The sequence below is a fragment of the Apium graveolens genome, chromosome 10 (genome assembly GCF_009905375.1).
Source record: "Apium graveolens cultivar Ventura chromosome 10, ASM990537v1, whole genome shotgun sequence".
Lineage (NCBI taxonomy): Eukaryota > Viridiplantae > Streptophyta > Magnoliopsida > Apiales > Apiaceae > Apium > Apium graveolens.
In genome coordinates, this window is record NC_133656.1 from 89,027,401 (window position 1) to 89,099,489 (window position 72,089).

The window sequence follows — 72,089 nt, forward strand, 5'->3', positions numbered from 1 at the left end:
AAAACATGTTATTTAAATATTAAACAAATTACATACCAAGTACATATGAACTAATTAACAAATATCAATATCTAATAGCATGTATAAATCACGTATTATATCAAATCAACAAGTATGCAAACATTTGAAAGAACTTGACATCTATATAAATTATATGTATTAAAGTGAGTATAAAAAAATGAGAAAACACATTTTAAAAGAAAGGTAGAAGAAAACAGAGAGAATGAGGGGTATCTGTGACGCCCTCAATCTCGGGATTAGGAAATGAGGACCCACACACCTTTAAACTATGAATAAATAAGCATAAACCCCGATTAACTAATAACAAGATCAAACAGGATTAAGTTTGAGACAAAATTACAACTACCAACCATATTATATAAATTACAACCCAAAATAATATCAAATTTACATAATCGCTTCCGACTTGGAACCGACAGATAACCCATTGTATCTTTACAAACTTTCCGACTAAGCGCTTGCTTACACATAACCTGTACTACCTACTCTGGCATCTGGAAGCCTACAATATGATATGGGCCACCAGGTACGCTCTTACGAGCAGTGCGCCTAAGTCTGGCCATCCTCTTACTTAACTGCCATGGTTAGAACAAAGCATAATATATGAGTATAAAACTCAGCAAGTAAATAAATGACAGTTCTATGATGCAATAAACAATATCCTTTCACAAATAGTTTTGGGGCATTCTACTAAAATTCACTAGGTGGCAGATTTCTATCTTTGGGCTAGGGAAAGTTTATGAAGAGATAGTTGGGCTTTCAAGAATCAAGGTTCAAGATAAGGCGAAAGCCGACATTCATCACAAATCATCAACAGGGTCTCAAGGATCTTTCAAATGGAAAGCGAGAATCTTTTCAACTCTGAGAATCAAATATATGATTGATAACACTATCTGAATAAGAATCAGGGTTCACAAGCTGTATGCTAATCAATATCATAATCAACTCTTTTCAAAACATTATAAGCCATTTCATTTTTAAAGAAGCAATTTGCTAAAGCAATGTATTCAATATCCTTTATAAAGTGATAGGGAACCCTTGATTGGACTAATTCAACTTTCAATTAATAATAAAAAAATGGGTGATCAGCCCGTACCGACCTCCATCTGGTCGTTAAGGTACCTATGGCATAACTTCAGCCTTAAATTGGACTAGCCCCGCTAGTCTCTTATATGACTGGACTAGTCCCACTAGTCTCTTATGTCTCAATCCAATCCATCAGGAATTCATTTGGAAAACCTTGTGTTGGAAAAGAAAGGTTTTACTTAGTTCATTTTAACATTACCAAGAATATGAAATCATTCAGACTCTTTCAAGTCGAAACTCATTCTTAAGTTCAATTTCAAGAATTCAAAAAAAGTGAATGAATCAAAGGTAAGCAAAGTTCAATGCTAAGGTTCTTGATCAAATGATCACAAGGTATACAAGTTAGGGAATCAAAATAGTTCCAAGGATCATCGTGGAATAAGGTAAACAAAGGAATGAAGGATCATTACGCAAGGGGGTTCATAAAGGTTCTTATAGGGTTTACAAAAATTCAAGATATCAACGGGTGATCAGGATATGAATAAAAAGGTTACTATAAAGGTTTGAACAATAATCATATCAAGTCATTACAAGAACAATAACAGGGTTTCTCAAGAATCAATAACAGGTTCACAAAGAACAATGACAGGGTTTCTCAAGAATCAATAACGGGTTCACAAGTGTTATAAATCATCAATACTCTATCATGGTATCAACAATATCCTTTCAATACACAACTTATACAAGTAGGCAGAGTTACTTGCCTGAATTCGCTTTCCTATTTTACAAGGGTTGAACTCCTGCCACCTAGAACACCTTTCCCTTTCCTAGCATGAATGCCCTCACGCTCTGAATCTACAATCCAAAAATCAAAACCCTAATTAGATTCCCATTCGACGTTCCCTGAACGCTTAACAATTTCCCTTTATCACAATACCCTAAGAGTAAATATACTCAATCATAATACAAAGCATATCATAACTCGTATATTTTAACCAAATAGTCATCGAATCACATATTGCGACGTAATTACGACACATATCATATAATCCTTGTATCCAAACTCTATACTCGAGTTATAATAACAATTATACAATCTCATATCAAGACGACTCAATCCTTCCTTTTATTTCACATTATTCGAACCAAAACCATCAAATAAACCAAATAATCCCTAGTAATCTTACATGCATTTACTTTGTGAAATCATATGATCAAATCAACCTCTTTTACACCCTTAACCATTCGGCCCTTATAACCCAACACAATCAAGTGTCCTCAATTACAATCACACATAATCAAACACAAATAAACCTCTTTTAGTAACATGCAAGTACAAGAATCACTTACACAATCAAGTCTCATCCTTATTAATCCAAAAGCTGAATCAAAATCACAATCAAAATCAAAAATCAAAACCCTCTTTTAATTATCAAAAATTTGAACCTAAAATCATCACAAACACTATCCAAAATTGACATGCAACCAAGTAATCATTTCAATTATCAATAGTAGCACATAATCCCACAAAAATCAACTTAATCCTTTTCCAATCATAAGACCCATTCGGGTTTTTCAAGAAAAAATACACATGCATAAACAAATTTTGATATGCAGGGCTTTATATTACAATTTTAACTCACTTTTACCTTTAACCTAACCATTCAACTCATTTTCTTTACAAATGAAACTAAACTCATTTGATTATACTCAAACTTTACATGCATGCCATGAAACAAAGATTTATATTCAATATCAAGTTTAACACTAAAACAATTAAGCAACTCATCATTTAAAATCAAAACCCCTTTTTAACATTAAAATTCGAACCATCATCAAACAAAACCATAGAAAATACAATACAACATCCATTATACTTCTTTTATGATTATGCACTAAGAAATTGAGATTTTTTTAGGTAAAATCAAAAGAAGTTGATTTCAAAAATATCTTAAACACTTACATGCAAAAGGTAAATGGATAGAGAATGAGAAATAAGGAAGATTGATGGTGAAAACTTTGATTTCCAACTAGATTTAGACTTTGCATGTTAGAGAGAAAGAGGGGGTGTATGAGAGAGAGAGAGAGCCGAAAGGGAGAGCTCGGGAGAGAAGAGAGAAAAGAGAGATGAGAGAGATGAGAGAAAGAGAAAGGGAAAGAGATAGAATTAAATGGAAATGACCAAACTTCTCTCCTTTTATACTTACAAGTTAGTGGAAAAGAGAAATTACCCTTGTACCCTTTGTTGAGTGGCATTTATGACACTTTATTATGCTCTAATAAGCTTTGAATTGGTGTATTTGTACTCAAGTTATTATGTGTTTTAATGTGTTTTCTAGTATTTTTGCATTTCAGGCACTATTCAGGTAATCAGATGAATTAGCATTATTTTGATGCTAATTTGGTGTCCAGGTGGTGTTGGAATAAAAGCTCGTAGAAAGCCGGTTCGAAGAAGCAAGATTTAAGCAGAAATTTGAGTTTTTCCCAGAAGGATGGCACGCCCGCGCTGTGATAGCGCGCGGCCACGCCGGGGTTCCAGAAATTCAGCGCGCCCGCGCCGAGGTCGAATTTCAGAATCCTGTTTCTACTACAATTCTAAAAGGGAAGGCTTTCAGATTCTTGAGGGCTGCTATATACATTCATATTAGGTCGTTTTTAATAGATAACAAGTCAGAGACGGACCAGAGCATGAGGAGAAGATGACAAGAGACCTTTTAGCATGATTCAACAAAGGCGAAGTTGATCTAGTTTATTCTTGTGAATCTTTGTTTTGAGTTGTAATTTGGATGCCTGTTTCCTCTTTTGCTGAACCTATACTCTTGTTTGTACTTGGTTTTATTTATTCGTATAAAAACTATGTTTGCTATATCATGTTTTCATCGGAACCCACGTTGATGATGAGTCCGATTATGGGTTAATCGTTATCGTGGGGTTCTAGCAGATTTATCAATGGATTTCTTTAGTTAAATTGTTTGATGCCTTAGTATGTGGCGATTGTATGATATCCTAGTATTGGTTGTGCGTATTCCTCTTATGAGCGTCGCGAACTTATAAGATAGTGTGTTAATTCTTAATGAAGCGAAAGTGAATTTAAGGATTTAGAACTTGCCATGCTAGCATAGGTTCATGTATGTGTCATGCATGATTCGTAGGTAATTTTAACCATCTTACTTGCCCTATGTAATCAAGATAGATAACTTGTGCTTAAACCGTTATGTTCTCAAAGTCTATAGACATATAGGGTCTCAATATAATTGGTGCCTATTCAGCTTCTATCTCTTTTGTGGATGTCTGGTAGAATGGTACTCACTCAACGAAAGTTGGCGTATATCAGTTTTGTGTTATCTGATTAATGTCATCACCATTGCATGTTATGGTTAATAATAATAAGGCTATTGAATGAAGTATTTAATTAAGTTAAAATCTCATGTTTGTCATATATATTAATTCAGTCAATCTTATTCTCGTAGTTATAATTGTTAGCGTAATTCTTAGTTATAAACAATCTCAATTTGTTATTCGTCTTAGCATTGGATAATAACCATACATTGTTGCTTAGGTGCATAAATTAGATAGTTAACCAATACAGTCTCTGTGGGAATAAACTAGAAAAGATTCTATATTACTTGCGAACTCGTATACTTGCGTGTATTATTAGCGCGTGTTTAGCGACTCACACCCTTCTCTCATTATTAGCACAAAATGCATGCAAGATAGTATGGTCATTTGGTTAACTTGAATGGAGATAGTAGGGTAGGAAATGACACATCTAGCCTTGTCTCATGTTGTAAGTGGAAATGCATGCAAGGCCAAGTTGTTAATTTGAAAAGAATCTAAATTCTTAATTTCCTTTTATCCTTAATCAAAAACGAATTTGATTAATATATTTTTGAATCAGAAAAGATAAACATGCCACAAATATCACTTTTAGAATATAGATCTTGAAATTATCTTTCCAGCCATATTTTTAAAATAATTTTTGAGCGTACAGTTTATTTGTTTTGGATTTTACAAGATTGCACTCAAAATAGAATTATTACTCAATAAAATCTTTTCAAAATACACCGATCACGAAATGAATCCGTCTATTATTTTTATAAAGTCTCTAGGACTATTCTGAAGATAACCAAACCAACTTCACACCTTGAACATACTCGGATAATTTTATAAAATTATTTAAAGGTTCAATAAACCTTATTTTTAATCAAATAAATACCTTAAAATCATTTAAAATCATCCAGATCACGTAATCATGCATACAGACAAGAAAACACATATATTCACACATCACAATTCATACTTGATCACAAAATTTTGCTTTTTATCCTTACTTTCCTTTTTCGCGTAACGGGTTGCGTCCTGTCTGACGGCCCGACGCTGAGCGTTTTCAGACACGCTTCATAATCATTCTCTTTATATCAACTGACACATCACTGGAATATAATACTCACTTAAATATTTCTATTTCACACAATATCACATAGTTCACATTTAAATATTTTTAATCTCTTTTAAAACGGGTCTCGTTCTACCTGACGACCCAACAACATAGCTTATCCCCTAAGCTGACTCATCAAACTGGAACGGGTCATCTTACGTTCCCAGTTACTAATATTAAATAAAGACAATTAACCAACAAAATCATGTATTCCTTTATTTAATCACATAATTTATAATTACACCACAGAATTATACTTTATTCACTTAATCATGTCGCGAAATTCCCAGTCGTTACAGTATCCGAGAAAGAAGATGTTGTGCAAGAAATAAATTAGCCGAGACACGTATATTTATTTACAAATTTGACGTAGTGTCCTCCTATTATGATAGTTAGATATCACCCACTATTTTAAAATGAGTAATAACTTATCTCTGAATAACAGGTTGTTTTTTTTTACCAAGTAAAATAGACATGTAAACATATAAAATAATATATAATTATTTTAAAGATATTTTAGAACATAAAAAAATGTATTATTCAAATCTATATATTTTTTTAAATCTTGCATGTATGTATATGGACGCATTCAATTTATAAAATATTTATTTTAAGTCATATATATACATATACATATATATATATTACAAAGAAAAATACTTGTTATTACATTCTACCTACCTTAAAAAAAAATTGGTCCCCAAATTTAAACATACACAAAAATATATAAATTCCAAAAGTCACATAACATATCCATTTAAGAACCAAACAGAATAGGAATAATTGTGTACCTTAATTTGTGTTTGGCTCTGTAGGAAGCTTAAACACACGTCCATAGTTTGGTCTATGCGCGGCTAGAGTGACAATGTTCCTATTTCCCTTGTCCTTTGAAGTATCGCATTTTGGACACTATGCAATCTTATACCCAGACTCCCCACAGCTAAAGTAGGCTCCAGTATTCCAGCGACAATCCTTATCCAAGTGATTCCTTCCACACCTAGAACAAGAAATCTTAGCTCATGAATTGCGTCGATCAAAATTTCCTCGATTATTGATGTAATGTCTGGGAAATCTACGTCTGTATTATATCATAATTATAATGAATTATGTGTATTAATGTGTCATTTATGTGTACTTATCTGTTAAACCCTAATTGTTACGTGTTACGTGCATTCCGTGTCATTTGTGTATTTTTACGATATTTTTCAGATATTTTATTTTGCATTCATCGCTTTCATTTCAAACGTTTTATGACCCGAACCATGATTCTAAAGCCAGTATTTCAAATAAAATAATGGGTCTTATTTTTCATCAAACGGCTTTTACCATCGCATTATTCTGAACATCTAGGCATTTTATAAATTTTCTCGTTTTACGAAAAATGACTTTTCCGGGCCCCATTGGGTGTTAAAATCATATTTTTATTTTTATAAAATTATAGGACTTTCATTTATATTATTTCTTTGCATTTTTGCAATATTCACAATTTTTGGGAAATTTTGGCATATATATTGCATATATAAAATATTTATAAATTAAATTTTAATACTCAAAAATTATAAAAATTAGGGCCATATATTTTTATTAGATGTATAATTAGCCCCTTAATTTTATTTAGGGGTATTATTTTTCACACTATAAATAGCCTAATTATTATTTAATTATAATTAATAAATCATTAAAATTCAGAAAAATACAAAAATTTCTCTGCAAATCGGGTCGGGAAAAACCAGGTCGGGTCAGGAATTCAAGCCGTGATTTCTCACTGATTTCAGCATCAAATCGTGTGATTCAAGTACCCAAATTGAAGGTTTTGATTTGTTCTTTCTGTTTTTAGCATCAATTTCACGTTTTAATTCGTAGTTTGTGATTTTCAAATTCTAGGGTTTATGTTCGAATTAGGACTTTTTTATTTCAGGGTTATTTTGATGTTTTGATGATTGATATAGCTTTGTTAGATGATTTACAGTCGATTCATGGTGTTTAATTGAACAAACGATGTTTGTATAGTGATTCACGATTTCTAGGGTTTATACTGAATTTTTAAATTACAACTCGATATTTTATGTGAATCTTTGGTTCCTAAAAGGTTAGGGCTTTGATTGTATGTGTTCATAGCTTTAATTTCCACTATAGAACGTTGAGTTTGGTTTAGAGAATCAAAAGATAGGATTTGGCCGGAGTTGAAGTCGGTTTTGATCGGAAAATGATATCCAGGGATGTTTCTGATTGGTTTTGGCCAGAGATAGGTTGGGGAAGTGATTTGCAGTGATTTGGGACTAAAAACGATTTCAGACGATTTTTTTTTTGACCCCAAATCAGACTCGCCGGAGTCTGGTGAAGTTGTCTGATTCTGGGTTTAAACCCAGATTCCGGTGGTGTTCTTCACTGACCCGGAATCCAACCTGGTTGACCCGGTTGTCAACCTGGTTTTGATCTGTTTTGTCAGATGTTTGATTTCTGACAACTGTTTCTGGATTTTTTATTTTTATTTTATTTTTATTAATTTTAAAAATCAGATTTATTTATTTTATAAATTGATTAATTAATTATTTAATTAATTGATTTTTATTATAGATAATTCTGAATTATTTTCTAAAAATCATATTAAATTATTTTATTAATTATTTATTATTTATTTATTAGTTATTAATTATTTATTAATTTTTTAAAAATGATTAATTAATTTGATAATTAATCAAATAATTTTCAATAAATCATAATAAATTCATTTTAATTCCAAAAATTATAGAAAAATCATTTTTACTTCTGATTTTTCTTAATTAATTATTTAAAAATGATTTTTGGGTTGTAAAAATTAGTAATAATTATTTATAGTGAATAATAAATTGAATTATCAGTGTTTAATTGATAATAATTAGACCGTTAGTCCGATTCGAGCGAAACGAAAGCCCTTTGACTCAGAAAAATGAATTATATTCATTAAAAATAATATTAAAGCTTAATTTCTTCTAGAAATTAGTTGAATTGGTTACTTGTTTGATTATCAGTCGAAATGAGTGCCGAGACGAGTTCGAAAAATTCCGGAAAAATGGGAAACGAGTCAGATAACGATCGGTTGAGCGATCAACGAGTCGATTTTGGTTCTAAAAATTATTTTAACTATAGAAATGATTATGTGCTTATGTGCTTGTGTGTATTATGTGGTTAATTGAGTCTTACTTGCTAATAAGTAATACATGAGTCAGTCATAAGCGCATGGGTAGATATTAGGAACGGTGTGAAGTCGATTCAAGATGCAATTGAAGTATGAAATGACTAAATCAGTCTATTTCTCTAACAGAAGCTAAGCCGGCAAGGCAGGTTGAGTCAGTAATAGACGAAGGTGACATATTTGCAGTGAGTCGCGTAAAAGGCAAGTTTTTCCCCTATTCTACTTTCAGAATAGTGACATTTCTTCAGATAATTATCACATTTGCACTCTTTTGATTCTTGTTCTAAATCACTGGTATACACTTGCTATTCATTTGTTCATATTTCATTTCGATTATTGATTTCTCCGTTTCTTTGAATTCTTGATTCATATTACATGGGTGATACATTGAGATTGGTATATTCTGGTGATTAGAATATATCAAAGCATACCGATTGTTCCGGTTGCTAAGCGATGGACTGGATAATGATATTTTGGGGATTGAGTGTGTCTTAATCCTGAGGACCGGGTTCTGACTGGTACCTCGATATGGGCCATAGTGCCTGGGTACCCGACTGGATCTATATATTGAGATATAGATCTGCATTATATTCTGACTGATCAGCTGAATATATAGATGCGAACTTGTTTCCAGTTTAGTTCATTTGTACTCGCCAGTAATGGCCTTCTTTCTATTCTTGTGGGGTTATATCTTTGCAGATATACCCGGGTGATGGATTCATTTAAATTGTTTTAACACTGTTTATATTTGTGGACTTATTGAGCAAATTTTGGCTCACCCTTTTTGTTATTATTCACCTTATTGTTTTCAGTTAAGAAGGAATATGAAACCCATCGGGACTCGAGTGGGAAAGAAGCGGGTCAAGCCTCGGGATCCTCTCATACCCAAGATGTTGATCCCAATCCAGGAAGAAAGCTTTGAGTTTCCCGAACAGGTGAAGTGTGGATAGTTAGTGTGTGTGTGTGTTTAAATAAAAGATGGACTTAGTTTAAAACTGATTAGACAATGGTTTGTAATAAAGAGAATTTGTGAGATTTTGAATTTGGGTTGTAATAAAAGTAGTTAGTGGTTCTTATTTTCATACTTCAACCTAAAAAGATCCTGGTTAGTGTTAAAGGGGTTTAGTTTCATTTCTTTATTAGTTGTTAATCAGATTATACAAGTTTGATGATTAGCTAGTAACCCCCAGACTTATACCCCGGGTCTGGAGGGCGTTACAGGTTTGGCATCAGAGCTGTAGGTTTGGTCCCTGAAAATAAGAACATTAGGGTTAAGATAAGATAGGGAGATCACATAGGATAGGAAGAGTCAAATAGGAAGAGTAGTGTTAGGATTTAGGTCAGATTAGAATAGGGAAGTATAAAGCTTAGGACTGTTTAGTGACCTTTCTTTTTTTTGGTATATTATCAGATGGCATCTTCTGGTTATTCTGCGTCTTCTGAGAGGGCAGTCACCGAGCCAGCAGCACCAGTTATACCTTCAGTGTCTGAGTATATGTTTCCTCCTCTACCACCTCCACCACCATTGCCACAGGAGCCGGTACCACCAGTACAGGGGATAGTCCATGATCCCATAGAGATGTTTAATCCATTTGAGTTCTTTGAGCCGATGGTTCCTTTACCAGTTGAGCATCAGTTTATACCGGGGATTGAGCCAGAGTTACCACGACCCCCAGTGTTGCCTCCTATACCAGTGCATGCCCCAGATTCGGATGTATTTCAGATGATTCCAGTCGAGGGGATGGGAGAGCATGATGTGGATCTACAGTTAGGATTACCACAGCAGGGTCCAGGTATACCGAGAGTTCCGTCACAGGAGTCAGTAGGTCAGGTTGCACAGCCGTATGGTACCATACCATGAGTACAGGGTTATGAGGGATGATGTGGAGTATTGGAGAGCACAGAGCCGAGAGATCATGCATTTGTTTGACCAGAGGGACAGAGGACCATTAACGGCCCTACAACCGGATTATTTTATGAAACAGAGATTACAGTCAGTTTTGATGAGTGCCACTTGGGAGCTCGATGATTTGACCCATAAAGGACCACCTTCTTTCGTAGAGTTCTACAGGATATTCCGCTTGGCACAGACTTTGGTCCAGGCACTTAGGGAGGAGCTGAGGCGTATTCCGCCTGGGTTTTGAGACAGTGACTTTAGAGTACAGATGTATATAGAGGCAGCATAGTATAACCTAGTGAGTAGTGTGTATGTGTGTACTAGTAGCTTAACCTGTAGTAGTAGGTTGACCTGTAGTAGCTAGTATGACTTGTAGCCATGGTGATTACCAGCAGAGCGAGACTTTTTGTATCAAGCATTTACACCTGAGGCTGGTGTCATATATATAAACTGAACTTTTTCAAATTTCTTTTATTTAAATTTCAGTCTTTACACTTTTACAGCATTATCTTCACTTTATTGTTTTACAGCTTCTCATATTATAATTCCTGTTGAAAAAAAAGAGAAAGAAAAGAAAAGAACAAACATTTTATTTAACTGTTTACATTTCCAGTTTTTATATTCAGCAACTGTTTTCTTTATATAAAACATGTTGTTAATACAGGGTAAATTGTTTTCTTACCTACTGTCAATTTTTTATTGAACTGTTAAAGAAATATCACTTGTTTTATTATCAGAAGAAGATGGCACCAAAAAGAAAGACTAGGGTTGAGACTTCTAACAGCAATTCTGAAGGTCAGACTAATGAAACCATGAACCAAATGTTCCATCTGATGCAACAACAGATGGTAATGATGCAGCAACAGATGCAGCATCAACAACAGCAGATATAACAACAAATGCTACAGCAGCCACCTCGTCCTGAGCCTCAATTACCACCAGTATTACCTGTTGTTACTTTTAAGCAGTTTCAGTCAGTTAAACCTCCATAATTTGAGGGGTCTACTGATCCTATTAAGGCTACTACCTGGTTGAAAGAGATAGAGAAAGCGTTTGTACTAGTAAAGATAGGTGAAGACCAGAAGACTGACTTTGCTAGTTATTTGTTGAAAGGAGAGGCAAATTATTGGTGGGAATTTAAAAAGGCTTTAGAGGGTGAAGATATTATTGCATGGGATAGGTTTAAAGAGTTGTTTTTAGAAAAGCATTTTCCTCGCTATGTGAAAAACCAAATGCAGATTAAGTTTTTAGAACTGAAGCAGGGAAGTATGTCCGTAGCAGAGTATGAGGCCAAATTTACTGAGTTGGCTAGGTTTGTCCCAGAACAGGTTGATACTGAAGAGAAGCTAGTTCAAAGGTTTCAAGAAGGATTACGACCATGGATTCGTGGCCAAGTTGCAGTTTTTGAATTGACAACGTATACCGCCGTAGTCCGGAAAGCTTTGATTATTGAAGAAAGTGAAAGATCTCAGCAAGATAAATGACAGGGGAGTTTCCAAGACCGCTTCAGCAGAAAGCCGGGATTTCAAGCCCGGATAAATTTGAATTTCAAAAGGATAGGACAAGGTACACAGAAAACAGGAAATCATTTCCAAGCTTCCGGTCAGCAGGGAATGGTCAGATTTCCAGTGCCGTACTGCAAGACATGTAATCGAAAATATACCGGCATATGTATCAAAAGGGATGTGACGTGTTATCGATGTAAGTAGAAATGACATTATTCTAACGAATGTTCAGTGGGAAGAACAGCGGAAATGACTTGCTTCCAGTGTGGGAAGAAAGGGCATATCGCCAGAAATTGCAAAGGACCCGCCATGGCAGCCAGTATTCCAAGAGTGTTGGCATTACCTCCGCCGCCGCCGCCTAATCAACCCAGAGCAAGAACCTTCAACATGATAATGAAAAAAGCAGTGCAGAGTCCGAGTGTAATCGCTGGTACGCTTTTGGTGAATTTCGTAAGTTCAAAAGTATTAATTGATTCTGGAGCTACCCGTTCATTTATTTCTGAAGAATTTCTTGATCAATTACATTGCGAAATCGAATGGTTGGGCGAGACGTTAATTATAAAATTAGCGAATGACGACCAAGTTCCAGTAGAACGGGTATGTCCTGCGTGTAATGTAAAAATAGCCGGACATCATTTTTCGGTAGACTTGATTCCTTTTAAGCTAGGAGAGTTTGATGTCATTTTGGAAATGGATTGGTTAGCGTGTCATAATGCTCAGATCAATTGCGCGAATAAGAAAGTCAAATTGCGAACTGTGGAAAATGTAACGGTAATGTTTAAGGGCGAAAAATAGCGGAAGAAATTTTTTACAGTGATGCAGACCGAACGATTGCTTTGACAAGGGTGTGAAATGTACATAGCTTACGTGTTAGATACTGAAAAAGAAAGTCTCAAAATAGAAGACATTCCAGTTGTATGTGAATTTCCGGACGTCTTTCCAGACGAGCTTCCAGGGTTACCGCCAGATCGAGAAATCGAGTTTACGATCTGAAAAAGGAAGTCTCAAAATAGAAGACATTCCAGTTGTATGTGAATTTCCGGACGTCTTTCCAGACGAGCTTCCAGGGTTACCGCCAGTTCGAGAAATCGAGTTTACGATTGATCTAGCACCAGGTACAGAACCAGTTTCGAAAGCTCCATATCGAATGGCTTCAGTCGAGATGAAGGAATTGTCAATGCAATTGCAAGATCTTCTAGACCGAGGTATCATACGACCCAGTGTATCCCCATGGGGTGCACCGGTATTGTTTGTGAAGAAAAAAGACGGCAGCATACGATTATGCATTGACTATCGGGAATTGAATAAGCTCGCCATTAAGAACAAGTATCCTTTACTGAGAATCGATGATTTGTTTGATCAACTAAAAGGAGCCGCATGGTTTTCGAAGATAGATTTACGATCAGGCTATCATCAATTGAAGATTAAAGCTGAAGATATTCCCAAGACTGCGTTTTGCACGAGATATGGGCATTACGAGTTTCTTGTAATGGCATTCGGTTTGACTAACGCGCCAGCAGCATTCATGGATCTGATGAACAGAGTATTCAATAAATACTTGGACAAATTCGTGATCATATTTATTGATGACATCTTGATTTACTCAAGGACAGAAGAAGAGCATGCTGAGCACTTGGGGATAACTTTGGAAATTCTGAGGAAAGAGCAACTGTACGTGAAATTCTCAAAATGTGAATTCTGGTTAAAGCAAGTACAATTTCTAGGACACATCATCAGTAGAGAAGGCATCCAAGTCGATCCAGCGAAAATTAAAGTTGTGTTAAATTGGGAATGACCAAAGACACCGACAGAAGTTCAAAGTTTCTTGGGATTGGCAGGGTATTATCGAAGATTTGTCAAGGATTTTGCGAAAATAGCAACGCCGTTGACCAAATTAACTCAAAAAAGTGAAAAGTTCGTATGGAATAATAAATGTGAAGAAAGTTTTCAAGAGTTGAATAATCGGTTAATAACCGCACTGGTACTAGTATTGCCAGACGAGCATGGGAATTTCGTCATTTACAGCGACGCTTCGTATCGCGGACTAGGATGTGTATTAATGCAGCACGGTAACGTCATTGCATATGCTTCGAGACAGCTTAAACCCCATGAGCAGAAGTATCCTACGCATGACCTAGAATTAGCAGCGATCGTATTTGTGTTGAAACTTTGGAGACACTATCTCTACGGTGAAAAGTGCGAAATCTACACAGATCATAAAAGTCTGAAGTATATCTTCACGCAAAAAGAACTGAACATGCGTCAACGTCGATGGCTGGAATTGATTAAAGATTACGATGTTATGATCAGTTATCATCCAGGGAAAGCCAATGTTGTGGCAGATGCACTGAGCAGGAAAGAAAAATTGAATTGGTTAACTTCATGTGAAGAATTAGCCAAGGAGTTCGACAAATTGGAAATCAAAATTCGTATTCCCAATGAATCTGCAGAAGTTATCTACGCTATGACTTTTCAACCAGAGTTGCTAGAAAAGATTCGCCACTGTCAAGCAGAAGTGATGAGTCAGAATGATGACTTAACAGGAGAAGAAATCACAACTCAAAAGGATAATGAAGGAATTTTACGTTTCGCATCGAGAATCTGGATCCCTAACGTGGCAGAACTAAAAGAAGAAATATTGCGAGATGCGCACAGTTCGAAGTATTCCATTCATCGAGGGAGTACAAAAATGTATCGCGATCTGAAGGAAAACTTTTGGTGGCCGAATATGAAGAAGGAAATAGCAGAATGGGTAAGTAAATGCCACGCATGCCAGAGAGTCAAAGCAGAACATCAACGTCCGAGCGGATTATTACAACCGTTAGACATTCCAGAATGGAAATAGGAACATTTATCGATGGATTTTGTGGTAGGACTACCAAGGACTAAAGCAAATCATGATGCGATATGGGTGATTATTGATAGACTCACGAAGTCGGCACATTTTCTACCGATTAACCAAAGATTTTCACTCGACAAGCTAATGCACTTGTATCTCAAGGAAATCGTGATGCGACATGGAGTTCCAATATCTATCGTGTCTGATCGAGATCCCCGTTTCAACTCAAGATTTTGGAGAAAATTTCAAGAATGTCTTGGAACACAATTAAACATGAGTACCGCTTATCATCCGCAAACCGATGGGCAAAGTGAAAGAACTATCCAAATAATTGAAGACATGCTACGAGTTTGTGCGATTGATTTCGAAGGCAGTTGGGATGAGCATTTACCTTTGGTGGAATTTTCTTATAATAACAGCTATCACGCAAGTATTGGAATGCCACCATACGAAGCATTATACGGAAGAAAGTGCAGATCACCAATATATTGGGATGAAGTTGGAGAACGCAAGATTTTGGGTCAAGAATTAATCCAACAGTCTAAAGAAAAGATTGAACTTATTCGAAAACGACTCGATACAGCACAAAACAGACAACGCAAATATGCAGATCAAGCAAGGAAGGATATGGACTATCAGGAAGGAGAACGCGTATTACTCAAAATATCACCATGGAAAGGATTCACCAGATTTGGCAATAAGGGTAAATTGAAACCACGATACGTCAGACCGTTTGAAATTTTGAAGAAAGTGGGAAAAGTTGTGTACGAATTAGCTTTACCGCCTCATATGCAACATATTCACAATGTGTTTCACGTGTCGATGCTTAAGTGATATAACCCTGATTCTAGACATGTAATCGAGTATGAACCGATAGATATCCAACCTGATTTATCTTTTGTAGAACAGCCGGTAAAAATTTTAGATCGGCGAGAGAAAGTGTTGAGAAACAAGTCTGTATTTTTAGTGCGAGTGTTGTGGAGAAATTCTATGGTTGAAGAATCAACCTGGGAACTTGAGAGTGAGATGTTAGAGAAATATCCTCATTTGTTTTCATAGTGAGATTCTGAGGACAGAATCCTATTAAGGGGGAAGGATGTAACGTCTGGGAAATCTACGTCTGTATTATATCATAATTATAATGAATTATGTGTATTAATGTGTCATTTATGTGTACTTATCTGTTAAACCCTAATTGTTACGTGTTACGTGCATTCCGTGTCATTTCTGTATTTTTAAGATATTTTTCAGATATTTTATTTTGCATTCATCGCTTTCATTTCAAACGTTTTACGACCCGAACCATGATTTTAAAGCCAGTGTTTCAAATAAAATAATGGGCCTTATTTTTCATCAAACGGCTTTTACCATCGCATTATTCTGAACATCTAGGCATTTTATAAATTTTCTCGTTTTACGAAAAATGACTTTTCCGGGCTCTATTGGGTGTTAAAAACCCCAAAAAAATCACATTTTTATTTTTAAAAAATTATAGGACTTTCATTTATATTATTTCTTTGCATTTTTACAATATTCACAATTTTTGAGAAATTTTGGCATATATATTGCATATATAAAATATTTATAAATTAAATTTTAATACTCAAAAATTATAAAAATTAGGGCCAAATATTTTTATTAGATGTATAATTAGCCCCTTAATTTTATTTAGGGGTATTATTTTTCACACTATAAATAGCCTAATTATTATTTAATTATAATTAATAAATCATTAAAATTCAGAAAAATACAAAAATTTCTCTGCAAATCGGGTCGGGAAGAACAGGGTCGGGTCAGGAATTCAAGCCGTGATTTCTCACTAATTTCAGCATCATATCGTGTGATTCAAGTACCCAAATTGAAGGTTTTGATCTGTTCTTTCAGTTTTTAGCATCAATTTCACGTTTTAATTCGTAGTTTATGATTTTCAAATTCTAGGGTTTATGTTCGAATTGGGACTTTTTGATTTCAGGGTTATTTTGATGTTTTGATGATTGATATAGCTTCGTTAGATGATTTACAGTCGATTCATGGTGTTTAATTGAACAAACGATGTTTGTATAGTGATTCACGATTTCTAGGGTTTATACTGAATTTTCAAATTACAACTCGATGTTTTCTTGTGAATCTTTGGTTCCTGAAAGGTTAGGGCTTTGATTGTATGTGTTCATAGCTTTAATTTCCACTATAGAACGTTGAGTTTGGTTTACAGAATCAAAAGATAGGATTTTGGTCGGAGTTGAAGTCGGTTTTAATCGGAGAATGATATCCAGGGATGTTTCTGATTGGTTTTGGCCAGAGATAGGTTGGGGAAGTGATTTGCAGTGATTTGGGACTTAAAACGATTTCAGACGATATGTTTTTGACCCCAAATCAGACTCGCCGGAGTCCGGTGAAGTCGCCGAATTCTGGGTTTAAACCCAGATTCCGGTGGTGTTCTTCACTGACCCGGAATCCAACCCGGTTGACCCGGTTGTCAACCCGGTTTTGATCTGTTTTGTCAGATGTTTGATTTCCGACAACTGTTTCTGGATTTTTGATTTTTATTTTATTTTTATTAATTTTAAAAATCAGATTTATTTATTTTATAAATTGATTAATTAATTATTTAATTAACTGATTTATATTATAAATAATTCTGAATTATTTTCTAAAAATCAGATTGAATTATTTTCGTAATTATTTATTATTTATTTATTAGTTATTAATTATTTATTATTATTTAAAAATGATTAATTATTTTGATAATTAATCAAATAATTTTCAATAAATCATAATTAATTCATTTTAATTCCAAAAATTATAGAAAAATCATTTTTACTTCTGATTTTTCTTAATTAATTATTTAAAAATGATTTTTGGGTTGTAAAAATTAGTAATAATTATTTATAGTGAATAATAAATTGAATTATCAGTGTTTAATTGATAATAATTAGGTTGTTAGTCCGATTCGAGCGAAACAAAAGCCCTTTGACTCAGAAAAATGAATTCTTTTCATTAAAAATAATATTAAAGCTTAATTTCTTCTAGAAATTAGTTGACTTTGTTACTTGTTTGATTATCAGTCGAAATACGTACCGAGACGAGTTTGAAAAATTCCTGAAAAATGGGAAACGAGTCAGATAACGATCGGTTGAGCGATCAACGAGTCGATTTTGGTTCTAAAAATTATTTTAACTATAGAAATGATTATGTGCTTGTGTGTATTATGTGGTTAATTGAGTCTTAGTTTCTAATAAGTAATACATGAGTCAGTCATAAGCGCATGGGTAGATATTATGAACGGTGTGAAATCGATTCAAGATGCAATTGAACTATGAAATGACTAAATCAGTCTATTTCTCTAATAGAAGCTAAGTCAGCAAGGCAGGTTGAGTCGGTAATAGACGAAGGTGACATATTTACAGTGAGTCGCGCATAAGGCAAGTTTTCCCCTATTCTACTTTTAGAATAGTGACATTTCTTCAGATGATTATCACATTTGCACTCTTTTGATTCTTGTTCTAAATCACTGGTATACACTTGATATTCATTTGTTCATATTTCATTTCGATTATTGATTTCTCCGTTTCTTTGAATTCTTGATTCATATTCCATGGGTGATACATTGAGATTGGTATATTCTGGTGATTAGAATATATCAAAGCATACCGATTGTTCTGGTTGCTAAGTGATAGACTGGATAATGATATTTTGGGGATTGAGTATGTTTTAATCCTGAGGATCGGGTTATGACTGGTGCCTCGACATGGGCCGTAGTGCCTGGGTACCCGATTGGATCTATATATTGAGATATAGATGTGCATTATATTCTACCTGATCAGTAGAATATATAGATGCGAACTTATTTCCAGTTTAGTTCATTTGTACTCGCCAGTAATGGCCTTCTTTCTATTCTTGTGGGGTTATATCTTTGCAGATATACCCGGGTGACGGATTCATTTAAAATGTTTTAACACTGTTTATATTTGTGGACTTGTTGAGCAATTTTTGGCTCACCCTTTTTGTTGTTATTCACCTTATTGTTTTCAGTTAAGAAGGAATATGAAACCCATCGGGACTCGAGTGGGAAAGAAGCGGGTCAAGCCTCGGGATCCTCTCATACCCAAGGTGTTGATCCCAATCCAAGAAGAAAGCTTTGAGTTTCCCGAACAGGTGGAGTGTGGATAGTTAGTGTGTGTGTGTGTGTTTAAATAAAAAATAGACTTAGTTTAAAACTGATTAGACAATGGTTTGTAATAAAGAGAATTTGTGAGATTTTGAATTTGGGTTGTAATAAAAGTAGTTAGTGGTTCTTGTTTTCATACTTCAACCTAAAAAGATCCTGGTTAGTGTTAAAGGGGTTTAGTTTCATTTCTTTATTAGTTGTTAATCAGATTGTACAGGTTTGGTGATTAGCTAGTAACCCCAGACTTATAACCCAGGTCTGGAGGGCGTTACAATTGAACTTCCTCGATGATCCATTCTCGTCAAATCCACTTGTAGGCTCAGCTCTCTTCTTAAACTCAAAATCTTTCCTTCTGTCCTTTACCATCAATCATCTCTCCACTTCTAAAGCTTTGTTCAACACCATCTTGTAACTACTTTGTTCAAATGCCGACACATGCCTCCTTATCTCGCGTCGTAGCCCCTCTTCAACCCTACGTGCCCTGTTAACCTCGTCCTCAACCAAAGATGACGCATACTTGACTAAACGGGCAAATTCAGCTTCATATTTTGAGATAGTTTGCTTTTCTCCTTGCTCCAACCTTATAAAATCATGCTCCAACTTAGCCCGAATCATTCTAGGAAAGTACTTGTCCTGAAATATCTCCTTAAAAGTTTTCTAAGTGTATGATTGGGCAGCTCCTTCCTCGTTACCTTCAACACGCCTTTTCTTCATAAGCCACGAATCATAGGCACTCCCTTGGAGTTGGTAACTTGCCAAATTGACTTTCTGTTCGTCCGTACTCTCTTACAAATCAAAAATCTTCTCCATCTCTTGCAGCCACTTATCCACTTCTGAAGGATTTGTGGATCCTTCAAAAATGGGTGGACTTAATTTCTTAAATTCCGATATCAAGCTCCTAGGACCACCTTGTTGGTTCCCTACTAACGTTGCCAATGTTTCAGCCAACTGAGTCATCACGTTATTGGTATTCTGACGAGGCATGGTTCCTACATAATTCATTTAAAACTCAATCCGATATCAATAACAATATACAAAATATCTATGACAAAGTAAAATCAATACTCAAAACTTTATTTATAAATCTCTTAAAATAATACAAGTAATCAAAACAAATGCATATATGAATTGAACTACAATTTAATGATAAGCTCAGCCTTTCTTAAATAAGTGCTTAATTTGTCGATTCGTGATTTCTATTTGGAGTCGTATGTCCGATATGAAGTTATTAATCTCCTTAACTCCTGTTTCGGTAAACCAATTTTCTAAAGTTTTTGGATCATAAGAGTTAGTGAATTGGAAAATCTCATCCAATTTCTTTTTATGGGTCTGTTGTGCAATTCTTGACTTATTCCTTTCATCCTTCAATTCATCCACTAACACATCTCTTTCTATTTTCAAATATCCACTTTCAATAGTCAACTCATCAATCTGCTCTTCCAGCCAAACAATAGTATCACTATCCATATCTGTCAACTCCCAAGAATTCCTCCTCGCGGTACTATCAGTTTAGTAACTGAGTCACAATCATCATAATCATGAACTAGTGCCGAATCCCCCACATCCATAGTAGTAGGGGTCGTTACCTCATGCTCTTGTTCATCCTTATCCTCCATGAACTCCTCTTCCGGATCATCCTCATCAAATATCTCATCTTCAAAATCTTAAACATTATCATTATCTACCATCTACAAGTGCCACAACAAAATGTTAATATTTTAAAACTCTCAACTCACAGGTCACACCTAAAAGGCAATCTACATTAAGTTAACCTAGGCTCTGATACCAACTTTAATACCCCGACTTTTCATAAATAATTACACTTAAATATTCAACTAAAAATCTAAATTTTATTCATAAAAAGAATAAGTTTCTGGTTGTCCATAAAATTCTAAAATCCAAGACATAAATAATGTCATCTATGCTGAAAATACAGCCAAATCCTGGAGACATAGTGTTATTCCCTAACAATACAACAAGAATTACAGAAAAGGGGGGTTGAATATAATTCTGGCTTCTTTTTGAGATTTATGAAAAATGGTTCTAACTTGATTTATATCTAACTGTTTGATTTGCACAGTGCGGAATACAGAGTTAAGTTAATCAAACACACAGTAATAAAAACTCAGATCTTTAAAACTTTCTGGTGGATTTGAATGTATCCACCAGAGATATATAAATATATATCAAGAGAACCATGTGAAGCTTGAATAGCTCACAGTTGCTTTACAAGTGAACAACTAAACTTGCAGAGAAATGTTACAGGATACAGCTTACAAATGTTTCTCTGAAAATATGTTTTGCTTAGTCTATTGTTGTTGTTGTTCTACTTTCTACACTTGGTTTATATATTACCAAGTTTACATAGAGTAAGACAAGATAATAAAACAAAACCTATCAAGTCTAACTCCATGCTGCTTCACTACTCTATTCCAGCATCTTTGAAAATCTTCATAACTTCCATGGAAATGGTAATGCTTCTTTGTTCTCAAAACCCTGCTAAACAGGCTGCCATATTCCTTTTGCAAACATTCGACGCATGTGACTATGTTGTCACTGTCAACAACTATTTGAATTGATCATCCGTCGGGTACATGCTTGTCATCCGTCGGGTAGCCTTGTTGATCATCCGTCGGGTAGCTTTGTTGATCATCCGTCGGGTAACCATTTATCACTTGACTCTATTTCATTTGTGCAGAATTACAAGACATTTTATATTTATATTTAATCAACCTATTCTGCACATCTACCAGCAGTCTACATGATTTATAGGCTACTACAGAATCTATACAAAGTTGTTTGCAGAAATGTGCTACATGACTTATTGTTACATAAGTTACTCACCCGATGGATATCAATTAGTCATCCGTTGGGACTATATTGAATCATCCATCGGGACTATAATTGATCATCCATCGGGTGCTACAAAATTCACTAAGTTAAATCTACTAAGGTGTTTTGTTTAGCAAATCATCAAGTACACGATATATTCCTAACAATCTCCCCCAGTTTATGTCTACTAGAATTGTAGTCATAAATTAAGAGAAACTTGATGATAACAAAACATCATAAACATACAGATTGAAAAATAGTAGATAAAACTGATAAGTGCTATAATTTGCTGAAAGTTGAACAATGCAAAGTGCACAAAGAAATTTCTCATAATTGTTATCAAGGTGCTCCTCTAGTCTGAGCAGATAGATCTATTTCCTTGATTGTCTGGATTTCTTTTCAAGCCTTCTGTTGTTTTCTTTAATTTAATTCTGAAGTTGTCTGTGGAATTCAAGTTCATCAGCTTCTGAGAGATCTAGCATTTCCTGCATTTCCAAAAGAGTCTCATTGCTAGAGATACTCAATTGGTCCTCCAATCTGAAAAATTATCTAACCTCTTTTTCATCCTTGAATTCCATCAGCCAATAGGGCCTCGGATGCACTCTCTTTCCTGTAAAGGGAATAGATAGAGTTCTTGGAAGTGCATCTTTGGCTCTAATACTCCTCAGCTCCTCAATCTTCTTTAGAACTTCTCTTATTGCAGTCACATTGTAACTAAAGTTCTTTTTGAATAATGAGTAGACCTTTCTCAGCACAGATTGACTTTCTAGGAGAATCATGTAAAGTGACCATGTGAACTCTCTTCCTCTCTTGTATTTGAATACCAGTCTTTCAGAAAGACGTCTATAAGCATCAATTCCTTCTTCCAATTCATCTAAGTACAGGTAATGTCAGAAAACTCCTTGACGTCACAGATGTACAGCATGTCTCCCTTATTTACTAGTGGGTTGGGATTTGGTTAGAGCTTTGGATCTGAGAGATACAGGTTTCACTTTCTTGCTTGCTCTTGTCTTTGTCTTCTTTCTCTTGAAGATGGGTAAATTTAGCTCAGGAATTGGTAAGCTATCCCAGTCTACTGATTCATCCTTAGGAACAATTGGTTCACTATGAATATTCCTTGTTGGATCAACCACTTTGAATTCTTCAAATACCATTGAGGGTTTTGATGTCTGAGTTGTAGTTGTAGACTTTTTGGGAAATTGGTCTTCCAATTCCTCATCATTAAAGTTCACTTTCCTCTTGGAATGGAGTTTGTATCTAAATCTCCTTTTCTGATGTGATTCTTCTTGCATTTTCAGATCCTTAGGTTCAGTGATTACAGTTGGTTGTACAGGAGGTTCTGTTGTGGTTTTTACAGCTTGAAGCTTGGCCAAGATAGCAGCTTGTTCTTTCTTTAGTTTTTGCTTTTTAGCATCCAAAGCAGCTTGCTTTTTTTTAGCATGATTATTTCTTTCTCTTCCTTCTTAGCTTCTACAAATAGTGGATGTCCAACCACCACACAAATCTCCTTACCATTTCTGTAAATTTTGGCAATTCTTCTTTTCAATGCTGAATCAGCTGGATCCTTATAGAATGCAATAGATCTTGATAATAGTTTCTTTTCATCTGGCTTTGGTGTCTCAAACACTATATCCGTAGGATTCTTGTATGAAAACTTAGGATAGTTCCATTTGGACTTCATGATGAAATCTTTCTTTGGAGATTTGACATAAGAAGTTTGGCCCCTTTCCAGATAGTTCATACTTATATCATTCACAGAGATTTTCATGACTTTAGAATGATGATTGAAAACTTTGTCTGTCTTTTGTATTGGGCCAAATATCTTCTAGATGTTCTCATCAATTTTCTTCCAATTGATTGGACTCAATTGCTTCTTCTCAGCTGCTCTCAAATTGGCTGCTGCTTCTTTAATTAGATCTATGCTATCTTTAGCAGGTGGCTTTATGAAAATAATTGTTGGCACAATTGCTTTACTAACTTGAATATTGAGCACTTTTTGCTCCCCCTCACTTATTGATTCCCATTGACTGAATAAGACAATTGAGCTTTCTTTCTCCCCCTTAGAAGAGGTTTCTTTCTCCCCCTTTTTGTTATCAGCAAGTTGAGTAGAAGAGGAGGTTTGTGCTGCCACCAGCCTTTAAAGCAAGTCTGTTTGTTGTGCTTGGTGTAGATGAATTGATGTTAGAGAGGCTTCCATTGCTGTCATTATTTTCTCCAAGGAATCCACCTTGGTTGCAAGATCAGTGTTCTTCCTTAATTGTCTTTTGATATCAAGCATTGTAGCTTCTGGAAGTTTTGCATCTAGTCTATCAGCTATATCCTTCTTCACTTGAGTGATCTCTGTTTGAATAGAAGTGATATCCTGATTGTGTTGGAAGCCTTGGATTTGTTACAATTGATGAGAAGCAAGATGTGCTTGCAGAAGCTTCTTGGTGCTGGCATTTATTGTTGATTGAAGAGCAGAGTATGTTTGACTGATAAGTTGGATGAGTGTGGTCTTGAAATGGTGTTTAACATATTTCTTGGAGAAGGCCCATGATGGCATGCCTGATCTGGAACTAGGGCCTTTTTCTCCCCTATGTCCAATGGCTCTTCTTCACTTTCTGCATCCTCACCACCAAAGAAATCTTCTAAACCACCAGTCTCATAGTCAATATCACCAGCTGTAGAGGGCAAAGATGTGCTTGCATCCTTTGCTCTTTGCATGGACTGTGTGGTGTGCACCAAATTGAGCATCCTTTCTGTATTGTCATTGCCATGTCTAGCTAGAAGTTGATATGCTGAAACAGGGTGAGTAAATATCTCAACATCCAAGGAGGTAGAATCTATAACAGCTTGACTTTGCTGAAATAGTCCCTCCCTATTTGCATCCTGGACATTCATTAACTCACTTGCAATGACATCCACCCTTATATCTCCTGTACCTACATTTTTCTCAATATCTCTCTTTTCTTGCATCAAGGTCTCACCTTGTCTCCCCACCCTCACACCCTCACATTCACCATCTAAGGTGGGACTCCTCTCACTCACTTTTGCCAGTCCTGAAGAAATGGACTGCATTGGATCACTCTTTTCCTCTCCTTTTTCCTGGGAGCAACCCAGACTCTCACTTAAATCACTCCATTCCCTCAGTCCTAGGAGTGATTGCACTACTACTAAGTCTTCTGCACTTGTAAGAATTAATGAAATTTGAAGCTGTGCAGAGACACCCGACGGATGAGGAATATCCATCGGGTTAGCAGTTTGACTATCCGACGGATGACTGCTGTTAAGCTTATCCGTCGGGATACAATCACCACTCGACGGATGAGAGATATCCATCGGGATAGAAGAAATAAGTGAGTTTGGAGTGGAGACTATTGTAGACTCTGTGCAGATTGATGAAAATTTTGGCACAGATGTCTCAATAGTCTTAGAAAGAAATGGCAAGTGAGCCAACAAATTATCTAGAAGATGATGCTCACTTGCATGGATTTTTGGCTTCTCCAAGAGAGTTAAAGATGGAGAATTTGGTTGAGATGTATGAATCATATCAATATTAAATGAGTGTGTGGGAGAATTTGGTGTATCAGGTGCTTCAATTATAAGAGATTTTGGCTGTGACTCCATATTTATTGGAGCCACATCAACCTGACTTTGAGAAGGTGCAGTGACTGGGTCTTTTGCACCAGTTTTGCACAGTGTATGAACCCTGTGCATCCCCAAGTGTTTCTGATCTTTTCTTTTTGGCATAAGTTTGTAGTGATCTAGTGTCCCTACCCCTCTGACCTGTGCTCCTGGTTGGGAGCTGGTGAGCTCAATGGTAACATCCTTTTGGGAGGATGAAACCAGTAATGAGCTAATATCCTTATTAACAACCACAGTTTGTTGGGAAACTGTGGTGTGGCTAGGTTTGGGTACACTCTTCTCACCAGCCTTATCCTTAGGGCTTCTTTGATTTTCACCCTGTCCCTCACCTTTCTTACCCACCTTCACACTCCCCTCTTTAGGTTTGGTGGATTTTACAAATGATCTGTTTTGAAAAAAATCAGAGGGGGCTTTCTTAGCTTTGGATTTAGGAACTTTAGTTGGTTTGGTAGCTTGGGTAGGCAACCGTTGGGTCATTGACATAGTTGCCATAGCTACACTGGAAAGCAAAGAAATTTGTGAGGTTGGAAGAGTGGAGACAGAAGAAATTACCTCACTTACCTGAGGTCCCTCCATTACTGGAAAGTAGAATAAGGGAACCTCCCTGTGATGGTTTGCTCTGTTTAAATTTGCAATGATCCTTCTTTCTTGAACCCAACAATTCAGCTTGTTGGTTGGGTTCTCAATTACAATTTCCTCAACAAGATGGTTAGCAAGCATCATGAAAAATCTAGCAAAATAGACAATTCTACATCTCTGAAATTTCCTAACTTAAAGCCTAACTCAAATAAAACTAAGTCACTGAAATTGAAATACTTATCAGTAACTAGCATGTAAAGCATGTTAAGCATATAAATGTTTATAGAGTTAAAGTTACTAACTTTACCACAAAACACCTTAGTTACTACATCACACAGGTAACTCCATTCTTTCCTAAGACCCAACCTCCTAATTTCACTTAATTTAGAAGTAGTGAGTGCATAGCCCGTGGAATTAAGCATATTAACAATGTCAGTGTTTGTGTGTGGAGCAGTTACAGTATTATCAGGAATCTTGAAGCATGTTTTAACAATATCACTATTTATGCAAAACTGCTTACCTTTCAGAGAGAATGTGATGGTCTTGTCTGTCGAGTTGTACACTGCAGTTGTCCATATCTCTTCAACAACCTCACAGTAAATGGTGGGTAATTCCAACATGGCATAGTTGAGTTTGCAGTTCTTCACAAAATCCATCATTTTGTTATAGTCACCAGACTGTTGAATCTCCTTGTTCACCAAAGCTGAGAAGTTGTTTTTCTCATAGAGATAACCAGTTTGAGACATGATTTTCACTACAGGTGCCATTGTTAGAGGTTTGGAATTTGCAGAGAGAGAGTTTGCTTTTGAGAAGAAAGAAATTATAGCAATTGAATCTTGAGAATGATAAAAGAAATGAATAAAAATAAATTTTCTTTTATACTATCTCAGAAATTAACTGAAAAAAAATAATAAAGTAAAATTAAGTAACCAATAAAAATTGCCCAAAATAGCCGTTTAAAAAAAATAAACTGTAAAAATTCCATCACTTATGCATCGTATCATGCTTACAAACTGTAAGTATACTCGATGGATAATGTTTAGAGAATTAACGGCTAGGATTGAGACAATTCGACGGATGAGGATAAATCAGTTATCCGTCGAGTTATAAAATATTCTAGAAAAATAATTGATTTTATTGACAAATTGTATTCTGACGGATGATCAAACTCGATGGATAATGATCATCCGTCGGGATGTAAATTTTGACTTAGCTAAAATTTCATCCAACACAGAAAAATCAATTAAATTTCTGGCTGCATAACAACTTGCAGAATATCTGAAATGATTCAAGAAAAATTTAGCATACATAATTCACTTACCAACCTTGAAAAGGTGGATTCATCCAGTGGCTGGATAAATATATCTGCAAGCTTTTTTTCACTTGGAACAAAATGCAGTTTCACAGTACCATTCATCACATGTTCCCTTATGAAGTGGTACTTGATGTCTATGTGCTTTGTTCTTGAATGTTGTACTGGATTTTCAGTGATGGTAATTGCATTTGTGTTATCATAGAAAATAGGAATCCTATCCACTTGTAGACCATAGTCCAACAATTGGTTTTTCATCCAAAAAATCTGTGCACAACAACTACCAGCAGCAATATATTCAGCTTCAGCTGTAAAGGTAGAAACTGAATTTTGCTTTTTACTGAATAAGGACACAAGCTTGTTTCCTAGAAATTGACAGGTTCCTGTTGTACTTTTTCTGTCTATTTTACACCCTGCATAATCTGCATCTGAATAACCAGTTAGATCAAAACCAGAATCTCAAGGGTACCAAATGCCAAATTTTGGTGTTCCCTTGAGATATCTGAAAATTATCTTAATAGCTACCAAGTGAGATTCTCTAGGATCAGCCTGAAATCTAGCACAAAGATAAGTAAAAAACATTATATCTGGCCTACTAGCTGTTAAGTACAGAAGTGAACCAACCATGCCCCTATAACTTGAAATATCCACAGACTTTTCAGTAGTGTTTAATTCAAGCTTAGTTGCAGTGGCCATGGGAGTTTTTGCAAATGTGCAATCCATTCGATCAAAATTCTTTAAAAGATCATGAATGTATTTAGTTTTACTAATGAATATTCCATCACTAACTTGTTTATCTTGTAAACCAAGAAAGTAAGTTAGTTCTCCCATCATGCTCATTTCATACTTACTTTGCATCAATTTGGCAAACTTTTTGCAAAGTTTTTCATCTGTAGAGCCAAATATAATATCATCTATATAAATTTGAACAAGTATACTAGAGCCATTAACATTTCTAAAGAATAAAGTTTTATCCACAGTACCTCTTGTGAAGTGATTTTCCAAAAGGAACTTTGATAAAGTGTCATACAAGCCTCTAGGTGCTTGCTTCAGTCCATAGAGTACTTTCAAAAGATAGTAGACATGATTTGGGAAATTTGGATCTTTAAAACCAGGAGGCTGACTGACATAGACTTCCTCCTCCAAATCTCCATTTAGAAAAGCACTGTTGACATCCATTTGATAGACCTTGAAATTGGCATGGGCTGCATAGGCTAAGAAAATTCTGATGGCTTTAAGTCTTGCAACAGGAGCAAAGGTTTCATAAAAATCAATTCCTTCTTGTTGACAATAGCCCTTAGCAACCAATCTAGCTTTGTTCACGACCACTATGCCATTTTCATCCATCTTGTTTCTGAATACCCATTTGGTGTCAATTGGATTCTTTCCTTTAGGTTTGGGTACCAGCTTTCATACTTTATTCCTTTTAAATTGGTTTAGCTCCTCCTGCATAGCCAAAATCCAATCAGGATCCAACAAAGCTTCTTCTACCTTCTTTGGTTCTTCCTTAGATAGGAAGCTGCTATATAGACATTCTTCTTGAGTTGCTCTCCTTGTTTAAACTTTAGAAGATACATCACCAATGATGAGCTCAAAGGGGTGATCTTTTGTCCATTTTCTTTGTTGAGGTAGATTAGCTCTAGATGAAGAGGCCTCATTGTTGTCTTGATGTGTAACTGAGTTTTGATTATTAGAAACTCCCCCTGAGTGTATGGATCTTTGATTTGAGAAAGGGGAACTTTCTGTAAGCGATCTATTCTGACTTTCAGCTTCTTTTGATGACCCGGCGGATGGTGCATTTTGAGTTCCGACGGATGAAGCTGATTGTCTCCCGACGGATAAAGCGGATTATCTCCATACGGATGAAGCATTTTGCAACTCGACAGATGTTGAATTTTGTGCTTCATTAGTAGTATATTTTTCTGCAATATCCTTTGTCAATATTTCCTGATCACTTTCATCATCACTATAATCACTAACCATCTCCATATCATCAAATTTGAGACTTTTATGAGAATCTTCATCTTGCAGTCCTTCAATCTTTTTATCATCAAACACAACATGTATTGATTCCATAACAATGTTGGTTCTAAGATTGTAGACTCTATATGCTGTTCCCACAGGATATCCAACAAAAATTCCTTCATCTGCTTTAGCATCAAACTTTCCATTTTGATCAGTTTAATTTCTCAAGATATAACATTTGCAGCCAAAGACATGAAGAAAATTTAGAGTTGGCTTCTTGTTCTTGAACAATTGGTAGGGTGTCATTCACTTTGCTTGATTAACTAAAGAAATATTTTGAGTGTAACAAGCAGTATTTACAGCTTCAGCCCAGAAATATGTTGGTAACTTTGATTCTTCAATCATTGTCCTTGCAACTTCAATAAGTGATATGTTCTTTCTTTCCACTACTCCATTTTGTTGTGGAGTCCTTGCTACTGAAAACTCATGCATAATCCCATTCTCTTCACAAAATACTCTCATAACAGAATTCTTGAACTCAGTTCCATTGTCAATCCTGATTCTTCTAACTTTGAAATCAGGATGATTGTTGACTTGCCTTATCTGATTGATGATGATTTCACTAGCCTCATCTTTAGACTTTAGGAAATATGTCCAAGAGAACTTTGAGAAATCATCTACAATTACTAGGCAAAATCTTTTCCTAGAGATGGACAACACATTGACTGGTCCAAACAAATCCATGTATAGCAATTTCAAAGGTTCTTCAATTGTTGAATGAAGCTTCTTTCTGAATGATGCTTTAATCTGCTTTCCCTTTCGGAAGGCATCACACAGTCCATCCTTAGAATACTCCACTTGAGGAATACCTCTAACCAGTTACTTCTTGACAAACTCATTCATGGTCTTGAAGTTTAGATGGGACAGCTTCTTGTGCCACAACCAACTTTTATCTTGACTTGCTTTACTGAGAAAGCAAGTGACAGATTCTGCATTTGATGAGTTGAAGTCAGCTAGGTACATATTTCCTTTTCTCACTCCAGTGAGAACCACTTTGTTGCTCCTTTTATTAGTCACAACACAGGCTTCTGAATTGAAGGTTACTGAATTGCCTTTATCACAAAGCTGGTTGATACTCAATAAATTGTGCTTGAGACCATCCACTAAGGCAACCTCCTCAATAATGACATTATCTTTAGAAATCAAGCCATATCCCACAATATAACCCTTGATGTCATCTCCAAAAGTAATACTTGGGCCAACTCTCTCCTTGAACTTTGTGAGCAGGGTAGAATCTCCAGTCATATGTCTTGAACAGCCATTATCCAAGTACCACAGATTCTTCTTGTTTCCCTGCACACATCAAAACCAAATCAAGTTGATTTTGGTACCCAAGTTTCCTTGGGTCCTGCCATGTTATCTTTCTTCTTTTGTTTCTTAGGTTTGATCTCATTTGACTTGGGGATATCAGATTCATCCTTAGTCATCCGAGTTGGACCTTTGAAACCAGTCATTAAAACAGAATTATCATGTACATTTTGATTAACAGGAAAAGGCATGCTATTTTCAAACATGTTATTCCAGTAAGGCATGCTAAATGGCATTTGAGGCATACTAAATACAACATAATAAGGATTAGGTGCAAATGGCATATTAGCAAATTGTGCATTCATATTCTGTGCAGACATAGCATTCATAGGCATAGAAGGCATGGCATTCATGTTGGGAAAAGAAGATGGTACAGATATAGGAGTAGGCATGACAAGTTTGCAATTAACAGACAAATGATTAACACTACCACACTTAACACAGATTTTTCTGGGAGCATATTTATCAGGTGTGTAGTTGTTATGTTTGTTAATACCTACTTTCCCATTTCTATTGTTTTTCTTTTTAGTCTCTGATTTAACCTCAATCTTTTCTAATCTGTCATTCAATTGCTTGATAGAAAGATGACCAACATTCACTTTCTTCTCCTTCTTCACTTGACTTGATTCTCCTGAAACAAAGTTTTTAGAAACTGATCCTTACTTTTTATTTAATTTGGTAAGTTTGGCTTTGCTCACAGGTTTGCTCACAGCCGACGGATGAGGATTTGTACATGTTAGAATCATGTACATGCAATTATCCGACGGATGACTCTCATCATCCGTCGAGTCTACATCTGTTAGCAATCCTTCAACCAAATTGGATTCCAGCTTCTCCTTACTCTTTTTCCAAGCTGCATCACAAAAGGACTCAATACCTTGAACTTTAGTGATTTGAGCATGAACATCTCTGGATGATTTCCATGCTTTAATCACCTCTTGTTCTCGTTCAAGTTGCTTCTTCAAAATCTCTTCTTTCTTCAAGGACTCAGTTTATTCATCCTTAGCAATCTTACATTCTATTCTCAATTTTTCAAATTCAATAATCTGAGATTCTAGCACATTATTCCTCTCACTTAAAAACAAAATGTTTTCTTTGATTATAACATTTTCCTTAGTGAGGGACTTAAGTGTAACACGCAAATGATATAATTCTATAGACATGTCATTAATTGCATCATTATACTCAGCTTTAGATAAATGTGCTAGGTTAGTGGTGATTACCTGATTACTTGAAGAACTTTTCTCTATTTCATCACACTTGACCATTAGGGCTAGATTGACATAGCTGACATCTTCATTTTCATCCAGACCATCTGCTGCCCAGTCATTTTCTTGTGTACTAAAAGCCCTCTCCTTTTGTTTGAGCAACTCAAAATACTTCTGTTTATAATCCACAGGCTCAAACTTCTTCTTGCTGGAATCTGACTTTCTACACTCACTGGCAAAATGCCCTGCCAAGCCACATTTGAAATATTTGAATTTTGATTTATCCAACATGTTTCTATTTGGCTTAGCTGCTCCAAAGTTCTTCTTGAACTTGAGCTTGGAAAATCTTCTGGAAAGAAATGCAAGATGTTCATCAATATCATCCAAATCATCTTGGCTCAAAGAATCTTCATTATCAGCTACCAGCCCCTTGACCTTTTATTCACAGACCTTAGAAGTAGACTCAACAGCTTTTAACTTCACCTCTTTCTCTTTCTCCAACTCAGCAACCAGTGCTATGGACCCTCCTGTTGTGAATATGTTGCGGACTTGATGATTTCATTAACAAAACACCTTAGTAGATTTAACTTAGTGAAAAATGTAGCACTCGACGGATAAGGAATATAGTCCCGACGGATGACTCAATATAGTCCCGACGGATGATGATTTGTTATCCATCGAGTGAGTAGCTTATGTAATAATAAGTCATGAAGCACATTTCTGCAAACACCTTTGTTTGGATTCTGTAGTAGCATATAAGTCATGTTGACTTTAATTAGATATGCAGAATAGGTTGATTAATTGTACATAGATGATGTCTTGTAATTCTGTATAAATGAAATGAAGTCAAGTGCCAAATAGCTACCCGACGGATGATCAACAAAGCTACCTGACGGATGATCAACAAGGCAACCCGACGGATGATCATGTACACGACGGATAATCAAATCAAACATCTGTTGACAGTGACAACACAGTCACATGCATCGAGTGTATGCAAAAGGAATGTGGAAGCCTATTCAGCTGGGTTTTTGAGAACAAAGAAGCATTGCCATTTCCATGCTATTATGAAGATATTCAAAGATGCTAGAATAGAGTAATGAAGTAGCATAGTATTAGACTTGATAGGTTTTGTTTTATTATCTTGTCTTATTACTGTGTAATCTTGGTGATATATAAACCAAGAGTAGAAATTAGAACAACAAGAAGACTAAGCAAGTATTCTCTCAGAGAAACATTTGTAAGCTGTATCCTTAGCATTTCTCTGTTAGTTTAGTTGTTCTAATTTTGTAAGCAGCTGTGAGCTATTCAAGCTTTACAGGGTTCTCTTGATATATATATATATATGGTGGATACTTTCTAATCCACCAGAAAGTTTTAAAGACTTGTGTTTTTATTACTTTGTGTTTTTGATTCATATTTAACTTGGTATTTCGCACTTTGCAAATCAAAACACTGTCATATATATATATATATATATCTTAAGTTAGAACATTTTATATTTTTGAAAAAGGTTCAAGAATTCCATTTAACCCCCCTTCTGTAATTCTTGTTGCATTGTTAGGGACTAACACCTCCTTTCTTCCTTCCTTTCTATATAAATCTTATCTTGCTCTATTTCAAGCTCATAAGTTTTCAGGATGCCATACAGTCTCTCCAAAGTAAACTCCTTGTAATCTTGAGAGTTTCTCAATGAGACTATAATTGGTTTCCATTCGTTTGGAAGAGATCTAAGGAACTTGAGATTGGAGTCTTTTGTCTGATAGACTCTTCCATGCAACTTCAGAGCATTTAGCAGTTTTTGAAATCTACTAAAAATGTCAGTGAGAGACTCACTATCTTCACAATGAAAGTGCTCATATTGCTGAATTAGCAGCTGCATCTTATTCTCCCTTACTTGCTCAATACTATCACATATAATCTGAATTATGTCCCAAACCTCCTTGGCTATTTTACAGTTAATGATGTTATCAAATATATCACCATCAACTCTATTAAATAATATATTCATGGCCTTCTTGTCTTTCCTGACTTGCTCAATATCAGGATCTGACCATTCATGCCTAGGCTTGGGAATAGATGGTTCATTTCCTGTAGCAGCTCTCATAGTCACATGAGAACCTCTCTCTATGCAATCCACATAGGCCTCATCTTGAGAAAGAAGATGTAGGTGTATCTTCACCTTCCAGTGGTGATAATTGTCTTTGTCCAGAATTGGGATCTTGACTCCAACATCCTTCTTGTTCATCTTGCTATTTTGTTGTGATCTTTAAACTCTTTATAATTCAAGAGCTTGGTCTGATACCAATTGTTATTCCCTAACAATACAACAAGAATTACAGAAGGGGGGATTGAATATAATTCTGGCTTCTTTTTGAGATTTATGAAAAATGGTTCTAACTCGATTTATATCTAACTGTTTGATTTGCACAGTGCCGAATACAGAGTTAAGTTAATCAAACACACAGTAATAAAAACTAAGATCTTTAAAACTTTCTGGTGGATTTGAATGTATCCACCGGAGATATATAAATAATCAAGAGAACCCTGTGAAGCTTGAATAGCTCATAGCTGCTTTATAAGTGAACAACTAAACTTGCAGAGAAATTTTACAGGATACAGCTTATAAATGTTTATCTGAAAAAGTGTTTTGCTTAGTATATTGTTGTTGTTGTTCTACTTGCTACACTTGGTTTATATATTACCAAGTTTACATAGAGTAAGACAAGATAATAAAACAAAACCTATCAAGTCTAACTCCATGCTACTTCACTACTCTATTCCAGCATCTTTGAAAATCTTCATAACTTGCATGGAAATGGTAATGCTTCTTTGTTCTCAAAACCCTGCTAAACAGGCTGCCACATTCCTTTTACAAACACTCGACGCATGTGACTGTGTTGTCACTGTCAACAACTATTTGAATTGATCATCCGTCGGGTACATGCTTGTCATCCGTCGGGTAGCCTTGTTGATCATCCGTCGGGTAGCCATTTATCACTTGACTCTATTTCATTTGTGCAGAATTACAAGACATTTTATATTTACATTTAATCAACCTATTCTGCACATCTACTAGAAGTCTACATGATTCATAGGCTACTACAGAATCTATACAAAGTTGTTTGCGGAAATGTGCTACATGACTTATTGTTACATAAGCTACCCACCCGATGGATATCAATTAGTCATCCGTCGGGACTATATTAAATCATCCGTCGGGACTATAATTGATCATCCGTCGGGTGCTACAAAATTCACTAAGTTAATCTAGTAAGGTGTTTTGTCTAGCTTATCATCAAGTACACGACATATTCCTAACACATAGCTCTAATACAAACATAATCACTAAAATATTATTCCAAAGCAAGCTCAAATCAAATCCACCTTTAAGATGTCCCAAAAGGTAAGCACCTCAAAATTTATAAGTAACGAGCCAAAGAGCCCAACAAGAAAACAATTCTACACTAGTCGATCAAGTATCATAATTTTATAAAACCAAAATTATTGTCCAAAATCCATATGACATAAAACATAATTTAATTCCACGGCTCGCTAAGGTCACAAATACCTGGTGACACAGTATCAAAAGTTCATAATTTCTGTCAATAATGCGCCCCTTACTAAGCAATCATAGAGTGTGCGCTCCCGAAGGCATCATAAGTAGCACTCCTAGTAAGATATCAAAGGCTAGTTCCAGAACTATACGCAATTACTAACTAGTTCATAAGTCAGAGCTTAGTGGGAATTTTTATTTCTAAAACTGGGTACTTGATCCATAAATTTTAAAACAAAAGCAGTGCAAAAATATTTAAAAGATTTCAAAATAAAATAAAGTGTGAAGAGTTAACTTACCTTACTGTGCTAAAGACGGTCCAAAATATGTCCAAGTAATTCATATATTTAAGTGAACCAAATAAAGATAATTACTAACCTAATTTATACAAGTAGAGCAAACACATTAAATCCAACTTGGGAAAATATCATGCTAAGCGGCAATGTCACAGTCATGCAGATTAATACATATGAGAATTATGTACCTTAACATGCTCACAAAAAGAAACAGAGTAATTGGTTGACAATAAAACAAAACAGAGTAATAGGCTGACAACGTAAAATCATAAATAGAATAATAGGCTGACAACAAAACAGAATACAAGAGAACAAACTTTAAGATTTTAAAGCATAATTTAGATAGTGTAAAATAATAAATAATTAATAATAATTTTTCATTCATTAAATCAAATAAAATATTTAACTCTACCATAATATATAAATTAAGCCAAATACATTAATAACACGTAAATAATGTATACATAAGATGAAAATAAATATACACACATTACCAATTTACCTGATGTATAACACTTTGAAAATAAATAATAAAAACATGTGTAAATTTTACTTTAACTAACATATAATTAATAAACACATTATTAAAGTCTAGACATAATATATTTAGTTTAATAACATGTCAAAATAATACCAATTCATTTTATTTTAACACTCACTAACAAATTATCCAGGACTACCCAAATCAGTTAATATATAATAATAACATATAATATAATAATAGCAATAATGATAACTATACATAATAATCATAATATTAATAAAATATGCAAGTTAGTGAACATATTATATAAAATAATAATATTACAATAAAACATATCCATGCACACGTGTATATAATTATATCAAATGACAACATAAATTGTTAACCCGATACTTTGCAGACACCTACATAATTTAGTAAAATGATTCCTACCATAAATCATCTTATCTAAGATAAATGACTAATTTAAAAATATGGTATTTAAATATTTAACAAATTACATACCAAGTACATATGAACTAATTAACAAATATCAATATCTAATAGCATGTATAAATCACGTATTATATCAAATCACCAAGTATGCAAGCATTTGAAAGAACTTGACATCTATATAAATTATATGTATTAAAGTGAGTATAAAAAAATGAGAAAACACATTTAAAAAGAAAGGTAGAAGAAAACAGAGAGAATGAGGAGTATTTGAGTAAGAAGATGATGTGCAAGAAATAAACTAGTTTATTTACAAATTTGACAGTGCCCTCCTATTATGACAGTTAATTATCACACACTATTTTAAAATGACTAATATCTTATCTCTGAATAACGTGTTGTTTTTTTTGACCAAGTAAAATAGACATGTAAATATATAAAATAATAGATAATTATTTTAAAGATATTTTAGAACATAAAGAAATGTATTATTCAAATCTATATTTTTTTAAAATCTTGCATGTATGTATATGGACCCATTCAATTTATAAAATATTTATTTTTACAACTACAACTACAATTAACTTAAGTTATATATATATATGCACATGATCAAATAGAAACTAAAATTAAAATAGAAACTAGAAACTAATCTAAACCCTTAGATCAATCTAATCTAATGGTCCCCCTAAAAACACCACACCCAACTAATCTGCACCTTCCCACACACAATCTCAGCTTTTCCCCTCCGTTTTTAATTTGATTTTTCCCGTCAAACCAGTAAGTTTTTTTTTAAATCCAACTTCATTATATTTTCTCCATCTCTTAACGATCGATTTGCATACCATATATGATATATTTCGAAGTAATTTTTCTAAAAAAATATTTAGTTTCTAGTTTCTATTCTAAAATTAGTTTCTATTAGAGTAGCCCCCTATATATATATTTACAAAGAAAAATATTGGTTATTACATTCTACCTACCTTAAAAAAAAATTGGTACCCAAATTTAAACATACATAAAAATATACAAATTCTTAAAATCACATAACATATCCATTTAAGAACCAAACAGAATATAAATAATTGTGTACCTTAATTTGTGTTTGGCTCTGTAGGAAGCTTAAACACACGCCCATAGTTTGGTCCAAGCGCGGCTAGAGTGCCTATGTTTCTATTGCCCTTATCCTTTGAAGTATCGTGTTTTGGACACTATGCAATCTTATACCCAGACTCCCCACAGCTAAAGCAGGTTTCAGTGTTCAAGCGACAATCCTCATCCAAGTGATTCCTTTCACACCTAGAACAAGAATGCTTAGCTCCTGAATCGCGTCGATTAAAATTTCCTCGATTATTAAACTTCCTCGATGATCCATTCTCATTAAATCCACTTGTAGGATTAGCTCTTTTCTTAGACTCAAAATCTTGCCTTCCGTCCTCTACCATTAATCCTCTCTCCACTACTCAAGCTTTGTTCAACACCATCTTGTAACTACTTAGTTAAAATGACGACACTGTTAGGAGTTGTCCCAACAGTCCATAACAATCTCAGATGGGCTCCAGAAGTGACCCAGGAAGAGGCAGATAGGCTTGCCCCAGAATGGACTCAAGGAAAAGCAGACGGGCCTTCCAGTATGTGCCTAGGGGGAGCAGGTAGCCAGATGGACTTTCAGTATGGGTCGAGGGGGAGCCTCCCAATAAGTGGTATCAGAGCTATGGTTGAAATGGTCCATAACAATCTCAGATGGGCTCCAGAAGTGACCTGGGAAGAGGCAGATGGGTTTGCCCCAGAATGGACTCAAGAAAAAGCAGACGGGCCTTCCAGTATGTGCCTAGGGGGAGCAGATGCCCGATGGACTTTCAGTATGGGTCGAGGGGGAGCCTGGTCACACTATCAGGAGGCAGATCCGACAGGTGTCGGGCCCGATGTGTGAAGGGGGAGATTGTTATGAGTTGTCCCACATCGTTTGTGGGAGGGGCAGTTTGCTAGAATATAAGCGGCCAGATAACTCCAGTTAGTATGAGGCCTTTTGGGAGTGCCCAAAAATAAACCCGTGCGGGCTCGGCCCAGAGCGGACAATATCATACTAATGTGGAGTTAGGCCTGCTCAGCAAGCCCAACACGAATTGTTAGGAGTTATCCCACATCGTTTGTGGGAGGGGCAGTTTGCTAGAATATAAGCAGCCAGATAACTCCAATTAGTATGAGGTCTTTTGGGACGTGTCCAAAACCAAATCCGTGCGGGCTCGGCCCAAAGCAGACAATATTATACTAATGTGGAGTTAGGCTTGCTCAGCAAGCCCAACAGACACATGCCTCATTATCTCACGTCATAGCCCCTTTTCAAACCTATGTGCCCTACTAACCTCGTATGCAACCAAATATGGCGCACACTTGGCTAAACGGGCAAATTCAGCTTCATATTCTGAGACAATTTGTTTTTCTCCTTGCTCCATCCTTATAAAATTACGCTCCAACTTAACCCGAATCGTTCTAGGAAAGTACTTGTCCTGAAATGACTCCGTAAAAGTTTCTCGAGTGTATGCTTGGGCAGCTCCTTCCTCGTTACCTTCAACACGCCTTTTCTCCATAAGCCACCAATCATAGGCACTCCCTTGGAGTTGGTAACTTGCCAAACTGACTTTTTGTTCGTCTTTACTCCCTTACAAATCAAAAATCTTCTCCATCTCTTGCAGCCACTTATCCACTTCTGAAGGATTTGTGGATCCTTAAAAAATGGGTGGATTTAACTTCTTAAATTCTGATATCAAGCTCCTAGGTCCACCTTGTTGGTTCCAAACTAACGTTGCCAATGTTTCAGCCAATTGAGTCATCGCATTGTTAGTATTCTGACGAGGCATGGTTCCTACATAATTCATTTAAAACTCAATCCCTATATCAATAATAATATACAAAATATCTATGGCAAGGTAAAATCAATGCTCGAAACTTTATTCATAAATCTCTTAAAATAATACAAGTAATCAAAATAAATGCTCTAAATCTAATGATAAACTCAATCTTTCTTAAATAAGCGCTCAATTTGTCGATTTGTGATTTCCATTTGGAGTCGTATGTCCGATATGAAGTTATTAATCTCCTTACCTCCTGTTTCAGTACACCGTTTTCTAAAGTTTTTGGATCATAAGAGTTAGTGAATTGGACAATCTCGTCCAATTTCTTTTTATAGGCCTGTTGTGCAATTCTTGACTTATTCCTTTCATCTTTCAATTCTTCCGCTAAAACATATCTTTCTATTTTCAAATTTCCACTTTCAATAGTCAACTCATCAATCTGCTCCTCCAGCCAAACAATAGTATCACTATCCATATCTGTCAACTCCCCAAGAATTCCTCCTCGCGTTACTACCGGTCCAGTAATTAAGTCACAATCATCATAATCTGGAACTAGTGCCGAATTCCCCACATCCATAGTAGTAAGGGTCGTTACTTCATGCTCTATGACTAATAAATTATCTATGACTACCCAAATCAGTTAATATATAATAATAACATATAATATAATAATAGCAATAATGATAACAATACATAATAATCATAATATTAATAAAATATGCAAGCTAGTGAACATATAATATAAAATAACAATATTACAATAAAACATATCCCTGCACACGTGCATATAATTATATCAAATGACAACATAAATTATTAACCCTATACTTTGCAGACACCTACATAATTTAATAAAATCATAAGATTCCTATCATAAATCATCTTATCTAAGATAAATGACTAATTTAAAAATATGGTATTTAAATATTTAACAAATTACATACCAAGTACATATAAACTAATTAACAAATATCAATATCTAATAGCTTGTATAAATCACGTATTATATCAAATCAGCAAGTATGCAAGCATTTGAAAGAACTTGACATCTATATAAATTATATGTATTAAAGTGAGTATAAAAAAATGAGAAAACACATTTTAAAAGAAAGGTAGAAGAAAACAGAGAGAATGAGGAGAATGAGGAGAATTTGAGAAAGAAGATGTTGTGCAAGAAATAAACTAGCCGATACACGTATATTTATTTACAAATTTGACGTAGTTAATGTGTTAGTTATCATCCACTATTTTATGATGGTTAGTTATCATCCACTATTTTAAAATGACTAATATCTTATCTATGATTAATGTGTTATTTTTTTGACCAAGTAAAATAGACATGTAAACATGTAAAATAATATAAAGTTACTTTAAATATATTTTAGAACGTAAAGAAATGTATTATTTAAATCTATATTTTTTTTAAATCTTGCATGTATGTATATGGACCCATTCAATCTATAAAATATTTATTTTTACAACTACAATTAACTTAAGTCATATATATATATTACAAAGAAAAATACTGGTAATTACAATACACATATATACGAGAAATGTAAGTACATCATTTCAAAGATGCTTATCATTTATTTTTTCGGTTCATGCATGTACTTTACAAAAACTAAAAAGTTAGAAATAGAATACATTTATTTTATCCTTTACTTAATATAAATTATAATTATTTTTTCGAATATTTTGCTTGTGTTCTAACAAGTAATTGTTCAAAGTATTGATTAATTGAAATACTTCCTTTGATGATTTAAGATATTGCTATCGCCTGGTTCCGGAATTAGTTCATTCTTCGGTGTTAATTACTGACTCAAAGATTTTTTTCATCCGTATGCGATCCCGTAACCATATCATTATCATTTGAATAAATTAATTTAAGATATGCTCAACATTCACCACATCCTTATATTATAAATTAAAAATAGCTTTATTTAATATTTTATTACATTCATTTTCATCAAGTTTTTGTAATAAGTAAAAATAAAAAAATCAATAAAGTAATAAAATATTATTTTAATGATAAAGTAATAAAATATTATTATATTAAAAAAATAATAAATTCGATAAAATAATATTTTTTTTTATTTCAAGGATATTAATGTAAAAAAGTTAATACTATACATAATCGATATATATTTAGAACGGAATTTAGAGTAAAAAAATGTAATTTGAGAAAAGAAAGTGGCAAAGACGGGGGTAATAGATTTGTCGGGGGTAGAAATAAATAAAATTAGAACGCGGTCACAAAAAACTCGGATTGAATATAGGCCTCTGTAGATCCCCACGCACTAATTTTAAATGAAGTAACCATTTCAAACCCCCAACTTTTTATATACATAATACAAAACTATACACACACAATCCTTGTCTCTATACTTTCAAAATTCACAAGTCTCTCTCTCTCTCTCTCAACTAAGTTCTCAGATCTGTTTGAATGGCGAGTATGGAGAGTTTGATCGGACTAGTTAATCGAATTCAACGAGCTTGTACTGCTCTCGGCGATCATGGCGGTGGTAATAACGCTTTCTCTTCTCTCTGGGACGCTCTTCCTTCTGTTGCCGTCGTCGGCGGTCAGGTCTGTTTCTATATTTCTATCTATGTGTTTTGACCTGGAAGTGTTTGTGTGTTATTTGCTGTAGCTGATGTTTTTGATGTGTATGTATGTGTATATTAATGTGATTTTATTGCTTTTTTTTGTTTAATTGTGGAGAATGTTGAATCTCTATATTAGATTTGATTAGTTTGTTAGTCAGATGTTTGTAGGTGTCGATTTTGTTGATTTTAAGAGTTGATTTTGTTAGGTCTGTGTCTGTTTGTGGTTCAGAGAGTTCGATTTGATCTAGAGTTCAATGATTTTGCGATTACATTCTTTTTATGTTAATGAATATTTGGAATGTTAAATGATTAATCTAGAGTTCGATTAATCTTATGTTACTGTTTTATTATATTTGGAATTGGAATTGTTTGTTAGGCATAAGGAGGCGGGTATTTCATAGAGTTAGGGAGCTTGTTTGTATGTCTTGTAATTTTATTCGAGAGCTCGATTTGATTCGTGGATTCTTATATTGTTTGTGTTTGATTAGTTTTTTGTTTGATATTAGTGACTGATAGTTTCGTGTATTTAGGGAGTTCATTTGCGAGTTTATTTTGCTTAAATGAGCTTGATTTGATCCGTTATGTTGCTTTATTTTAGCTGATGGATCATAAGATGCTTCTGTTTTATAATTGATTAGTTAGTTAGCTATTAAGATTGAAATTCTTTGTTAGATATTAGTAGGTGGTGATTTCAGATTTAGGGTATTGATTTGGAAGTTTTCTGAATTATTATAGAGCTTCATTTGATTGGGAATTTTATATACGTCTTCAGTTATTATAGTTCTTGTTGTTGATCAATGTAGTAGTGCACATTTATTTGTATTATAGTTTAATCTGTATAATAGTAGGTAGAATTTGTTTGTTCGTAGAAATAGGAGTTTATATGGAAGTTTTTTATTATGAGAGCATTATTTGAGCTGAATTTTACAAGGATATTATCCTAGAATGCCTAGTAAGTCTAAAGAGAGCTGTAATGTTTTCATGAATTCATGATTTAACTGCACGGACAGACAACCTAAAATAAAGCAAGTGTTTGTCATTCCAATATTCTTGGTTCGGTTTTCATCTATTAGTTTATAAGAAGTAATTGGGTTTTGTTGTATTAGTTGTGCTGCGATATATTCTATCTGATAATGGCATAATGCCATCTTTCTTTTGACTTTATTTACTTGTTTGCTGGGAGCAGAGTTCCGGAAAATCTTCTGTTTTGGAGAGCATAGTTGGGAGGGACTTTCTTCCGAGAGGATCCGGTTAGGATTCTAATCTTTCGAGTTGATTATTTTTAAAGCTCTATTCAAGTTTTATAAAACCATCTATCCGGGGTTCTGCTTTCTTTATTATATTGATCACGTAACGGGTCAATGCAGGGATTGTCACAAGGAGACCTTTAGTATTACAACTGCAGCAGACAGATAAAGGACAGCAGGAGTATGCGGAGTTCGGTCATATGCCTCGACGAAAGTTCACCGATTTTGGTACCTTAATCTGCATAGAATTTTTTATGAAAGATTATTGTCATAATACCGTGTTGATGATATGGGGCTGTTGTCTTTCGTCTATATACCTGGTTGAATTTTATAAAAGAAGTTTTCTTGATAGCAACGATTTATAAATACTTTAAGATGGCCTTCAGTTGTTTTTCTATACTTGACATCAACAAATGGGAATATTGTTTTTTAATTTATCTGTAATACTTGACATCAACAAATGGGCCTGATTCTGCTTATTCTTGATCTCTTTTTTTAAATTCTGTTAATTAGTCTGCCCTCTTTGCTAATCAAGGCTGGATATTATTAAATTTTAATTGTTACTCTATACTTGATCTTCATGCCTAAATCTTATTATCTGTAGAAGGTCGGAGACGGAGTAGACTGTAACATTTATTGTTCACTATAATCTAAGCTACAATGTATAGAAATGGATATTCAATCAAAGAGGTTTTGTAGACAGTTTTGTCGTAGTCTGATATTGAAAAAAAAAATCAAAGTTAATTTCTTAGATATACTTCAAAGTTTGTAGTAAATGTAGCTTGAGCTCTTTATTTTGAAACATTTTAGATGTCTTTGCAATAGATGTTAGTTGAGTACAAAAATGTTTAAAGGGCACACAGTACTACTGATAGTGCTGTTTAAACTCTATTTTTCAACATTTATTTTATGGTGCAGCACAAGTTCGCAGAGAAATTGCGGAAGAAACTGATAGGATAACTGGAAGGACAAAAATGATTTCTCCTGTTCCAATCCATCTCAGCATTTTCTCTCCTAATGGTAAGTCATTCTATTCCTAATTATATTTTATTAAATTGAACTATGATGGTTCTTGTCTTGTATTTTTTTTGTTCTGATAACTCATAGAATTATTAGCTCCATACTAGAAAGATAGTAAAACTTAATGAGGCGTTTTGCTGGTGAATAATTGGTTTTATGTTGCTTTTTTTTGTTTGGAAATGCACCTATATTTTATTCGTCTAATCTTATTATGATAGCATTACACATACATTACTCCGTATACTGACATGTAAGTACTTCACTAACATCAGTTTTCTCTGTCATTGCAGTTGTAAATTTAACATTGATAGATTTGCCTGGTTTGACCAAAGTTGCTGTTGGTATGTTGGTCTGTTTTTTCTTTATTTTTAATTTGATCCAACTTACTCGAGACTTTTATCTAACCTATATCATATTGTTATTTTAGATGGACAATCTGAAACTATTGTCGAAGATATCGAAAACATGGTTCGAGCATATGTTGAAAAAGTAAGTTGATACTGCCTGTGTAAATAAACGCAAACTGTCATGAAATTTAGTATCATATGATATATATTTAACTATATTTTATATTAAAGTCCGAAAGATAAGTAAGCACTTAAATTGCTCCAATATATTGAAGTCGTGTATATTTTCGTGTGTACAGCCATAGGCTTTCTTGCAATCTCAGTTTTACTTGACTATTTTGTACTAGTAAGTAGAAAGATAAAGCTTTCTCAGCCCATCTCCCACACTTTCCCTAGAGGCGTGATTGAAGTGCTGGAAAGGACCATGCATTCTCGAAAATGTGCTATCATAGACCTTATTTCTGCCCCAGTTCTTCACTGTTTTTAGAAGTTCTTCTGACACACAATCAAGGACTTGAATATATTGTTTTTTAAACTTTTATTTGAAATTTGTACATATGATCTTCGTTTATTTTTCTAGTGCATAATCCTTTATTGTGTAATGCCTAACTGCTAATATACGGTGTCTAGGCTAACTGCATCATATTGGCAATTTCTCCTGCCAACCAAGATATAGCAACATCAGACGCGATTAAGCTTGCCAAGGAAGTCGATCCATCGGGTACCTTAAGCAATTCTGTAGTATGTTGGTTTTAGTATATTTCTGAAAAATAATTATGAGCCTAAATACGGGATTTTGTCACAACGTAAGCAGGAGAACGAACATTTGGAGTTTTGACAAAGCTGGATTTGATGGATAAAGGAACTAACGCCATAGATGTACTCACTCTTTCTTTCTTTGCATGTACACACAATTACACACACATATATTATCGTTTCCTGCATTTTAAGTATTTGAGTTTTGCTTTGTGAAAGGTTCTCGAGGGAAGAGCTTTGCGATTACAGCAACCATGGGTAGGAATTGTGAACCGCTCACAAGCTGATATAAATAAAAATACTGACATGATGTCTGCAAGGAGGAGAGAACAAGAATATTTTGCTACAAGTCCTGACTACGGTCACTTGGCTAGTAGAATGGGTTCAGAATATCTAGCAAAACTTCTCTCAAAGGTGTGTTATTGTTTGTTAAGTAAATGCTATTTTCTCTTTACTACATTAGATTTATATCCTGACCATCGGTACTTCAATTTCAGCACTTGGAGACCGTCATTAAAGCAAGAATTCCGAGTATCACTTCCTTGATTAACAAGAGTATTGATGAGCTTGAATCAGAGATGGATTACCTTGGTAGGCCTATTGGCATTGATGCTGGGGTAAGTGGTCTAGTTGTACTCATGGAAGTTCTTTCTTGTTATTATCTTTGAACTATGTGCCTTAGTGCAAGTTATATTTGTAGGCTCAGTTGTACACTATCTTGGAGCTTTGCCGCGCTTTTGACAAAATTTTTAAGGAGCATCTTGATGGAGGGTAAGCGGTTTACCTTTTTTCGTAGAATCTGGTACTTCGAAAAATTAATTATTTTTTCTTCTTTTTGTGGTAAGATTTTTTTTTCCTGATGTGCAATTTTAGGTATTAGTCTTGCATTACTCTATCCTCATAATCTTTACTCCATAAATTTTTTTGGCAATGATAGGGACTGATGGTCCTGGTCCAAAATTTAAAAGTTTGCCCATTCTCATCCATGGGGTATCTATACATGCAAGAGAAACCTGCTCTATATAGGCTTTTAAGGATGTGAGAGATAAATATAAGTAGTGAGTCAAAATATTACAAGTACTCTGTAAAACAGAAATTGGGGGGTCGGGGTTGGGAGGGGCCGCGTTTTATATCAGCTAAAGATGGTCGTTCTTTGATAATAGCCTCTAAGCCTCAACAAGGACAGTGTATGCAAAGCTGTACTTTTTTACTTTTACCTTGATTGTTAGCTTCAACAAGGACGGTGTATGCAAAGTAGTACTTCACCTTGATTTAGCTTCGTTTACTACGATATTCAAACATTTGTCCTTAATATGTTAATCTGTTTCCCATTATCAGGCGACCTGGAGGTGATCGAATATATGGAGTTTTTGACCACCAGCTTCCAGCTGCATTAAGGAAACTGCCTTTTGATCGACATCTTTCTTTACAGAATGTCCGCAAAATTGTTTCAGAGGCTGATGGTTACCAGCCACACTTGATTGCCCCTGAGCAAGGTTACCGACGCCTTATTGAAGGATCACTAAGTTATTTTAGAGGCCCAGCTGAAGCTTCTGTGGATGCTGTTAGTAGCTATATTTTGATTTGCCCTGGATTCTTTCTGTAATTTTTTATATATAAATAAAAAAACATGCTTACTGACTATGAATTCAATTATAGGTTCATTTTGTCTTGAAAGAACTCGTAAGGAAGTCAGTTGGTGAAACTCAGGTGAGAATTAGGATGTTCAACCCTAAATTTTTCCCTCTCTCATGGATTATATGTTATTGATAACTGGTATTAAACGTTCTCTCATGAAAATAGGAGTTGAAGCGGTTTCCAACTCTACAAACTGCAATAGCTAATGCTGCCACTGAAGCATTGGAAAAATTTCGAGATGAAAGCAAGAAGACAGTTACAAGATTGGTGGACATGGAGTCTTCTTACCTAACTGTAGATTTCTTTCGCAAACTTCCCCAAGAAATAGGAAACCCGCCTGCCATGAGAATGGAGAAAGGGGGAAACCCAGCTGTTACAAAAGCGGATAAAGGGGATAAAGGGGGCAGCCCGGCCCCTGCTGCCATAAATGTGGATCGCTCTGCAGAGGGTCACTTCAGGCGGATAGGGTCAAATGTATCATCGTATGTGGGTATGGTGTCTGACACCCTGAGGAGTACAATTCCCAAGGCTGTGGTTTATTGTCAAGTAAGGCAAGCCAAACAGTGTTTGCTCAATTACTTCTATATGCAAATAGGAAAACAAGAGGTACCTCTCTTCACCTCCTTAATATGCATGGTTCGTCTGTAAATTTTGTACATATATAAGGCATTGAGCTTGCTCAACAACTTAATATTTGACAACTGCTCCTTTAGTATTCACTATGAAAAAACAATTGAAGTATGTCTGTTAAACTGTTCAGTATATTTCTGTTCTGTCCTGTCATATATTTTACACTATTTATTGGACCATGTAGACTTCTTTGTTCTGATTTGGTTCAATAATGAAATTTGGCTATAATTGACTCAGGGAAAGCAACTTGGAGCATTGTTAGATGAAGATCCAGCATTAATGGAGAAAAGACTGCAATGTGCAAAGAGGCTTGAACTGTACAAGTCAGCCCGGGATGAGATCGATTCTGTAGCATGGGTTCGGTGAGAGTGATGGGTTCTGATAACAGTTGAGATTATTCACGAGTCTCGCTGCTTATTAGGTTATTTAGCAGCTGATATATTCTTTGTTCACAGTTCTTGTGACATGTACCATGAGCACTACATTTTGTTGTGTGTTAAGTACATGCCTCTTTATACGGAAGTTTTTATACATCTTTGAAATTCCTGTTTACAGACACGAATCTAAAAGATGTTAACATGTGCCTTCAAGTCTCTTTCTGCATTCTTGATGGTATTAGCATTTTTATTAACTTCTTTTTTGTGTGTGTTACTTAATATGTACTGGATACTGTTTTCTTTACTTTTAACTAAATTACTAAGGTCCTAGTTCTGCAGCACTCTCAAGCCATTGACTGTAAACAAATTTGCTTCTGTATTTTATGTCTTGTTTTTTTTACAAGGTATTTTATGTCTTGTTAAGAAGCATTATAACAGGTCACTGACATTGTGATAACATTCTTTGAAATTTATTTGTAAATTTGCATGGATGCGAATCACTTGTCTTAAAACTATGCATAGGGAGTCATATATGGGGTTGGGGCTTGACAAAAAAATCACATAAATACCTCTTTTTTTTGAACTCTGTGACAAGAATACCATTTTTTGAAATATTTGGCCAAAAAGACCTATCTAATACGCATTTTAAAATTGGGTATTAGTATTACTAATACGCATTTTAGAAATGGGTAATGTGTAAAAAAAATACAAAAAAAAAAGTTAAAAAAAAAATAATTTTGGATACGCATTTGTAAGATGCGTATCATGCTTTTCAGGAGTGCGTATCATGGTTCTGTTTTTTTTTTTTTTTGTTTTTTTTTAACAATAATATTCATTTGTCAAATGCGTAATAATTTTACCCAATTTTCAAATACGTATTAGAAATGTATTTTCGGCCATATCTTTCAAAAACGGGTATTATTATTACATTTTTTAGAAAAACATGTATTTTTGGCCATCACCCAAAAAAAAGTTTGAGACGGCAAAATGAATTGAAACAACTGCTCTTTGCATTAAAAACAAAAGGTTTCTTGCAATTTGAGGGTAAATTTCCGAAGAGACAATACACACGAGCACCAATATCTAGGGCTGTACAAATAAACCGCTCAACCGCATCCAACCGCTCGCAACCGAACCGCATTTGCGGATAATCGTGAAACGCGGGTTGGTTGTGGATTTAAATTTTAAAAACCGCTCATTCGCGGTTTGGATGCGGTTTTAAATTTTTAAAAATCGCAAAATCGCAACCGCAACCGCAACTCGCAACATATATTTATAATAAAATATATTTCCAAAAATGTAGTTGATATCATATAAATTAATAAGTATATATATTTATCAACTAATCTTAGGTTAATGTTAAGACTTCATTCATCAAATTCACAATCATTATAAGATATATAACCAAACAAATGAAAAATATAATTAACATGTAATTTTTTTTATCATTTTGTTTTTTTTTTCTCTCGCATCCACATTTTTGTATTTTTTTAATATCCTTACTCCACACGGAGCATTAGTTTATATTTTATTTTTGAATGTAATTTATCACGTAACTTAAATTTCAATTTATTAATATTCCAAATTTATTTTTTTGCAAATTATTAATTATTTTAAAATAAGTGGTTTAACCGCAAACCGATCCGCAATAACCGCAAATTCGCAACCGCAAATGAAGCGGTTATCCGCAACCGCAAATGCGGTTGCGGATGACAATTTTTTAAAACCGCTCTTCGCGGTTTGGTTCGACTTTTACCCCAAAACCGATCCGATCCGAACCGCGTACACCCCTCAATATCAAGCAAGGTAAAGTTTTTGGACGCAGATAAACTGTTTTCTTCTTAGCAGCGCAGATAAAGCTTTTGGGATCACTGGGTATAACTTTCGATTTGTTATTATTTATTCCAAGACAGTTCACAAACAAGAACAATTTCACTAGTAAGCCGAGTACATATCTCAAGCCAAACGTGACAAGATAGGCAAGACCGACTCAGGCTCTCAGCTCGTTTACACTTCATAACTGATCAGTAAGTCTATCATGATAGAATCGAACTAATCGTAGATTTAAAGTGTACTTCAATAAATTAGGGATTGCCGTAAATGTTGTGAGGTATATTGGTCCATTCTCAGTTAGTTTTGGAGGATATGTGCCACTTTATATGTAGATATCAGCCAAAAAATTCAATATGCTCTTCTGAGTAGGCTAAAAATTTCTTATTCCATTATATAAAAATTCTATAAGAATCAATCTAAACAATTTGTTTTCAGCACCAACATGTAATGATAAAGTGACCACTGAATGAAATTCCACAACAATTTATATTCAAGTATCACCTTCTATTATGCCCTAGTCTCCATCGCTTCTAAGCTATTCCACAATTTCTCATCATTATAGTCCTTAATGACATAAGTAGCTCCAGCTTCCATTAGTAATTTATCAGGGTTTCTTGTACCAACACCTACAACTGCCATTCCAGCTGCAACCCCAGCTTTTGTTCCAGATACAGAGTCCTGAGTAAATACGAAATTAGCAAATCAGATAAGTACCACTTAAGTAATTAAGTCAAGTGTTTTTGTTAATACAAGTTTTACCTCGAATACAATTGTGTTCTCAGGAGAGGCATTGACTGCATCTAGACCCTTTAGATAGGGGTCAGGGTAAGGTTTTGGATGTTCACAGTTCTCAGCAAGAACCACTGTCTGAAAGAAGTCTGATAGGCCCACCATTGCAATCATCATTTCGGCATTTGGTTTTGGAGCATTAGTGACTGCAGCTCGTTTTAAGCCACGATCTTCAATCCATTTGCGCAACTTGTCTAAGCCATTTAGAGGCTTTAGTTCTGTGTCTGCCAATCTGTTCAAATCATTAAGAAACTACCATGACTATGTTACAAATTGCACATATATTTCAAACGTGTCTCAGCTAACAAATGCTTCAATACTTGGAGAAGAAAGTAATGGTTGTTTGGCATGGCATAATACCTTCTAAACAATGCTTCCTTATCTTCCATAAATTGCATAGCCTTTTCAAATTCCCAATCAGGTAGCAGCACACCACAAAGCTCATCATTAAATTTTCCACTGAGATGCTCTACAAAGAACTCCTCACATATAGGTACTCCGCCATTAAAACCAACCTGTAAGTCACTCAGAAGTTATTTATCTGTCTTCTGCAGATAGTACGACAGAACAATATTTGCATAATATGCAAAATAGAAAGAAACCTCTTGAAGCATTTTGACAAAGGCACGGTAGTGAATAGGATCCGAGTCACAAAGTGTTCCATCAATATCAAATAGTATTGCTTCCAGAGGAGCATGAGTTAATTGCAAACTTGTGCTGTATTAGATTTTAAAGTTGTTAGCAACCAGTATAGAGTTATGTGACTGCACTACACTGCACAGTATAAGAGCTTAGCAATCGAGAACTCGAGAAGGGTATCTCTTAATACTTAGATAACAATAATGAATCTCTATGGACTTGTTAAGCAAGGTTTTACTATGGATTATTAATGCATTTTTAAAGAAGAGTTAATTGCAGTTTGCAATCCCTATCTTTCATCTAAATTCAAAACAGTATACCTACTTTGTAAAATACAATTTGCAACCCCTAACTTTCAAAATCAAATACAACATGCATCCCCTTCACAATTTTAAGTAATAAATTGGAATTGAGCTCTTTAATATTAATAATTAAATTTCAAATCAATAAAAATATTTATTTTAATGCATTTTTTACATGAAAAAAATATAGTTAGTTTCTATTAGTAATACTCTAAATTAATCATAATGCCAAAATACTTAAAATATATTTATCAAGCAAAATATATATTTATAGATATAATCATAAAATTTCTAAATATATCTATATTTTAACTATTTAAAAATTATATTGAGTAAAATATAAAATAATTGACATTAATATTATATTGGGTAAAATATAAAATAATTGACATTAATATTATATTAAGTAAAATATAAAATAAATGACATTCATATTATAATGTTTTAAATTATAAAAATAATATTAAACACCTCAATTCCAATTTTATAACTGAAAATTATGAAGGGGATGCATGTTGTATTTGATTTTGAAAGTTAGGGGTTGCAAACTGTGTTTTACAAAGTAGGTATACTGTTTTGAATTTAAATGAAAGATAAGGGTTGCAAACTGCAATTAAGCATAACAATACAACATCAAAGGTAATGCTGAATTTTATCAAAGGTAATGCTGAATTTTAACACACATAGATAGCTATCAAATACGAATATCAAAGATTCGCATCTCCCTTTATCCAACCTGACACGCAGGTTGGTAATGCGTATTCTATTCGAAACCACACAGAAGAAGCTAAAAAGTAAAAAATGACGGACTCACTAAGCAATAGGCCAAGAACATAAATAAACAAATTTGTCAAAATAACAAACAAGAACAATAAAAAAAAAACCTTATTTGGGTACTCTTAATTTTACCTGTGCAAAGGAGATGATCTACAGGAAACAGAGCATTTAGGAGAGAAGAAGGCACAAACATTCTTTCCGCAGATGGGTGTTTTTGACAAGTTGGTACAAATTGAGTGAACGAGGGATGCCATATAATCTACTTCTAGTCTTCCTGTTGATTTTTCTAGTTCTAGTCTTCTTTTGATTTATTTTTTTGTCAAGAGTCTGCTTTTGATTGTTGACAGCCAACAAATACCAAACTTTTTGTTCAATTTTATGCAGTAGTATCTGTTTTAATTTCTTAAGAAAATTATGTTTTTATATTATTTTAACATTTGTAAAGTAGAATACTTTCTTTTATGGTATCGGATACTCATACACTTGCAATGTATCTTTTACACATACCACTAGAGGGGCCAGTAGTGCGGTCCGGACGGTCCGGGCCGGGTTTATTACGGGTTTGGCACTCGACATTTCAACACTGAACCGATCCGGTGTACAAACGAATCGGGCTCGGGCCGGGTTTGAACCGCTAAACAAGAACTCGTAACCGGTCCACGAATATGATCGGGTTGCGGGCTGTGCGGGCTTAGTAGTGCGGTCCATGCGTATACGAGCTGTCCGTGCAGGTTTGCCGCGGGTTGGAAACTTGAAATATTTTGTCTTCTCTTTATAATAGTTTATAATAATTGTAGTCTTGTAGTTTGTAAACAGTTATGGTGTTATTAATTTATTATAGTAATTTAAATTAGTATATATATAGTAATTATAGTTCGTAATATAGTAATAATAATATTATATTTAATATTTCATAATTATTTTGTTTTTTATAATATTATTATTTTGTTTTTTATAATATAGCAAATAAATATAATATTATTATTTGCTATATGCAGTTGATCAATTTGCTATATAGTAATAATAATATTATATTTAATATTTCATAATTATTTTGTTTTTCCTTAATCACAAATACTAATGCAGTTGATGTAAGCAATTTTGCATGAGTTGTCTCCACTCTCTGACTCGTGGGCTTGTGCTGGTTGTGCGAGCTGTGCGGGTTGGCAGGCGCGTGCAGCTCGCGCGGGTTATGTGCGTGCCGGGTCAGTGCGGGCCGGTCCCGGTTCCGGTTTTCCAATATATGATTCGTAACCGGCTCGATTATTTTTATGAATTGTGCGGGTTTGAATCGGTCCGATTCGGGCCGAATAATTCCGGGTTTCCGTACGAACCGGTCTCGAGCGGGCGGTTCAAACCCGCACGTTTGGCCGGCTCTACATACCACGGACATTCTAAGAGCATTCACGATGCTAACAACTTAGAAGGTTGTTTACATCCTCCATATCATTCAAAAAATTATTATTTTACATTCTCACTCTTCCAACTCATTTTAAACAATTTTTTACTTCAAATTCACTCCAATGCTAAACAACTTCAGCACTGTTGTTAGCAAATTTGTTTTTAACAAAATATTAATAAAAAAGAAGCTTAACAAGTTACTTTGTATGATATGTCACAATAAAATATTAACAAATAATCTCAAACAACCGTTATTCAAATTGAACAACAATTGCTAACAACTTCTAAAACAATGCTCCACTCAATGCCAAACAATGTTTGCCATCTCACCTACCAACCTTGCAAACTACCCATTGTGGGTGCTCTAAAGATGAAAGAAAAGAAAAAAAAAATTAAAGTTATAATAAAAGAAAACAATAAGAAATTTTGTACCATTTTCCTTCTCAAGTTTAGAAAGTGAAAATATGTAAAATGACTAATGCAACTTGTTTTACTTTTTCGACCTTACTTATGCTATGTGTACCAACATAATTAGCGATGTACAAAAATACTCAAACACGAAAATATAAATCGACTCGATCTGATCAAAATTTGATCAAACCTGGTCAAATTTGGGAAGGGCTTAAAGTCGTGAAAATGCATTTTAGCCAAGCTCGGCTAGACATGCCCGGTAAAAACTCAGGCTAGACTCCATCATTTGAAAAATTCGGACAGTGTAAAAAATTTGATTGAACCAAGTAAAATTATACTTTTATTATATATTTGTTATAAAATAATGGCTATAGTAACAATAAAAGAGCTACTAAAAAAACTACTATATTTGATCGGACAGAGAGCAAGATGAGCAGGAGAAAGAGCAGAGAAAAAAAATGCTCGGTGTGTTTTTCATTCACAGATTCAAGTTATATTTATAACAAGTGAAAGGGGACATGTAATTAATTCATATGGTAAAAATTCTACACCTAAAGATTAGCCTTACTATTACATGTTTGACCACGTGACAAATCAATTCACAACACCCCCATTTGATTGTCATTATGGTATGGATCATAGACTGCCTCGTTAAAACCTTGTCAAAGAAAAAACCAGTGGGATAAAAACTTTGATGAAGGAAAAAGAGTACAATCTCCCCTTGGAAAAACTAATCATTCTCTGAATTTTATTGAAACAAATTCTTGAGTCGGCGCATTCCAATGTCCTATCCTAATTTCCCAAATGTCGAATTTGGTAATGATTTCGTGAATCAATCAGCAAGGTTGTCACATGACCGAATTTGTTGTACATCAATTTCACTATTCTTTTGAAGCTCATGAGTGTAGAAGAATTTTGGTGAAATATGCTTCATCATGTCTCCTTTGATATATCCTCCCTTGATTTGATCAATGCATGCAGTGTTATCCTCAAACATAATGGTAGGACTTCTAGTGATGTCCGGTAATCCACATGATTCCCGAATATTCTTGATGATAGATCGCAACCAAACACATTCTCCATTGGCTTCATGAATTGCAATGAGTTCTGAGTGATTTGTTGAGGTTTTCACTGTAGTTTGCTTCGTAGATTTCTAGGAAATGGTTGTACAGCAATATGTAAACACATATCCAGTTTGTAATTTACCAAAATGAGGATCTGACAAATATCCAGCGTCTGCATATCCAATCAACTGAGATGTCGAGTTTTTCGGGAAGAATAATCCAAAGTCTGTCGTTCCACGAAGATAACAAAATATATGTTTGATCTCATTCCAATGTCTGTCCATCAGAGCAGAGCTAAATCTAGCCAATAAATTCACAGCAAATACAATATTCGGCCTTGTATTATTTGCAAGATACATAAGTGCACCAATTGCACATAGATAAGGGATTTCAGGACCAAGAACCTCTTCATCATCTTCTCCTGATCGAAATGGATCTTTATCAGGCTCTAAAGATCTAACAACCATTTGAGTAGTCAATGGATGAGATTTATCCATGTAAAATATGTTCAAAATCTTTTCTGTATATGTAGATTAGTGGAGGAAAATTTCCGATGATAAGTGCTCGACTTGTATACCAAGGCAATATTTTGTCCTTCCAAGATCTTTCATTTCAAACTATGTCTTTAGATATATGACAGCTTCATCAACCACCGTAGCTGTTCCTAGAAGGTTTAAATCATCCACATATACAACAATAATCACAAAACCAGATTGTGATTTTTTGATAAAAACACATGGAGAAATTTGATTACTAATATACCCATTGTTTTGTAAATAACGACTAAGTCTGTTATACCACATACGACCAGATTGTTTCAGTCCATACGATGATCGTTAAAGTTTAATGGAGTATATATGACGAGGTTTCTTGAACTCGTCAATTTTTAACCCTTCTGGGATTTTCAGAAAAAATTTACTATCAAGCGAACCATACAGGTATGCAGTAACGACGTCCATAAGACGTGTTTCCAATTTTTCTTTAGATGTCATACCTAATATAAAACGAAAAGTAATTCCATCCATCACTGGCGAGTATGTTTCTTGATAATCAATGTTAGGTCTTTGAGAAAACCCTTGTGCTACAAGTCGGGCTTTATATCTCATAATTTCATTCTTTTCATTTCATTTTCTTATGAATACCCATTTATTCCCAACAGGTTTCACACCAATTGGTGTTTGGACAACATGTCCAAGTACTTCTTTTTACGCAATAAATTTAATTCTGTTTGGATTGCGTCTTTCCATTTTGGCCAGTCTTTTCTTCGACGGCATTCATCCACACTTGGTGGTTCAGGATCAGAATTTATATATGCATTCAATGCTGCGGAGTACACAAATACGTCATCGATTATGACTTTACTTCGATCCCATAATCTCATATCATGCACATAATTTATTGAAATTTTATGATTGTTTAATCCCGTATCTTCAGGGACTTGAATATCTTCAAGAGATAATACCACTTTAGGGGTATTTGCTTCTTTTAGAGCATGTGCCACTTCAGGGGCAATTTTCTTTATTTTTCTTTTTCGTGGTGCAACATCTTTTGCACCGACCGGTCTACCTTGCTTTAGGCGTGGATTTGATTATGTAACCAATTATTCTGTATCTGATTTTTGAATTGGTATATCAATTCTAACTGGAGTATTTACTGCAAGTATATGAGATTTAGTTATATTTCTAGAATCGTTAAATGCGTCAGACATTTGGTTTGCGATATTTTACAAATGAATAATTCTTTTAACATCAAGTTCACATTGACCGGTACGTGGATCTAGAAAATATAATCCTGATGCATTCCATGTTATGTCAGGATTAACTTTATTGAATGTTTATCTCCCCCTAAGGGAGGAAACATAGACTCGTCAAAATGACAATTTGCATATCTTGCGGTAAATAAGTCTCCGGTTAGAGGCTCCAGACATCTAATTATAGATGTGGAATCAAAACCGACGTAGATACATATTCTTCTTTGAGCTCCCATCTTCGATCTTTGTGGTGGAGCAATCCTTACATATATAGCACTTCCGAAAATTTTGAAGTGAGAAATATTAGGAACTTGATTAAGTACCAGTTGTAACGCCCCCAAATCCGGGGTCAGAGGATTTGGTCGTCACTATGAAACCTCAATCCAAAATAACTTGTTTAATCGATAATTAAATTCCAGAACTGAAATATAGCATCTGTGACCCCAAACTACACCCAAGATCTTTTTAGGTTACAGTTGTAGAAACAAGATATCCAAATTCCATAAATAAATTTTTCCCTTTCTTTTAAAACTCTTTTCAATAATTCAAAACCTTAAAACTTAACCCGCTAGTATAACTGCAAAAAGAAGTATACTAGGCCCAAATACGATACACAACTATAATATAATATAATATAATATAAACAACTTTACACAATAGAACTTACAATAGTTCGCAAACCCTGGACCAACCACCTTCCAAAAGCTTCTTCTTTGCTTCCTTGAATTACGCTGTTAAACAACACAAGCTAATCCTCACGGGAGGTTAAATTTGAAAACAGGCAAGTATGAGCGAAAGAAATGATCAGCAAGTTTAATATAGCATATATGTGGTCATTTTGATATAAAACCGACATCCGCAATAGAGCAGAACATTTAAAATCATAATTGCTGAATCAGAAAATTTAGTTAAGGAATCCCAGAATTGATTCCTCCTCAGTAATCAAAATCCTTTTGATATTTTTTAGCGAAATGCTTCAGCAATACGTTGAATCTTGACGAGAATAAAACTCGTAAAACTGTGTTTACGGAATTATCGTAAACAACAATAACATGAACCAATGATTATGGACTGAATCATAAACCTTATTCAAAACCGAACTCTTGAAATTAATACTTATTTTATTATCATATCAAATTAGATATCAATACAAATTTTGATGCTTACAACATCCCATACTGAAGTCAACATCAATCATTTATACTAATACCACCTTTGATATTTAACAACAAATTAAGTATCATCATAAATCAGAAACTGAATCAAAACTACATTTCACCTTTAATCCAAAATAGAACCAGTTGATAAATCATTTATTCTATGATTATCAAAACAATTTAGAAACAACAGTTTAGATTAGAACCAATTATATTTCATGTTGTTCCTGATGATCAGTCACGAAACAGCACCGGTATCCCACAACCATACCGTAAATATAGGTACTACCCGTCTCCCGCAGCCATACGGTACCTATAGGGCACCAGAAAAGGCATATATTCGCCTTGAAAGATATTACAGCTGGACCGATGTCTTGATCACCTACGCTGTAACCAGTAACCATCCAATCTTAAAACCTTTTTATTATAAAAGGGTCATAATAATTGACGCCCTTATAAATTTTTATTCCCCCATTCAATTGGGTTGGAATACTCACAACCAAATCATTTTTCTCAAAATCCAAAATATTTATAAATCCAGTAATTTGATAAGTAAAAATATTTAACTATTCTGAACATAGAATAGTAGAGAGTACTTGCATAATAAGCATTTAATTCAGCGATATGTAAAACATTTATCAATTCTAAACTGAGAATAGGGAAAACAATACATGCATAATGGGATTCAAAATAAATATCACTTGAAAAATAAGTGATGATAGGGATACTTGCCTTTGGTTTTTAGCAGTTAGTCACACTCGAAATAAGACAGTCCCGCATTCTGACATCTCATGGTATCACCGTCATTCCTTTCGACAATTCACTGATGTGCTGCTCCTGCGATTGCTAGAAGCTTAATATCTAATACCATTCTCTTTCACTCTTTATCCATCGTCTTGTCCTGATCAACTCGAATGATCCGGATCTATAATTAAAAGATACAACTTCAATCATCTAAACGATAATTACTCGACGAACTGCGCGTCAAAACCCTATTGTCTACCCATACGATAGCCCGCACATAAAGAAAAAAATAGTCAGATACAAGACTCTTGATTCACATGCGCACGTAATTCATGTATCATGTATAAACGTAACTCACGTATCACATAATTCATATAACACATGACTCAGTTCGTCAAAAGGTTCGACTCGGTATGTTTAAAACTGAAATCGGGTGAAAATACGTCTTTTTGGTAAATACGCGACTCAGAATTAACTTGCAAAACAAGCGACCTTCCGAAACAAAAAGTATTTGGGTCTCGAAAGTATATTTAATGAAAGCGGAATATTTTTCCGAGTCTATACGCGTTCGTGTCGTGTTAAACGGACGAACGGTTTATTTATTACGAATAAAATAAGATTAAATAGGAATAAATCAATTAATAACAATATTAATTGATTTTTTTAAACACCAAGATAAAAATTTTAAATGTTTAAAAATAATTTTTAGGAATTATTTGAATTAATTATAAATAATTTACATTTTATTTAACTATTTATAAATAAAATTAATCGATTAAGCGAATTAATCAAATAATTGAATCTATGAATAATTAACTAAAAAAAATTATAAATAATCAAATCAAATTGGATTTTTAAAAATATTAAAAGAAAATAAAATTTTGGAACTAAAAAAATTCAGTTAATTATTAAAAATAATTAATCAAAGTTAATTTTGAATCAAAATGATTTTTTTTGAGTTTAAAATAGGATTTTTGATTTATTTTTACAAATAAATCACACAAACACTTTACTGAAATTCAGTTTGGGGAGAAATGGATCAAACCCGGGTCATTAGACCGGGTCACCAAGAACACAACCGGGTCCGGGTTGAACATCGACCGGTTTCTGGACCGAGCCCAGATTTCGGCGGGTTCGCCGGACTCCGGCGAGCTTGATTCCATTCCCAAACAACACTAGTCGGTTCAGTTTTCAGCCTAAATCCATACAACACATCTTCAACAACTCAGTCCCATCTACCAAAACCATCAACGACGATCAAAGCGTCGATTCCGGTCAAGAACCGAAGCTCATCGGCGGTAACTCCGGCCGAACGATCAATCCGTTCATTTCTCAATGAAAATCGATGTTCTAGGTATCAAATTGAAGCTTAGGGTACGTACAATCATTCAGAATCAACTATAACTTAAAGTATTAAGAATCAATCCAGAAATTAAAAACAAAATTTAATAAGACTAAAAACTCGTTTATAGCATTTCCGAACTACAACGTCAACAAAACTAGTATCAATCGGCTGCAAATAAGCAATTAAAACTATTCATATCATCAAAAGAAATCAACAATCATTCAATTATAAATCCCCAATTCGGAATATGAACCCTAAAAATGAAGTCACTGAATATTCAACCTTAAATCGTGATTCTGGTACCAAAAGATCGGCCTCTACAAGGGCTTCAAATTGGTTATTCAAGCTTCAAGAATGGATCAATAGAACTTTCAAAGTTAGTGGATTTGTATCAAGAGCAAAATCATATCCCCACTTATGTTCTTGGATTTTTTTGTTTTTAATAAAAATAAAATAATTAATTAGGCTATTTATACTTTTAAGAAATTAAATACCCCAAAATCAATTTAGGGTATTTTTATCCTTTAACTAAAATAAGTAGTACCCAAAATAATAATTATGGGAAATAATTTTAAAAATAATTAAATACAACATTTATATCAAAATTTTCCAAAATTTATGAATACTTCAAAAATGCAAAAATAATGGGTATTTGAAATACGAATAATTCTATAAAAATAAAAATGTGAATTTTGTGGGCTTTGACGTCCCGGTGGGGTCCCGGTCCGTTAATTTTTGAAGAACATAAACGATTCCTAAATTAACAGAAAATCCTGAAAACACATAAAATACATTCAAACGCACATAAAACGAGATAAAACGAGTACTTCAGTAAAGACGCTAATAAACACACATCCAAATTGCGTATAATCCCACATAAATACATTTTAACATACAATGAGTATCCCGTTGCATCATATCGAATCCGAAAATAGATTACTTAACCGCTAAGTAACTATAAAAATGATACCATTTAATATCAGATTTGGATAATTATCAAAATCGGGCTTTTATAAAACATCCTATGAGAAAATAATGTAAAAATATCTCGTCTCTCGAGAATACGGGTTTTATTAGTCTATAGAAATAACTAGTGTATCGAAAATTTTTGCGCGGGGACTCGTACGGGTCAAACCGTACTCCAGATCGAAAAAGTCAAAACACATAAACTGTTCAGAATAATCAGATTAGATTAGGAAGGAGTTTTCCGAAGAGTTTCGGGTTATAAAAATGCAAAAACGGTTGAAGTTGGACGATTCCCGAATTTATAAAATAGTTTTATAATTAATTAGAAAATAATTATTAAATCTATAAATTCTTATAAAATCATATAACAATCCAAAATTTACCAGAAAAATATCACAATTATCTATATTTTATTATGAGCATATAAAAATTAAAATACTCAAAATTTATCATGTTAGATATATTTGAGATGTCATGTCTAATCTGTTGTGTTTAGTTTCAGAACTTAATATCAGGACTTACTGGAAATCAGAACTGACTGAAGTCAGAGCTTATATCAGAACTTAATGTCGTCAGGATTTATATCAGGACTTAAGTTCGGATACTTCAGATAAGGAAAGCAGCTGATTTACAGGAAAGGATTGTGACTAAAACAATAGAAGATATGCATAAAGAGTTAGCAGACTAGAAGACTTGTAGAAGATAATATCTGATTGATATATTTTAGGAGACAGAATTATATTCCATATCAATTAGAAGATATCTTGTAACTGTGTACTATATAAACACAGCTTAGGGTTTATACTATATGTGTTATCATTCACGAGGAAGATTATACATTGTAACCTAGCAGCTCTTAGTGATATTGTTCATCACTGAGAGAGAACAACTGTTCTATTGTAACAGAGTTTATTATATTGAATATACTTGATTACTGTTACATACTTGTGTTGATAAATCGATTTAATTGTATAAACACTATATTTAACCCCCTTCTATAGTGTTGTGTGACCTAACAAGTGGTATCAAAGCCTCTCTGTTGATTTACAAACAGTGAGATCCAGTTTACAATCATGTCTGAAGAAACACAAACCCCACCTAAGCCCACCAAAACTCAAGATACTCAAAACAATCAAACACACAGTCGATATGAGAGTGTTAGGGTTCCCATACTGAGAGCATCTGAGTATCCTATATGGAAGGTAAAGATGGCTATGTTTCTAGAAGCCACAGATCCAGAATACCTTGATAGAATCAATGATGGATCTATAAGCCAATCAAGCTTTCTGTTACAGTTGCTGATCAACCAACAAAGATGATTCCAAAGGAGAAAAGTGAGTACACAACTGAAGGCATCTCATCTATTGCCAAGGATGCAAGGGTAAGGCATCTGCTTCATAGTGCAATTGACAATGTCATGTCAAACAGGGTAATTGGATGCAAGACTATAAAGGAGATATGGGATGCTTTAGAGACAAGATGCCAGGGAACTGATGCAATCAAAAAGAACAGAAAGATTATACTCACACAAGAGTATAAGCACTTTGACTCAAAAGCTGATGAGTCATTAACTGATTTATATGACAGGTTTGCCAAACTCTTGAATGATCTGTCACTGGTGGATAAGGAATATGATCTTGAAGATTCAAATCTAAAGTTCCTTTTAGCTCTTCCTGAAAATTGGGATTTGAAGTCTACTACCATAAGAGACAACTATGACCTTGCTGAAACTACTCTTGATGAAATTTATGGTATGCTCAAGACTCATGAACTTGAGATGGATCAAAGGAGAAAAAGGCATGGAAGAAAGTCAAAGACAGTTGCTCTTAAAGTTGAGGAGGAAGCTCTTAAAGTGGTTGTCTCAAAGAGGGGCAAATGAAAGGCTCTCATCATACAGTCTAATTCAGAGTCATCATATTCTGATGATGATGATTCATAATCTGAAAATTTATCTGAAGTTGATGCAGAGATGATGCAACTGTGTGCTCTTATGGTGAAGAGTATCACAAAGATTGCCTATAAGAAATTCAGAAAGGGCAATAAGTTTTCAAGGAAAGGTGGAAGTTTTGAAAAGAAAGGGTTCAGCAAGTCTGAAGGCAAAAGAGGAAAGTCTGACAGAGGAGACAACTCAAATGTCAAATGCTACAATTATGGTGAAAGAGGCCACATCTCTCCTGACTGCAAGAAAGGAAAAGGTGATAAAGGACAGACACTTATCACAAAGAAGAAAAACTGGGCTGACACTTCAGATTCTGAAGATGAGGTGAACTATGCCTTGATAGAAAATGCTGATAGTCGTACTGATGCTGCTGAATTAAAGGTACCTCAATCAACTCTTGCTTTTCATACTGATTATATTTCTGAGCTAAGATTATATCTGAAAACCATGTTCATTAGTTTTAGAGATCAGACTTTAACAAATGAAAGATTAACATCTGAAAGTCTTGCTCTTAGAAACAGAAATGACTATTTAGAAAAAGAGTTAGTTATGTTCCATCAAACTCAGAAATAAAGAGATGAGGCTTTGTATGTTAGAGATGAAGTGCTAAAATTGAATAAATCTCTTAAATCTGAACTGGAAAGCGAAAAGGAAATAATCAAAACTTGGACTAACTCTAGAAGAACAACTCAGAAAATCTTAGAAAATGGAAATTGGAAAGAAGGTCTAGGTTACCTAGATGATAAGGAAGAAAAGGAAACTATGTCATCTAAATCAAACTTTACCAAGAAAGCTGAAAAGCCTAAAGTTAATCCTGTTAAATTTTTAGCATAAACAGATGTGTTAAAGTCTGATTCTAAAATAGAAGTCAAAGAAAAGTCAACTTCTGACAAATTAGGACAAACCAGCTTCAGTAAACATAGGTTTAATGACAAAGAAGCAGCTTAAGCATAAGCTGAAAGAGATTAGAAATGTGAACAAGGTCAATGAAGCTAGGAAAAATAGGAATGTAAAGGAAGGTGTGAATAAAAGCAATAATTATATGCCTGTTCCTAATGCTCCTAGAAAGAAATACTATAACTGTGGAAACTCTAACCATCTTGCTTCTTTTTGCAGGAAAAATAAAGATATAAACTCTTTACCTCCTAGATCAGGAGTTAAGAGTCAGTCTGTTAGGTTTAAACCACAAAATCCTTGTTTTCATTGTGGTAGTTTATGACATTCCATTTATACTTGTAAGGAATATCATAGTTTGTACTATGATTATTATCAAATAAAACCTTCTTTGAAGAAAGTTAGTGTAATTCCTTCTAGTGTAAATTCTGATGCAAAGTCTGATTAAAAGCAAGTTAGCATAAACTCTGAAATTAAATCCGCTGCAAATGCTAACAAACTTAAAAAGGCCAAAGGATCCAAGCAAGTCTGGGTCCTTAAAACTAACCAATAGTGGTCTTTGTGATTGCGGGGCAACAGGAAAAACATTCTAGTTCTGGACAGTGGATGTTCAGGATATATGACTGGAAATAAAGCCCTGCTATCAGACTTTGTGGAGAAAGCTGGCCCAGGAGTTTCTTAGGGAGATGGAAACATGGGAAAGACTTTGGGATATGGCAATATCAATCTTGGGAATGTCATCATTAAATCAGTAGCTTTTATCTCAGGACTTAAACACAATCTGCTAAGTGTGAGTTAAATCTGTGACAGAGGTTATCATGTGGATTTCTTTGAAGAACACTGTGAAGTTATAAGTAATTCTACAGGCAAAGTAGTTCTGAAAGGTTACAGATATGGTAACATATATGAGGCCAGACTTTCAAAAAACTCTGATGGTTCTACAATATGTCTGTTGAGTAGAGCATCAATTGAAGAAAGCTGGAATTGGCATAAGAGACTCTCTCATTTAAATTTCAACAATATAAATGAGCTAGTAAAGAAATATCTTGTGAGAGGACTGCCAAAATCAGTATTTGTTCCTGATGGAATCTTCATTCAAGAGCAAAACTGAATCCTCAATTCTTGAGCCTTATCACTTACTACATGTTGATTTATTTGGTCTAGTCAATGTCATGTCCATTGTAAAGAAGAAATATGCCATGGTTATAGTGGATGAGTTCACAAGATACACTTGGGTGTATTTCTTGCACAAGAAGAATGAAACTGCATCTACTCTAACTGATCAAGTCAGACAGCTGGATAAGTTGGTCAAAGATTCTGTTAAAATAATAAGTGATAATGGCACTGAGTTCAAGAATTCAATCATGGAAGAGTTCTGCAAAGAGCATGGAATAAAGCAGGAATTTTCTGCACCTGGAACTCCACATCAAAATGGAGTTGTAGAAAGAAAGAACATGACTCTCATTGAAGCTGCACGTACTATGCTTGATGAAGCAAAGCTACCAACCTACTTTTGGGCTGAAGCTGTGCAGACTGCTTGTTTTAAACAGAATGCTACACTCATAAACAAGCATGGAAAAGCATCATATGAGATGGTGAAGAAAAAGAAGCCAAATCTCAAATACTTTCATGTATTTGGATGCAAGTGTTTTGTTCTTAAGACTCACCCTGAACAGCTGTCAAAATTTGATCTAAAAGCTGATGAAGGAATTTTTGTTGGATATCCACTTTCCACAAAAGCCTTCAGAGTCTATAATTTTAGAATAAGGGTTGTCATGGAATCTATCAATGTATCTTTTGATGATAAAAAGATTACTAGACTTGAAGATTTCGATGATCATGATCAACTGAGATTTGTAAATGAAGATTTAAATTCTGATTCTGTAAATTCTGATGACCTAAATCCTGATCCTGTAAGTTCTGACGGGTTACACTCTGGTGTCATTGAAACTGTGGTAATTACTCCAAGGGAAATTGCACTTGTTCAGGAGGAGCAAGCTAATGATCCTACCACATCTCAAGACTCTCAAGAAATATCAGAACCTGTCAAAGGTTCTTCAAGTTCTGATTCATCAAATCCTGATGAGCCAAACTCTGATAATTCTGGAAACTCTGATTCTTCAATTCCTGAAGAATCCAACTCAAATTCTGAAATTTCAGAGAGCATAACTTCAGGGGGAGCATCAGAAAATGTTGATGGAGACAACATGGATCATGGGGGAGGATCCAGTTCTAGAGATCAACTTCCATCTGTAAGGAAGTGGACTAAATCACACACACCTGACTTAATAATTGGAGATCCTGAAGCAGGTGTCAGAACTAGAACAACAACATCAAATGAATGTCTCTATCACTCCTTTCTATCTCAGACTGAACCAAAGAAAGTGGATGAAGCTCTCAAGATGCTGATTGGGTACAAGCAATGTAGGAAGAGTTAAATGAATTTGAAAGAAATAAAGTCTGGACCCTAGTGCCAAGACCAAAGAACAGATCAATTGTTGGCACAAAATGGATGTTCAGAAACAAAACTGACAGTGATGGCATAATTACAAGGAACAAAACAAGGTTGGTTGCAGAAGGTTACTCTCAACAGGAGGGTATTGACTATGATGAAACATTTGCTCCAGTTGCTAGATTGGAAGCCATAAGGATCTTTTTGGTTTATGCTGCTCACAAGAAGTTCAAAGTCTTTCAAATGGATGTAAAAAGTGCCTTTCTCAATGGAGAATTGGAAGAAGAGGTATATGTTGAACAACCTCCAGGCTTTGTAGATCCAAAATTTCCAAATCATGTCTACAGGCTTGACAAAGCACTTTATGGCCTTAGGCAAGCTCCAAGAGCATGGTATGAGACTATAACTCAATTCCTTCTGGAAAGTGGATTTACCAGAGGCACAATTGATAAAACTTTGTTCTACCTCAACCATGGAAATGACTTACTTTTGGTACAGATATATGTTGATGATATCATCTTTGGTTCTACAAATGCCAAATTCTGTGAAAGGTTTGCAAAACTAATGCAGTCAAGATATCAAATGAGTATGATGGGAGAACTTAGCTATTTTCTGGGACTTCAAGTCAAGCAAAATGAAGAAGGTACTTTCATAAATCAATCCAAGTACACCAGAAATTTACTCAAGAAATTTGAAATGCAAGACTGTTCAACTGCATCCACTCCTATGGCCATGACAACCAAGTTAGATAAAGATAGTGGAGCATCAGTAGATATTACTAACTACAGAGGTATGATTGGCTCTTTACTCTATTTAACTGCAAGTAGACCTGATATCATGTATGCTACCTGTCTTTGTGCAATATTTCAGGCTGATCCAAGAGAACCCCATCTAATAGTTGTGAAAAGAATTTTCAAGTACCTCAAGGGTACAACTGATCTAGGATTGTGGTATCCTAGGGAATCATATTTTAAGCTAATAGGTTACTCAGGTGCAGATTTTGCAGGATGCAAAATAGACAGGAAAAACACTAGTGGAAGCTGCCAATTTCTTGGAGGCAGATTGGTTTCTTGATTTAGCAAGAAACAAAAATCAATTTTCATATCAACTGCAGAAGCATAATATATTTCTTCAGGAAGCTGTTGTGCACAGATTCTTTGGATGAAGAATCAGTTACTGGACTATGGGTTAGAATATTCTAAAATACCCATTTACTGTGATAATCAAAGTGCTATTGCTATGACAGGTAATCCGGTTCAACACTCAATGACAAAGCACATCAGCATTAGGTACCATTTCATAAGGGAACATGTGATGAAAGGTACAGTGGAATTGCATTTTGTTCCAACAGATCAACAACTAGCAGATATCTTCACAAAACCACTATGTGAAGCTACTTTTACAAGACTGGTAAATGAACTTGGAATGGTTTCATTTTCTTTCTCAAAATATATTTAGTTTTTGTTCTCATGCATCAGACTTTATGATCAGTGCTTATAGATTGTCTTATCTCCATGTAATCTGTGCTTAAATTGTAATATACTCCCTCCGTCCCAATTTATCTGTCTTGTTTGACTTTTTATGGTCAAACTGACTCAATTTTGACTGAAAATTTCATATAGCATATAATTGAAAATATGTATAAAAATTATATCACTAGAAAGTACATTTAATATACTTTAATATGCAATTTTCAGGTTTTTAAAATAATGAAATAATGAGTTTTTATTTACGGTCAAATTTGAGTCAATTTGACCATAAAAAGTTAAACAAGACAGATAATTTGGGACGGAGGGAGCATTAAATACTGATTGTTATCTGATGTGATTTTATGTACTCTGATATTGTTTTGAATGTTCTGTGACTATTCACTCCAATGAGGATTATTTATTAGTTGCTGACTTAGTAGTCTTTAATAAACTGTGTATCCCATGTTTGAATTAGTTGTTTAAGTGGAAATCCAAACACAAGCAAACTCTAATTTTGATCTTAGTCAAATTTACTTTGTGTATCTTATTACTAAGTCACAAACTAGATTTTTGCTTCTTATCTGTCAAATTCTGATGTCAGTAAATCTTAAGGATGAACTACATGCTTGATAAGCCTCAGTTATCTGAAGAAAATAAAAGAAAAGAAAAATTGAAGTCAGGTACTCCTTTGAGATCTAGAGTAAATATGTGAAAGGGAAGACCCAAGTGCATTGCTGGTATTAAGTCATATGCATTAGAAAAGCAAATAAATTTTTCTTGGTGACTTTTCATATTCTCTGATTACTGGAGAAATACTCTGATAATATCATAAATTTTGATAGCAGTTGTGACTCATTTACACTGAGAAGCCACTGTAAAAAGAATGTTAAAAGATGCATAAAATGAGCACAAACAGTTGAGGTGGACTCTTGCATAAATTTGTTCAGTAGTAGACTTCAAAATTAAAGACATTTAAGTACTTTTCTTAGTTATGCCTTATTTCTAAGATGTACTGAAGTTTATCAGACTTTAATCATTTTCTGATCATTTGAAAATGCACACACTCTCACTCCATATGAATGATAAAAATTACTATGGTGATTAAGTTATTTTTGACAAACAGTTAAGTATTATTTGCATGAATTCTGAGGACAAGTTCTGATGAAAGTTCTGATGATTAAACTCTGAAGAAACCAGTCAGTATTTGTGTGAAGAATCACAGATACAGTCATTCACTTTTTGAGTACAGAAGCCATGTTCTGATGACCGTTAAATTCTGATAGTAGTCAAGTTCTGATGCAAATCCTGATGGAAACTCTGATACTTACGCGACATTATTTAATTACTTGGCTTATTTTTAGTATTTACAGTAACGGTTATATTTTGTCAGAAAATAATTAAGTGAGATAAAAATAGTGATAATCATTTGGGTTATGGGTTGCGTGTTTATTTTGGTAACAACATGTGAGCAATAATTACTACTTAATTCTCGTGCCCACTAACTACTGTTTTGACTATTTACTGGATGACAGGTGTAAAATGTCTGTTTTACTTCCAAAAAGAGTCGTTGAGTGGAAAGATTATAAATATTAGAGACAAAAGATTAACCAAATCTTTTACTTTCTCTCTTACTTACTTTCTTATTTCTTTAACTCTCTCTCTCTCTCTCTCTCTCTCTCTCTCTCTCTCTCTCTCTCTCTCTCTCTCTCTCTCTCTCTCTCTCTCTCTCTCTCTCTCTCTCTCTCTTTCTCTTTTACTCTTTATTTTCTGACGGACTTTCTTACATGCATTTTAACAATCACCTTGTGAACACACATTTTATCACTTATTTCTTTACAGAAATGGCACCCAAAGATCTAATCTATGATGGAGCCAAGTTTGTTCTTAATAACTACATGGTTATTCTTTCTAAGGACGAGGCTCCTTCAGAACTTCATTTCGTCTAAGACTTTCTTGCTCGAAGTGAAATAGGCTATGCACTGACCAAACCCCAGGTTCTCTCAGGCAAGCAGATTCTGGAGTTTTGGCGGGCTGGTGTTTATGATGATGGTGGAAATGTTGGGTCCCCAAGTATTATCTTTATAACAGGGGAGGATGAGCATGTGGTGACCTTGTCAACTGTTCGACAAGCACTACATTTGCCAGAAAATTGCACTTCCAATTCAACAGTTGAGGAGTCAGCTCTTCAACAAATGATGGAAAATCTGGGCTATGAAAAGTCTTTGGCAAAGCTGGGATAATTGAAGCGACCCCACATCAGGAGGGAGTGGAGTTTTTTCTTTGACTGTATTACAAAAGCTTTTGCCAACAAGTGCTCAAACTTTGATGCTATACCTATAATGAGTCAGCAAATCGGGTATGCCCTTTTGAATCAAACACATTTTGATTATGCAAGTGTTATTTTAGGGTTTATTGGTGATAGGATGAAAGAAGATAGCAATATAGTCTATTTTGCTAGATTTTGTCAACTTATTTATAATTTCTGTTGTCCTGATTCACCTCAAAACTTTAGTGAGACAATTGAATCCTTTAAACTTCACAAAAGGGCTTTCACAGACTTATTATCTACTGATAATAAGAAGGCTTTACTAAGACCCCTCCAAATTCCTCAGTCTGTTAAACAATTCTTAGTAAATGTCGATCTTCTCACATACAGTACCATATATCCTGATGTAGCAACCTCTCAACCTCCATCAGCACCTATAACAAATACTCAACCAGCTCAATCCTCACAACCACAGCCTACCATCAGAACTTATTTCCAACCTGCTCAATCTTCTCAACCACAACCATCTACTACAACATCTAGACCCAAACCTTTATGGGCAAAATCTGTTCCTAAATCTCCACCAAGGAGAACAAGGATGATACTAAGGGATGAGTCTGATGAAGAAGAAGAGCAAGTCCAGGTTCATGCATCAGAACCTGTGAAAAAAGAAGCTGAAAAGTCAATTCCTCAGAAGGAAACTGAAGCTGAGGCTTCTGATATTTTAAAGAGGAAAAGAACTTCAAGTTCTGATGCTGCTCAAACAACTCCTCCACCATCCAGGAGATCTAAGAAAATGAGAGCAGGAAGGCATATGGCACAACCTCACTCTGAGGATACTCAAGAAGCTGAGGAAGGGATCGGGAATCTCTGATCTTAACAGGACCAATAGTGATTGAAGCCTTGACACCTCCACCTCAAGCTAAAGACACTGTTCCATACACAGTGATTACACCTCCTTTCTCTCCTATCAAAGAAAATGTTCCAGTTGAAGATTCAGGATTAAGTCCTGAAATTGACCTTCAAAGGCTGATCATTCCATCTGTCCTGTTTTTGGAAGCACCACAAGGACAGGTGACAACTCCACCTGTTTCTCCACTACATGCTGGAGTTCCAAATACTCCAATTCTAGATGTGGAAATAGATGAAGTTGTACCAGAATCTCCAACAGCCACACACACACTTGTGTTGTCAGAAGATGAAGAGTTTCTTGCAAGTTATGGAGATTCAGCTCCTGTTAACACTCCAGCTCAAGTTCATGGAAAGGAGGCACTGATTAAAAAGTTTGTTAAACAAGATGCTCCTGTCCCATGTGAAGAAACTCATAGAGGAGTAGAATGGACCAAGAAGTGGAATGAGTCTGATTTCATTCCAAGCTCCAAAGTTCTGTCAGATCATATTGCTAAAGTTTATAAGTTGATGACAAATTCTAACTTTAAAGCTCAACTTAAAGTCACAGCTCTCAGTACTAAAAGCCTTCAAGGTCAACACTCCATTACTCATGCTAAGGTTGATAAGCTACAAGAAAATGCTGATAAGCTGGACTTGATGATCAAGCTGGATAAGAACAGGTTTATCAGACCTTTTTATGAGAAAGTAGAAGCTATTGAGAAGGTTCAAGAAAAGCAACAGGCCCAACTGACTGAGATCCTGCAGAATCAAGCCTCTCAACAAGCTCAACTGAAT

The 72,089-nt window shown here is 34.7% G+C and overlaps 2 protein-coding genes across 2 annotated transcripts; one reads left to right on the forward strand and one right to left on the reverse strand.

The window, feature by feature from the left end:
* The first annotated feature begins 41,890 nt into the window (after window positions 1-41,890).
* Window positions 41,891-48,449, forward strand: LOC141689670 (phragmoplastin DRP1E-like). Its single transcript, XM_074494024.1, has 15 exons — window positions 41,891-42,170; window positions 43,377-43,440; window positions 43,558-43,665; window positions 44,356-44,457; window positions 44,748-44,798; window positions 44,885-44,946; window positions 45,435-45,525; window positions 45,619-45,683; window positions 45,780-45,974; window positions 46,058-46,177; window positions 46,261-46,331; window positions 46,899-47,124; window positions 47,220-47,270; window positions 47,364-47,804; window positions 48,066-48,449. The coding sequence occupies exons 1-15, from the start codon at window positions 42,030-42,032 to the stop codon at window positions 48,192-48,194; spliced, it is 1,917 nt and encodes a 638-aa protein (XP_074350125.1). The 5' UTR covers window positions 41,891-42,029; the 3' UTR covers window positions 48,195-48,449.
* Window positions 48,450-50,404: 1,955 nt separating this feature from the next.
* Window positions 50,405-52,925, reverse strand: LOC141689108 (haloacid dehalogenase-like hydrolase domain-containing protein Sgpp). Its single transcript, XM_074493286.1, has 5 exons — window positions 52,678-52,925; window positions 51,430-51,544; window positions 51,188-51,342; window positions 50,798-51,059; window positions 50,405-50,716 (listed from the first exon to the last, which is right to left on the reverse strand). Exons 1-5 carry the CDS (start codon window positions 52,797-52,799, stop codon window positions 50,546-50,548), a joined length of 825 nt encoding a protein of 274 aa, XP_074349387.1. The 5' UTR covers window positions 52,800-52,925; the 3' UTR covers window positions 50,405-50,545.
* Window positions 52,926-72,089: the final 19,164 nt, after the last annotated feature.

Excerpts from the sequence above, each read along its gene's own strand:
- LOC141689670 (XM_074494024.1), top strand. The coding sequence starts at position 42,030 with ATGGCGAGTATGGAGAGTTTGATCGGACTAGTTAATCGAATTCAACGA. Across the intron at positions 45,684-45,779 it reads AAGGAACTAACGCCATAGAT|GTTCTCGAGGGAAGAGCTTT; the intron begins GTACTCACTCTT and ends GCTTTGTGAAAG. Across the intron at positions 46,332-46,898 it reads AAGGAGCATCTTGATGGAGG|GCGACCTGGAGGTGATCGAA; the intron begins GTAAGCGGTTTA and ends TCCCATTATCAG.
- LOC141689108 (XM_074493286.1), bottom strand. The coding sequence starts at position 52,799 with ATGGCATCCCTCGTTCACTCAATTTGTACCAACTTGTCAAAAACACCC. Across the intron at positions 51,545-52,677 it reads AGATCATCTCCTTTGCACAG|CACAAGTTTGCAATTAACTC; the intron begins GTAAAATTAAGA and ends AATCTAATACAG. Across the intron at positions 50,717-50,797 it reads AGAACACAATTGTATTCGAG|GACTCTGTATCTGGAACAAA; the intron begins GTAAAACTTGTA and ends GTATTTACTCAG.